Genomic DNA, 72,089 nt, shown 5'->3' with positions numbered 1-72,089 from the left:
TTTAGTTGATATTGCATTTTAGACTTCAAATTGATAACCTTGAGAATCTATATGTTGTTGCTTGTGTAAGCATGCTCCTATGTTGTTGCTTTGTGTAAGCATAAACCTATGTTACTAAAATTGCATGAATGAGGTGATTGATGCTAGAAATGATCTTAGGTAGCTAGGATGCTCCTTGAGTCTCACCTTTGACATAGACGTTAGGTGAAATGAACCACAATAATTAAATCATGCAAACTTGTAAAACGTAGGTCGATGCATGCTCATTTCCTATGAGTAGCTTTATGTTACTCACCCCTACGATACTGAGGCATATTTCAGGTACAAGAATCAAAGTTGAGGTCATCATTATGCTTAGATGGTTTGTGGACTTGGAGACTTCCATTTTTGGTGAAGGTTGGCTTGGAATGCCAATTGTAGTCTTATATGTCAACATGTGTACATTTGATTCCTTATATGTAATGTGTACATGAGTACACACTTTACGATGTATTTGACATGTATGAGATGAGGCCGGAGGCCAATGACATGTAATTTGTATCCTATGAAATTTTTTACTTCATGGAATATTATGAATGTATTGAAAAATATTGAGTTTTTGCTTCACCATGTTTGCATTGGGTGTGGGAATTCCATTTTGATTCTTCCATTAGCATTCATTCACCATGTATGAAGTGTGGCCAAGGGCCAAATGGCATTTTGCAACCATCTCATGATTTTAAATTCCAAGTTTTCATTTCAAACTTCGTTTTTGGCATTTCGGCCGTTGGGGGGGTCATATTTTGTATCGGCCATATTTGTGGGCCATGGACCATTGTAGCACATCTTACTAGATAAGTTATGTTTGCGTACATGGTCGTTTTCGGGCAAAGCTTCTTCTTTGGTGAAATGAGCCTCCTACGGACTCATTTTATACTTTTGTTGCATTTTCTGACCTAAGGGTATTTTGGGAATTTTCTTGGGGAAATAATTTCCGTTCTTCATATGGTTGATTAGAAAATATGATTTTAGGGGGGGGGGGGGTTTCTTTTTCGTGTTTTCCAGAAAATGCCATCTTGGCATCGGAAATCGCATCCGAAGTTCAGCTATCAGTTTCTAAATTTAGCAGCTTTTTTGGACCCTCTAGACCAGTTTTCTTGGCAGGGCATTTTGGGCATTTCACAGTGAGTTTTTTTTTCTATTTTTCTCAAATTTTATGTAGAAAACTCGATTTTGAGGGGGGTTTCTTCTTTGAGTTTTTCCAGAAAATGTCATCTAAGGCCTCAAATTTCCATTTTTTCTGAAAAAACCCCTGCTGCCAAGTTTTAGGGTCGCACCCTTACTGCCCCTTCACATCTAAATGGTTACGAGGGGTTTTGTAACCGGTTAGATGAGTGTGGGCAGCGTTTTTTTCACTGTTTTTGGCTTCCTAACCGGTTAGGAAGGTCTCCTAACTGGTTAGATGTTCATAGGTTGCCTCTTTTGGACCGTTTTGCCCCTTCTTCTTCCGTTAGCCATATCTTCTTCATCCGGACTCCGAATCAAGCGATTTTTGAGTTTAAGTTCATTGATTTTTCATTGTCTTTCCAATGGTGTGCTCAGTGGCACCCACTTTTAAGTTAGAAAGGATTATTTTGCCTCTAGGTGCATTCTTGTCCGTTTTTGAAATGTTGTTTCCGCATTTAATTCCTTTGGGTCCCGTGACCTCGTTGAGGGTCACAATGGTGTCCTAGAGTCATGTTGTATCTCTAGAGACCGTTGTTTGTCTTTTGCTTCCACATTTCGGATCCGTTATCGGATCATCTTTCAGTTCATCACTGACGCACCGGGTTGAAAAACTTGGGCCGTCACAGTCCCAATTTAATACATACTAGTACACAAGTCCTAGTCCTCATGATTATCAAGTTAAAAGCTTAACTAGGCCTAGGGAACCATTAAATAGTTTTTAATTAATCATTTAAGTTAAAATCTCTAGATTTTCATACTTGTCCAAATGCTCTCAAATTAAAGTATGTTAACAAACATGCTTAGACTTAATTTAAAAGCATACTACATGTTCATTTCATGCAAGGTACGGCCATGGAAATTTATCTTTCATAAAAGAAAAATATTAAATAAAAAGCTCAACTCTTATTCAAATAATCCCTATTTAATATATGTTAACAAACATATTAAAGCTTAATTTATCATCATGCCACAATTCAAATCTAAGCTATACACATCCTTGAAATTTATATCTTACACAAAGAAATAAATAATACTAACTTTCTAGATTTGATACAAGGCATACATATGAGTTGTATAATCATGGAAAACACTCAATACAACACACAAACAATCCTAAAACATTCCCTATCCTCATTTGAGATGAAATCTCAAATCCCCACCAAAATGAAACGGCTCCGAATCCGACGAAACTTCTAGGTTTTGTTGGGGACAACACGATCTACATAAACCCCCAAGAAGCCCCATGAAAATCCAAACTTGACCTCAATCCCAAACTCGAAATTTGGTCAGAAATGGTTTCTAATAAGGGGGAAAGGTGCACGGCGTCAAGGCAAGCATTAAATGTTAAGGCCGAAGACTTTTCATCAAAGAAAAGTGGATCAAAGGAGGAGAGAGAAAGCGGCAGCCATGGGAGGTAGCTTGGCCGGCCATGGGGCAGGAAGAAGAAGAAGAAATCTGATTTTTTTGTTCTTAAGTCCCATATTTATAGTAAGTCTCAAAAAGTGCCCCGAAAGGGCCCCGCCGGGTCCGGAAAAGTGGATTTTGAGCAAACGCACTCAAACGGAAGAACTCTATGAACAAAAAAGATTCAAAATAAGAAAATATGAACAACGGAAGAAATGGCATCAAAAACCGAGTCCTGACCAGAGAGTTATGCCCCAAACAAGTTTGGCACAAACCGGGGCCAGAAACCCTGAAACTGGAAAACATCTACCAGGAGGAAAATCTAAGAGTCCATGACTCGACAAAATGTGAAAATAAATCCCGTACGAGGATCCAGGATCAAAACAAGGCATTGAGCAATAACTTTCATTAATTGCACAATGGCCCCTCCAAAAATTGAAAACTGCGAACCTGTCCCAGAATGAAAATATCTTTCAAAAGATATTTTCTTAGATATCCCTGAAATAAAATATCTTCAAAAGATATTTACGAAAAACACCCCAAGAAAGGGAAATGTTTCCAAAGAACTTTGCACTTATGCCCCTATGAGCACCGGGAGCAACCAGAGTACTTTCTTGCGAAAGTAAAGATACGTATTTCGAGGAAACCACTCAAGATGAAGACACGTGAAGTTAAAAACTTACTCCTAACATGAAAAGTAAAGTTTTGCCAAACAAGCGACAAACGGGGAAAAGACAGAATAGGGAAAAAGACGAAACAAGGAAAAGGCTGAGAGACGCATAGTGTCCGAAAAGTGAAAACGCAAAATTGACTCGGTCCTCAAAGGAAGTTGTCAATCCACAGAAAAGAGTCTCGGAAACCATTTCCGAGCACTCGAGATGACACTAAGCGACAAGAAACCAAACTCAAAAGGGAAAAGACAACGGAAAAAATTTATCCGAAAAATCCGGGTTATTACAACCTTCCCACCTTAAAGGGATTTCGTCCCTGAAATCAGGAACAAACAAAAGAGAACCGAACAAGATCAAACTAAGGGACACACCTTAAGGTGCTAAAGGACAACTTCAAAAGCCTGAAGATCATCCGAAGGAACGCAAAACCCATGAACTGAGTGACACTTCCCAAACGAATCGACATATTAACTTAACATCAATCACCAAGAGAATCCCAAGACGACTACAAGTTAAATCAAGACAGACGGCTAAGAATGACACGGCAGTACGAACAATGGCCAAAACCTACCCACACTTACTCGTCAGTAAGGTAGTATGACAGTATAAGGCACTAGTTCATAACATGCCACAGAAAGAAACTTTTTGAGACAAATGACATCAATTTCAGAATGATTATTACCAAAAGCACTACAGAAATCAGGCATCCGCGAGAGTTGGGGTAGCTAATCCCAAAACTCTAACAACAATGTCAGTGGCACCGTTACGCTTAAGGCCTTAAATCCCTAACGCTGGAGTACTAACGAACCCCACATCTGAAAATGCAACAACAACAACACTAGTCCCAAATCCATAGCCTGACAAGTCTGTGCCCTCAAGCCAATGAATTGGACCCGCAAAATCAAAAACCTAAACACAGATCTGAAGTAGACCTACCGTAAGGCTACATACAGAAGACGAAACGCTGGATCAAAATCCCTATAGTGGACAACTAAAATCCTCAAAACACAAGTCTATAACGTGGCTCACTCATCTCTATCCCAACAACCATGGTCACAAAACCCTAATATAAGTGCAGGAAAGATGAAGCAGTATTAAAACAAATACTCACATAGTGCATGTTCGCAAAAATTAAATGATATAAATCAAATAATATCTTAGTACTAAGCATAGTACACACAAGGTAAATGAAACATGCCACCTATCACATAGGGGTTAAACAGATGATGACATGCCATACACCACTAATAGCACTTGCATGTTAAATGGATACAGTATATGAAAACGTATCATATACACCTTCACACAAACTACCACATAGCCACATATCCTAAACATATTTCTAATGCATGCTCGAAAACAATGGAGCTCATAAACATGTAAGAGTGATTATACAAATGACAAATTTGTAAAATCAAAAGAAATGAATGGAATGCCTCTCAAAAGACAACCTCTCAGAAAATGTAACACAAAACCTAGATGAGTTCAATCTCTCACTACGAGGAAAGGAACCATCCCCCAAACGACCACTAAAGTCCTCGAGACATAGGGTTAGAAAGTCTTTCCCAAGACCAGCTCATACCTCGATGGAATCACAGCACCACACAGAACAAGACAACATCGAAATAGATAGCCCCAATGCTAACCGTTACGAGACAATCAACAAGAAAACCCCCGATCCAAGATGCCAACGAGTCCGATAGGAACTCTACATGATTCTACTAGAACCCTAATACAATGCCCCAAGTCTCCAAAGACAAGGGAGAGTAATTAATTTCACCAACACAATTAATTACACAAAGCCGCTCACATCCCAACTGTAGATCGTAAGAGCTAACCAAGGCAGCACAAGAAGGATTCTAGGTTAACGCACCTATCCAAATCCTGAAACCATCGCCCTAAGGAGGCAAGACACAAGAACCTCGCCTTGAGGCTCACAAGAAACTTCCCAACTCCTAAAGGAAAGATTCGAGTCAATCCTGACTCATCATCCCATGATGCTAGAAATAAAGACCTCAATGACATCATGATGTCAAGACTACTATGAAGTCCTAAGGGATGACACCGACACCTCTAACACCACCGTGACTACGTCCTAAAAAGACAAAAGAAAATGAGACGAAACGGTGCCTCCGTGGCTTACGTCTCATCTCGCCAAAAAGGAGACTACAACACCATGCTTATCCGAGCCCTAATGAGAAGACTCTCCGTGAGTCAAGACTGTGACGCGATATGCGTGAAAAAGAAACGAGATCAATAATAACACGAGTTATTATGATCAAATGCAACTCACTCAATGAATGCATCAAATAATTACCACGTCAATGTATGCAACATATAGTCATGCATAAGCAGATAAGCATATACAACATGCTAAACAGATAATGAAAACTCCTAGGTACTTAAACACATATGCACGTATCAAATGATGATGCTTTTAAACACATAAGCATATAAGAGCAGAAAACATATCATCACACCGAGCATGTTATCAAATAGAATGTAAATATGTTATCAAAAAGCATGTGAACATATCAAAGTACATCAACAAAACATGATATGCACCCAAAACCTGTCGTCCAAGGTATTCGAACTCGGACGCTCTGATACCACTTGTGACGGCCCAAGTTTTTTAACCCGGTGCGTCAGTGATGAAACAAAAGATGACCCGATAACGGATTCGAAATGCGGAAGCAAAAGAAAAAACAATGGTCTCTAGAGATACATCATGGCTCTAAGACACCATTATGACCCTCAACGAGGTCACAGAACCAAAAGGAATTAAATGGGGAAGCAACGTTTCAAAAACGAACAAGATTGAACCTAGGGGCAAAATTGTCATTTCTAGCTTAAAAGTGTGTACTACCGAGCACACCATTGGAAAGACAACAAAAAATTAATGAATTCAGACTCAAGAATCACTTGATTCGGAGTCCGGATGAAGAAGATATGGCTTACGGAAGAAGAAGGGGCAAAACGGTCAAAAAGTGCAAACCCTATATCATCTAACCGGTTAGGAGACCTTCCTAACCGGTTAGGAGGCCAAAAATCATGAGAAAAACATTGCCCATGCACATGTAACCGGTTACGAAACCGCTCGTAACCGTTTACATGTGAAGGAGGCAGAAGGGGCAGCTCAAAAACCTGGCAGCAGGGGTTTTTCCGGGAAAAATGAAAATTTAAGGGCCAAGATGACATTTTCTGGAAAAACTCAAAGAAGAAACCCCCCTCAAAATCTCGTTTTCTATGTGATTCTGAAGAAAAATAAAAAAATACTCAAAGTGAAAGGCCCAAAATGCCCTCCCAAGAAAACTGGTCCAGAGGGTCCAAAAAGCTGCTAAATTTAAAAACTAAGAGCTGAACTTCGGATGCAATTTCCGATGCCAAGATGGCATTTTCTGGAAAAACACGAAAAAGAAACCCCCCCCCCCCCCCCCCCCTAAAAAAATCACATTTTCTAAGTGACCATGTGAAGAATAGAATTTATTTACCAAAGAAAATTTCCAAAATACCCTTAGGTCAGAATATGCAACAAAAGTGTAAAATGAGTCCGTGGGAGGCTCATTTCACCAAAGAAGAAGCTTTGCCCGGAAATGACCATGCACGCAAACGTAACATACCTAATAAGATATGATACAATGGTCTGTGACTCAAAAATATGGCCGAAGCAAAATATGACCCCCCAATGACCAAAATGCCAAAAAATAAAGTTTGGAATGAAAACTTGAAACCTAAAATCATGAAATGATTTCAAAATGCCGTTTGGCCCTTGGCCACACTTCATGCATGTTAAATGAATGCTAATAGAAGAAGTTCATACACAATGCACGCTCCGGTGCAAAATAGCATACTAAAACGCATGGTTTTCCATATGTTCTTATCGAAAGCAAAAATGAACATCCTTGACATAAATGTAATTTCAAAAGGAGTTTGGCCATTGGCCTCATGTCATATACATAAAATGAGAATCAAAAAGTGTGCTTAGGCACACATTACAAGTCTAGAAGCAAATATACACATTTGACATATAAGGTTACAAATGGCTTTTCAAGCCAACCTTCACAAGAATTGAACCCTTCAAGTTCCGAAATCATCCAAGCATGGTGAGAATCTCTAACCTTGAATCTTGTACCTGAAATATGCCCCAGTATCGTAGGGGTGAGTAACATAAAGCTACTCGTAGGAAATAAGCATGCATCGACCTACGTTTTACAAGTTTGCATGATTAATTATTGTGGTTCATTCCACCTAACATCTATGTCAAAGGTGAGACTCAAGGAGCATCCTAGCTACCTCAGATCATTTCTAGCATCAATCACCTCATTCATACAATTTTAGCAACATAGGGTCATGCTTACACAAAGCAATAACATAGGAGCATGCTTACATAAAGCAACTAACATAGATTCTCAAAGTCATCAATTTGAAATCTAAAGAACGAAAACGACATAAGTGATCATGCCACCTAACGTCTATGTTCCAAATGAATCTATAGGATCATTCCTACTTTACATTTGAACAACACAACATGAATGTACTTAACAACATCGAAAGCTTATAATGATTCATTAAAATCATAAAACAAGAATGTACTTAACAACATTAAAAGCTTATAATGATTCATTAAAATCATAAAACAAGAATGTACTTAACAACATTAAAAGCTTATAATGATTCATTAAAATCATAAAACAAGAATGTACTTCACAACATTAAAAACACAAAATGATTTATTAAAAACCATGAACATGAAAGTACTTTACAACATTAAAATGATTTATTAAAATCATAAAACATGGATGTACTTGGCAACATCAAAATCTACAAAGATCAGAAAGTATGGATGTACTTAACAACATCAAAATCGCCGATAACCAAAACCACAAGTCACAATATAAACATGATTGCTAACTTGGAATTGAATGCGAAAATAAATAATGGAAGACTTGGACATCTAGACTCAGAATTCTGCCGAGATCAATGGTTGTTCCGGGCACTAACCCGCAGGGAAAACCACCCTAAGTGCGCACTATCTCAATTGGGGAGAACTCATACCTCCCGCACTAAAGCCGAACTTTAGCCATATCATAGTAACCATGTCCCAAGTGACTCCAAAATAAATAAGTTAACAACTTATATATATACGAAACCACATCCCATGCACAAGTAGTTTGTAACCACACATTACATGCTCTAAATCCACAACTACTATAGGATGACAAATGTCGAATCTTCAGAGCGCGATTCGTTATGCGTTATATAACATCACATGTCGAATCTTCAGTGTGCGATTCGTTACACGCTATGGCAATATAATCTAATATTGAAATATCAAATTCATGAATCCATTACAAGTCAAAAATCATGCTTTAAACATACAACCATTGTCAAATACATAATCAAATCATTATACAATAGAAATGAAAATTTATCAAATAACCAAATTAATTTCCCTGAGCTTCACACCTCAACCAAATGGTCCCTAATTAAAACATGCTATACAACATATCATGGTATCCACATATATTCACTAAAATCTCAAGTAGGGCAATGGTACAATAAGGTAGAATTTAATTATATCATGATAATTAAACTTCTAAATTTCAAGCAACTTCAAATGGTCCCAATTTAATACATACTAGTACACAAGTCCTAGTCCTCATGATTATCAAGTTAAAAGCTTAACTAGGCCTAGGGAACCATTAAATAGATTTAATTAATCATTTAAGTTAAAATCTCTAGATTTTCATACTTGTCCAAATGCTCTCAAATTAAAGTATGTTAACAAACATGCTTAGACTTAATTTAAAAGCATACTACAAGTTCATTTCATGCAAGGTACGGCCATGGAAATTTATCTTTCACAAAAGAAAAATATTAAATAAAAGTTCAACTCTTATTCAAATAATTCCTATTTAATATATGTTAACAAACATATTAAAGCTTAATTCATCATTGTGCCACAATTCAAATCTAAGCTATACACATCCTTGAAATTTATATCTTACACAAAGAAATAAATAATACTAACTTTCTAGATTTGAAACAAGGCATACATATGAGTTGTATAATCATGAAAAACACTCAATACAACACACAAACAATCCTAAAACGTTCCCTACCTCCATTTGAGATGAAATCTCAAATCCCCACCAAAATGAAACGGCTCCGAATCCGACGAAACTTCTAGATTTTATCGGGGACAACACGATCTACATAAACCCCCAAGAAGCCCCATGAAAATCCAAACTTGACCTCAATCCAGAACTTGAAATTTGGTCAGAAATGGTTTCTAATAAGGGGAAAAGGTGCACGGCGTCAAGGCAAGCATTAAACGTTAAGGCCGAAGACTTTTCATCAAAGAAAAGTGGATCAAAGGAGGAGAGAGAAAGCGGCAGCCATGGGAGGGAGCTTGGCCGGCCATGGGATAGGAAGAAGAAGAAGAAATCTAATTTTTTTGTTCTTAAGTCCCATATTTATAGTAAGTCTCAAAAAGTGCCCCGAAAGGGCCCTGCCGAGTCCGGAAAAGTGGATTTTGAGAAAACGCACTCAAACAGAAAAACTCTGTGAATGAAAAAGATTCAAAATAAGAAAATATGAACAACGGAAGAAATGGCATCAAAAACCGAGTCCCGACCAGAGAGTTATGCCCCAAACAAGTTTAGCACAAACCGGAGCCAGAAACCCTAAAATTGGAAAATATCGACCAGGAGGAAAATCTAAGAGTCCACGACTCAACGAAATGTGAAAATGAATACTGTACGAGGATCCAGGCTCAAAACAAGGCATTGAGCAATAACTTTCATTAATTGCACAATGGCCCCTCCAAAAAGTGAAAACTGCGAAACTGCCCCAGAATGAAAATATCTTCCAAAAAATATTTTCTTAGATACCCCTGAAATAAAATATCTTCAAAAGATATTTACAAAAAACACCCCAAGAAAGGGAAATGTTTCCAAAGAACTTTGCACTTATGCCCCTATGGGCACCGGGAGTAACCAGAGTACTTTCTTGCAAAAGTAAAGATACGTATTTCAAAGAAACCACTCAAGATGAAGACACGTGAAGTCAAAAACTAACTCCGAGCACGAAAAGTGAAGTTTTTCCAAACAAGCGACAAACGGGGAAAAGACAGAATAGGAAAAAAGACGAAACAAAGAAAATGACGAAAGAAGCATAGTGTCTGAAAAGTGAAAATGCAAAATTTACTCGGTCCTTAAAGGAAGTTGTCAATCCACGGAAAAGAATCTCGGAAACCATTTCAGAGCACTCAAGATGACACTAAGTGACAAGAAACCAAACTCAGAAGGGAAAAGACAACGGAAAAAATTTATCTAAAAAATCCGGGTCATTACAAACGAGCACCCCACGAGCACCCCGACAAGCACCATGACATGCTGGGGGAAGAAAAGTTCCAGCCAGAACTGAGAGCCGGAACGAGGTCCGAAACGAATTTTTCTGGAAAAACACGAAAAAGAAACCCCCTCAAAAATCAAGTTTTCTACCCGACCAAGCGAAGGAAAACACAAAAAATTCACTGTGAAATACCCAAATTGCCCCTAGATTAAAATCTTTCCGAGCTGCTACCAAAGGAAAGGAAATGGGGCTTCAGGGGGTTTTTAAATCATATAAATTGAAAATACAATCTTAAAATACACCCACAAGACCCCCGGAAGTTTCGGATCGGTCGACACATTTTTCAAAAAAAATTTGATGAATAGTACCAAGTACTAAAATCTCATGTTTTAAAAAAAAAAACATATTTGTAAACTTTAGAATTAATGGCCCTATGCCTAATGTCATACATACAAAATAAGCATCAGAAAAGTGTACTTAGGTACACATTACATATTTGGAATCAAAGATACAAGTTTTAACATATAAGGGTACAAAATGACATTTCATGCTAACATTTACATGAAATGGAAACTTAAAAGTTACAAGTCATCCAATGAATGATGAGCATCACGAACCAAGCCTTCGTACCTAAAACAAATCCCCAGTAACTTCGGGGTGAGTAACATAAAGTTACTCATAGGAAATGAGCATGCATCGACCTAACATTTACAAAATTATCACCTTGAGGTGAAACATATTAAAGGGGCTCATGCCACCTAACGTCTATGTCAAAATGAGACTCAGGGAGCATCCTAAGCTACCTTAGATTATTTCTAGCATAAACTACATTATTTATGCAATTCACACAACATGGAAGCATGTTATACAAAGCAATAAGATATAGATTCTCAAAGTCATCAACTTGAAATCTGAAATACGAAAACCATTAAAGTGGATCATGCCACCTAAAGTTTATGTTCCAAATGAATCTATAGGATCATTCCTAAGCTACATTTGAACACCAAAACACAAATCACAATTTCGATGCAATTTAACCAACATTGGAACTTCTAATACAACGCATAAAGCATGATTTCTCAAAGTTAAGATCTTAAAACTCAAAATGAAAAATCAAATAAGGAACAACAAGTTATGATATCATCTAGTTATCAACTTGAAATGTAATTTGAAATCAAACTAGGTGGATACTTGGATGTCACGCCGAATCTGTGACGGCCCAAGTTTTTTAACCCGGTGTATCAGTGATGAACCGAAAGTTAACCCGATAACAGATTTGAAATGCGGAACCAAAAGATAAACCAAGGTCTCTAGAGATATAAATCATCCCTAAGACACCAATGTAACCTTCCATGAAGTCACAGAACTTAAGGAGAACAAAAGAGCGAACGAGAGTCAAAATGGAGCAAAATTCGTTAATTAAGGGCAAAATGGTCAATTCACAAATTAAAAAGAGAAAATTAACTCTAAAAAAGTCAAACAAGGTGAATACAACCTAATCTAATCATTTCACAACATTCCAAGAGGTTCCAAGAACTTTGGCCAAGAATCTCACAAAAATGCCCTTTCCCGGTTTAAGCGAAAACTGACACTACCTCACTAAAATAAGAATAACTCCCATTGTGATTGGAATCTGAGAATTTCATTGATACCATTGGAAATATGACTCAAAATTCTTGAGTTTAGGCTCAAGAATCACCCCATTTGGATTAGAAACGAAGAAGTTATGACCCTTTGAAGTTGGAATATCAAAGCTAAACCAAAATCTGGAAGGCTGATGAGTGAAGGCTATTTCGATCAACTGAACTAGAGTTTCGGATAACCAAACTGGACAAAAATTTTCCTGAAAACATATTTTTGAGGGGAGGTTATTTTGGTAGACCGAAATAGAGTTTCGGTCGACCGAAATGACGCTGAACAATGCAAAAGGCTACTGGAATGAGTGATTTACTGTACAAAGAAATTCCAAAAGCCATCGGTCAACCGAACTAGCATTTCAGACAACCAAAATGGCTCAAAAAGCTTCTGGAAGACCTGTTATACGCCAAAAACATTAAGGCTTAACCCAAGCCTCAAATCCCTTCATGAATTTGTTCAAAAATGAAAGTTTAAAACTGATTTTTAATGAGATTTGCGTATATGAGAAGGTCAACAACCTTAAAATGAATAAATGAATGTATTACAACAACTTATAGCCTTATACATGTCCATTACAAGGATTTCATATGCCAAACCTCCAAAGTTGGTTAAAATACATTTTTGTAGCAACAGTTGGTACCAAATGAACACAAGTACAAAAGTAAACATGCTTATAATGTCAAAAGTAAATACTTAAGTATCATTACACATCAAGGAAGCTACATTATCTTCTAAAATACCATACACCCATGGTATACAAAATATGACTTTAAAAGTAAAGCATGCTAAACATTTGCATATTAATATACAAAAATGCTTCAAATTGCTTATAAACCACTAAGGATGATGAGCATCCAAGAACATAGTCTCCTTACCTGTAAAACAACCCAAACCACTAGGTGAGTAATCAAGTTACTCGTAGGAAGAAGCATATGCGTATACCCTAAAGTTTCAATATCATTGCAAGATCAATATAGAAAAATACAAGGGAGCATTCCACTTAACATCTATATTCAAGGTGTTCTAAGGAATCATCTTAAGCTAACTTAAATTTTTCTTAGTAACACAATATCAAAGCGGATGTACTTAATAACATCAAATCGTATGAAACTAAAATTATAAGTTACAATTTAAACATTGGTTGTCAACTTGGAATTGAATGCGAAATCAAAAAGTGGAAAACTTGGACTTTTAAGCTCGGAATTCTGCCAAGACCTCAATGGTTATTCCAGGCATTAACCCGCTTGGAAGACCACCCTAGTGCGCACTATCTCAATTGGGGAGAACTCATACCTCCCACACTAGAGCCAAACTCTAGCCATGTCACTTGTAATAATGTCCCAAGAGAATCCAAAATATAGCAAGCTCAAAACTCTTACATAAATATTAAGGCATATATACCACCTTCTATGCACAAGCATTTTGAAACCACATAAGCCATGTCTTAAGATTCCAAGTCTAGAATGGCATAATAAATGACAAGTCTTTAACATGATATAATGTGTAATACAATACCACCAACTTATCAATTTAAATCATGCCTCAACACTAAGCTTTATATACTAGATTACAACATTATAGTATTAAGCTTCTAAAATAATGTGCAATACAATACCACCAACTTATCAATTTAAATCATGCCTCAACAATAAGCTTTATATACTAGATTACAACATTATAGTATTAAGCTTCTAAAATAATTACAATTACCAATAGTAATCAACTAGAATGTAGAATTATCATCACAATAATATAGTAATTCAAATCAATAAGAGTTCTATACAACATTAATAATCCTATCCAAGATACATACAAAACATACATGCTTAAATCAATAAACCCTAAGTCAATCATAAGGATTTCCTATAATATGCAAGTATCACATTAAAAGCATGTACACAATATATATTAAACTCCATAGGATTATAAAATACTTAAAATATAAACATACTACCACCTCTATCTCGATAAATAATTGAATCTCTATAATCCAAGTAACCACGCTTAAAAATGAAAAACAATTCTAGGGTTTTGTAGAGGAGAGCAAGAGAAAACATTTGTCTCCCATGGTCTAAGGTGAGTGGAAGGAAGCCAAAATGAAGAAATAAGCTATTAACCAAGCTTTCCTCCAATGGTGGCTAGGTTAGGGTTTTGAAGAACAAGTCTAAATGATAAAGATGAAATGAAAATGGTGAGTGGAGGATCTAGTATTCCTCCACTCACAATGTGCTCTTACACTACCTCTTACACACACACTAATGTAAGACTTATTTTGATACCTACATTTGTCACAAATCAATGGCTCCTTCCTAGGCTTAATCTTAAGCCTACACTTGTCAACCATCTAAGCTAATAAGTGCTCCAATCCTAGGCCAACAAGTGGGTGAATCTCCACCCTCCAAATGTCAAGAGATTATGCATCCAAGTCACTCCACCCCAATGCCAACAAGTGGCACCATGAGAATGTGACACTTATCACATTTTTCAAAAATTACAAAAAGGTCCTTTTTCAAGATATCTCCCAAACTAAATTGCAAAATAGTCCCTAAGACAAAAATTAATTATCTTTCTTAATTACACTAAAACCCCAAAAATCAAAAATGTTTCCAAGAAAGTATGTATCCTTGCTATTTATGAAAAATGAGAGCAACTAGCATACTTTTTTACAAAAGTAAAAATACAAATGTCATAAAAATCAAATATCATGGATGCATGCAAAACCAGAACCAAATCCGAGCATAAAAAGTGAGGTTATACAAGAAAAAATGATAAACGGTAAAAAGACGAAATAGGGAAAAGACAAAATAGGAAAAAGACGAAAAAAAGAAAATCACCGAAAAAGGTAAGGGAGGAAAATGACAGGGTCATTACAGGATCAGACCGACACCATAGTTACTTTAGGGTTACTAGCCCACGGGTAACTTCCCTATTTGCTCAATAGACTTATAGAGGGACAATCCCCCGTACTAGAACCATGTCCTAGCCTTAGTCAAACAACGACATTCCCAAGTTTCCAAAATCAACAAGTTGTGCAACAACGTATATATCAACATGTATATACAAGATAATCAACTATCTACCACGCACAACCAAAATTGGAAACACATACAATACATATTCTAAGTCCATAATTACTATGGCATGAAAGATGTCAAATACAAAATGTGCAACTCATTACACAAAACAATGATATATTCAATAAGGAAAACATATTCTCATTAATATAAATATAACAACTATGTTATCCAATGCTCAAAATGTAACCAAGTGAATATACAACAAGTCTAAGTCCATAATTTAAATATAGAAACAACTTCCAAAACACAATTAAATCCATGGAGCAATTAAATAGAATTTAATTAAATAAAAATAATTAAATTCTCTAGATTCCAAATTAATTCCAAATAACCTCAAATTTATATATGTTGAAGGACATATCATGGTCATCACATACATAACATCAAATAACTAATTAAGTGATTAAAACACTTAAAATAAAATTAATTAAGCTAATTAATTAATTTCCTCTAGATTTTTAAACAATTCCAAATGCTCTCAAATTAACATATGTTCAAGAACTCACCAAGGCCTATTTTGATATCACATTACAAGTTTATTTCATGCTTAATACAACTATGTGAATTAAACTTTCGTAAAAGATAGCTATTAAATAAAAGTTGCAATTCTTATTCAAATAATCTCAATTTAAGATATATATCAACCACCATACCAAGGCCTAAATTTCTAGCATGCCATAATTTAATTCTAAGTTGAATATCATCATAAGAATTAAATCTTACACAAAGAAAATAATTAAATTAAATTCTAGATTATGAACAAAAGCATGCATACAAGTTGTCTAACCATCATTAGCATGCAAGACAACAAAAATATAAAACTATAACACCCCTTACCTCCATTTGAGATGAAAATCTCAAATCTCCATCGAAAGAAAAGTGCTCTGAATCCAACGATACTCCTAGGTTATGTCGGGGACAACACGGTGAACATAAAACTCCAAAGACGACATACCAAAATCCAAACTTGACCTCAAACCTGAACTCAAAAAATGGCCAAAAATAGATTCTAATAAGGGGGAAAGATGCGTGTAGTCAAGACAAGCATAAAACACGAAGGCACTACGACTTTTTAACAAAGGGAAGGAGGTTTAATTGAGAGAATAAGGGTGGCAGCCCCCCTTGGGCTGCCATGGCCGCTTCTGGTCATGCATGAAGAAAAGGGAAGATCACTTTTTAGTTTTATAACCCCCTATTTATAGGAAAAGCCTAAAAGTGCCCCGAAAGGGCCCCACTAGGTCCTAAAAAGTGAAATTTGAGCAGACGCGTTCAAACGGCAAAACTCCATGAACAAAAAAGAACCAAAATAAGAAAATATGAACAATGGAAGAAATAGCATCGAAAACTTAGTTCCGAGCAAAGAGATATGCCCCGATCAAGCTCGGCGGCAACCGAGACCAAAAACCCTAAAACTGGGGAAAAACGACCAAAAGACAATTCTAAGAGTACACGACTTGATGAAAAGTCAAAACGAATCCCATACGAGGATCCAGGCTTAAAATGAGGCATTTTTGCAATAACTTTCATTAATTGCACAATGGCCCTTCCAAAAAGTAAAAGCTACACTAATGACCCAGAATGAAAATATATTCCAAAAATATTTTCTGAAAAACCCCTGAAATAAAATATCTTCAAAAGATATTTATGTAAAATACCACAAGAAAAGAAAAAGATTCTGAAAAACTATGCATCCATGCACATATGGACACCGGGAGCAACCAGAGTACTTTACTACAAAAGTAAAGATACGTATTTCGTGGAAACCACTTAAAATGAAGATACGTGAAGTCAAAAACCAACTCCGAGCACAAAAAGTGAGGTTATGCCAAAAAGTGACAAACGAGGAAAGGACAAAATTGGGAAAAGGACGAAAAGTGAATAGTGTAAAAAAATGAAAAATATGAAAATGACTCGGTCCTTAAAGGAAGTTGTCAATCCAAAGGAAAGAGTCTTAGAAACTATTTTCGAGCACTCGAGATGACACTAAGTGATGAAAAACCAAGCACAAAATAGAAAAGACAACAGAAAAAATTTATCTGCAAAATTTAAGGAAAAAGGAAAGGAAGAAAATGACCGGGTCATTACAACCTTCCCACCTTAAAGGGATTTCGTCCCCGAAATCTATCCCCACCAAACAAAAAGCGAAACCAGGATAACTACGAAGTACATCACCGAGTATCCCACATAACAAGCTACAAAAGCAATCCCAAAATTGAAAGACAACACACAAACCAATGTTATTCGCACCCACATGCTTATGACAGGACAACCCCTCAAAAGAAAAGTGACTACACGGCCACATGATAAGTCAAAGGTTACATACAGAACCCAAGATCAAACAAAGAAACGGAAGGCAACAACCGTAAGCATTCCTCCTGATGAACCATCATACTGATCTAAAAACAACCACCAAAAGAACTCCAAGATAACCATGTATCAAATCAAGGTACAGAACAAAGACAATGTGGTAATATGAATAGCGACCAAAACTCGCCCACGACATACTCAAATGTGTGGTAGCAATGACAATACCTAGCGCCCACCCACATTTACTCGTCAGTAAGGTAGTATCGACGGCAAGTAGCACCCGCCCACAACACATAACTTATACAGTAGCATGACACTATAAGGCACTAGTTCATAACCTGCCCCCACTAGGTCTACCCATGAAACCTCTCGATACAAATGACATCAATGTCATGAATCATCATTACCAAAAATAATCCGGTAACTCGGCATTCCGTAAGAGTTGAGACATAGTCCAAAAACGTCAACATCCCGGCCACTCTCAAAACCCTGACGACTATGCTACAGGTACCTTTCGGCTTAAGGTCTCAATCCTTAATACAACAAAACCAACAACTCTAACATCTCAAAACACTCTTATTAACAACATCAATCAAGAATCCAAAGCCTGATAGACAAATCAACACCACCAGGAATCAAAAGGAACCTCACTACAAGACATTTCATCGAAAGTCCCACATATCTCCCTGAAATAGATCAACTACAAAACCACACCGGAATCAAACATCGGATCAAAAACCCTATCACGGATAACTAAATCCTCGAAAAATAAGTTCACCACGTGGCACACACATCAAAATCCTGACAACCAAGGTCACAAAATAAGTCTCTCAAAATCGTGCTTGGCATCACCAAGATAAATCAAAATTCTTTAATTTCTGTCCATAAACAGTCACTGGAACTACGATTCCTCAAAACTATGCCTAGCCATAACTAGGACAAAAAAACTCCATAAATAAGCCATATCCAACAGCAATCCCCCAAAACTTCTCCTAAGAGTCAACCATATCCAGGTCTCCAAAAACCAAAGCAAGTCTCCAAAAGACATCTTCAAAAGAGCATCGAGCTCACCTTACGAATCAAACAAATCCTCAATGATATGGACACAAGTCCCCATAAAATGATCTCACATAAATAAACTCACTCTAAACACCACAACTCCATCATAACCACGGCAAAAACTCCCCCAGGGAAGACACGAAGGAAAGGAACCACCAATCCTTAAAAGGACAACACCATGACTCCACCTCTGAAACAAAAGACAACAAGGTCAAAGACTTCACCCCCTACATAGGAGTAAGTCTACCAAAATCCACCAAATCCTTACCAAGGACTCAAGATGTAATGACCCGGTCATTTGCCTCCCTTTCCTTTTTCTTGAAATTTTACGAATGAATTTTTTTCGTTTAATTTTCTTTTCTGAGCTCTGTTTCGTGTCGCTTAGTGTCATCTCGAGTGCTCAGAATTGGTTCCTAAGACTCTTTTCCGTGGATTGACAACTTCCTTTAAGGACTGAGTCATTTTCACATTTTTCGTTTTTCGACACTATGCGCTATTTCGTCCTTTTCCCTATTCTGTCTTATCTCCGTTTGTCAGTTTTTGGCACAACCTCACTTCTCATGCTCGGAGTTAGTTTTTGACTTCACGTGCCTTCATCTTGAGTGGTTTCCACGAAATACGTATCTTTACTTTTGCAAGAAAGTACTCTAGTTGCTCCCGGTGTCCATAGGGGCATAGATGCAAAGTTCTTTGAAATTATTTTCTTTTTTTGGGGTGTTTTTCGTAAATATCTTTTGAAGATATTTTATTTCAGGGGTTTTTAAGAAAATATTTTTGGAAGATATTTTCATTCTGGGCCATAAGTGCAGTTTTCACTTTTTGGAGGGGCCATTGTGCAATTAATGAAAGTTTATGCAAAATGTCTTGTTTTGAGCCTGGACCTCATACGGGATTCATTTTCACATTTCATCGAGTTGTGTACTCTTGGAATTTCCTCCTGGTCGATGTTTTCCAGTTTCAGGATTTCTGGCCCCAGTTTTCGCTAAACTTGTTTTAGGCATAACTTTCTGCTCGGGACTCAGTTTTTGACGCCGTTTCTTTCATTGTTCAAATTTTATCATTTTGAATCTTTTTTGTTCACAAAGTTTTGCCATTTGAGCATGTCTGCTCAAATTTTACTTTTTCAGACCCGGCAAGGCCCGTTCGGGGCACTTTTTGAGATTTCTACAAAAAGGGGGTGAGATATTTCATTTTTCATCTTCTTCCCTCTTCATGCACGACCTGGAGCTCCCATGGCAGCCCAAGGGGTGCTGCCATCTTCTCTCTCCTCTTTTGGTTCACTTTTCCTTGATGGAAAGTCTTCGGCCTTAATGTTTGTTGTCCCCCTCGCCGTGCTCTACCTTTCCCCTTTATTGGAATTCAGTTTTGACCATTTCTTGAGTTTGGTTTTGAGGTCAAGTTATGATTTTGATGGGGCTTTCATGGGGGTTATGTTCACGGCGTTGTCCCCGACAAAACCTAGTAGTTTCGTCAGATTCGGAGCAGTTCCATTTTGATGGCATTTGAGACTTTCATCTAAAATTAAGGTAGGAGATGTTTTAGGTTTAAATTCTTGTTATATAGCAAGCTTGTGATGCTTAGACTACTTGTTTGCATGATTAAATATAAAATCTAGAGATTTTATTATTTATTTTTCTTGTACGGGATCTAATTTTTCTGGTTTCTCATGACTTGGTTTAAACATGTAGCATGATTTTATATTGCCCCTTGATATGCTCATTGTCGTGTATTAAAATTGGAACATTTGAATAAGTATTAAAGATTTTATTTAATATTTATCTTGGGTGAAAGATTAATTCACATGGCCTTAACTAGCATAAAATCAATATGTGTTAGCATATTAAATTAGGCCTTTGCATGCTCTCCAACATATTGAATTTGAAAGTAATTGGAGGTGTTTTGAAAATTAGTAATTATTAATTAATTTACCCCGATGCACTATTCACTCTATTTAAATTCTGACTTGATATTCTTGATTTACATGCCATATAGCTTCACATATATTTGATTTAGAATATTCGGTTAGGTTTTGAAACCTTTTATTTAATTAAATTCCATGTTTAAGATTTAATCCTCATGCTGATATACAACTTGGAATTGAATTGTAGCATGCTAGAAAATTAAGCTTAGGTATAGTTGTTCACATATATAAAATTGGGATTAATTGCATGAGAATTGCAACTTTTAACTTATATTTAACTTTAGTGAAAGGTTAAGTCACATGGTCTTAAATTGAATGAAATAAACTTGTAATGTGATATTACATTAGTCCTTGGTATGTTCTCTAAGATATGTTAAATTGAGAGCATTTGGTTAAGTTTGAAAAATCTAGAGAATTTAATTAAAAGAATTAATTAAAATCTATTTCGTGGTCCCATTAGCTTAATTAAGGTTTTAACTTGATATTTGTATTGGCTATGACTTGTTTACTAGTATATATTAATTTGGGACTATTAGAAGTTGTTTTAGAACCTTGGGATTTAAATTAGCATGATTTAACTAAAGTTCTACTTTGTTGTCCTAACAACCTAATTGAGTTTTATAATGAATATAGGTGATGACCTTGCCATGCCCTTTAACATGTATGAAATGGAGGTTAATTGAAATTGAATCGGAAATCTAGAGAATTTAATTGTGTTTATCTATTTAAATTCTATCAATTTGCTCCATGATCTAGTTGTGTTTTAGAAGTGGTTTCTATATTCAAATCATGGACTTAGACTTGTTGTATATTCATTTGGTTATGTTTTGAACATTGGATAACATAGTTGCTATGTTTATACTCATGAGAATATGTTTTCCTTATTGAATATATTGTTGCCTTGTGTAATGATTTGCACATTTCGTATTTAACATCATTCATGCATAGCGTGTAACGAATCGCACACTGAAAATTTGACATTCATCACATCATATTAGTTGTGGACTTAGAGCATGGATTGTATAGGTTTCCAAATTTGGTTGTGCTTGGTAGATAGTTGATTATCTTGCATATTCCTGTTGATATATGCGTTGTTCACAACTTGTTAATTTTGGAAACTTGGGGATGTCGTTGTTTGGCTATGGCTAGGACATGGTTCTAGTGCGGGGGATAGTTCCTCTATATATAGTCTAGTGCGCACATAGGGAGGTTACCCATGAGCTAGTAACCCTAAAGTAACTATGTTGTCGGTCTGATTCGGTGTGACGTCTGAGTATCCACTTTGTTTGATTTCACATTTCATTTTCAAGTTGATAACTAGATGATGTTGTAACTTGTTGTTTCTTATTTGTCGTTCCATTTTAAGTTACAGGATGTTAACTTTGCGAAATTGTGCTTTATGCGTTGTATTGGAAGTTCCAATGTTGGTTAAATTGCATGGATATTGAAAATCGTGTTTTGACGTTCTAATAAAGCTTAGGATTGATCCTATTGATTCTTTTATAACATAGACATTAGGTGGCATGAACCACTACTATTATTTTGTGCTTTAGATTCTAAGTTGATGGCTTTGAGAACTTAAACCTTGTTGCATTGTATAACATGCTCTTTTGTTGTTGAATTGCATGGATAATGTGATTCTTGTTAACTTGTATTCAAATATGCTTTTGTTATGTTGTATGGATTACACTAGACCTAGTTCAATTGTATTGAAAATGCAATTCATGTTAATATATGCTCAAGCATTCTTCTTGTCGTGTTCTTTAGATTATCCCAACCATGATTCGTTTCATACACATATGTATATCATGATTCTTGTTGCTTAGAATTTAAGGTAGCTTAGGATGCTCCTCGAGTTTCACTTGGACATAGACGTTAGGTGGCATGAGCCCCTTTAACATGTTTCACCTTAAGGTGATAAATTTGTAAAATGCTAGGTCAATGCATGCTTATCTCCTACGAGTAGCTTTATGTTACTCACCCCTACGATACTGGGGCATATTTCAGGTACGAAGACTTGGTTCGTGAAGCCTAGCATTCCTTGGATGTCGTGTAGCTTTCAAGTTTCCATTTTTTACAAATGTTAGCACGAAATGTCATTTTGTAGACTTATATGTCAAAATATGTATATTTGATTCCATGTATGTAATGTGTACTTAAGTACACTCCTTTCAATGTATTTGATATGTATGAGATGAGGCCGGAGGCCAATGACATGTATATTGTATTCTATGCAACTTTTTAACTTCATGAAATGTTATGAAAAACTTGAAAAATCGCAAGTCATTGCTTCACCACGGTTGCATCGGGTGTGGGAATTCCATTTTCATTCTTTTATAGGGTCTTATTAATCTTGTATGAAGTGTGGCCAAGGGCCAAATGGTCATTTGACTCCATTTTACATTTTTGGATTCCATGTTTTCCATTCCAAGTTTCATTTTGCCTTTTTGCCCGTTGGGGGGTCGGGTTTTGTGTCGGTGGTATTTTTAAGTCATGGACCATTGTAGCACATCCAAATAGGTAAGTTACGTTTGCGTGTATGGTCGTTTCCAGGCAAAACCTTATCGTTTGTGTTTTGAGCCTCTTGTGAATTAATTTCGCATTTTTTTTGCATATTCTGATCTAGGGGCATTATGGACCTTTCACGGTGGTTTTATTTTCTTCTTTCAACATGGTTGAATAGAAAACATGATTTTAGGGAGGGTTTCTTTTTCTTGTTTTTCCAGAAAATGTTGTCTTGGTACCGGAAATCCCTCGTGAAGTTTTAGCTTCCAGTTTTCATTTAGCAACTTTATGACCCTCTTGTTTAGTTCTGATCTAGGGGCATTTTGGGGATTTCACATTGAGTTTTTTTCGATTCCGTTCATGTTGTCGGGTAGAAAACTCGATTTTAGGGGGGGTTTCTTCTTCGTGTTTTTCCAGAAAAACTCGTCTTGACCTCCGTTTCAAGCCTCAGTTCTGGGTAGATCAAAAAAATGTAGCAGCAGCCAAGGGCTGCCACCAGCCATGCCTTTGGGCGCCGGTGGGCTCGCGCATGGGCGTTGTGTGCGCCATGGCCCCTCTTCGGGCCGCCGCGACATCAATTCTTCTTTTAGGCTTTTCTCCTTCGTCCAGACTCCAATTCAAGTGAATTTTTTTTTTTAACTTGACTAATTTTTTACTGTCTTTCCAACGGTGTGCTCGGTTGCACCCGGTTCTTCCTAGATAATTACCAGTTTACCCTTTTTGCCTTTAGTGCTCATTTTTCTTCGTCATGCCGTTTCTCCTTCATCCGGACTTCGAATCATGTGATTCTTGAGTCCATTTTGATTAGTTTTTCATTGTCTTTCCAGCAGTGTGCTCGGTGGCACCCGAATCTATAGTTTTTAGAAATGACTATTTTGCCCCTGGGGGCTTATTTGTCATATTTTTGATCATTTGCTTCCGCATCAGTTCTTGTTGAGTTCCATGACCTCATGGAAGGTCACTTTGACTTCTTAGAGTCTTGTTTTCTGTTTTTGCTTCCGCATTTGGATCCGTTATCGGATCATCCTTACGGTTCATCATAGGACACGCTGGCCTAAAAACCAGGGTCGTCACACAAGACAACAACAACGATCCTCACAGACTAACCAACCCCAAAACCGTGTATAAGGTGATGAAGAAAAAAGACTCACTCCTTGTGAAGTCCTAAACATGAACCAAAAAAAAGAGGAGAAACCCTATTCTCCCATAAGTGGTAACACAACGAATACGAAAAATGGAGCATTCTTCCCACCTTAGGGAAGTAGACAGCTCAAGACAAAACAAATGTGAAAACTCCTCTACAAGGAATCTCACAACGAAACCATTACAGAAATCGGCATACAACTACGTGCAACCGAGGGAAACAAAAAGGAAAACCAAACATGGAAGTCATACATATGACAAGGAATGCAACTACCAGATAAGTAAATCTACTCATATAGATAAAATTAAGGATACATGCGGCACGTCTCCACGTAAACACAAAAGCATGTCATTAAGGTACAGTGACAACATGACATCTCTAAGCATATATGCAAGGCATGTTGATGTCACACAATAAGAAGACAATTGTGGATAGACCTCCACCTACTCATGCAGCGTAATAACATAAATTATACTACTAACATGGTAGTAAACAAAACTGTAGAAGATAAAATGATGCAACAATGAATCCTATGGACATCGTGTTCTAGAGTGTTTAGGAAAAAGGAAGACAAGTCCTAGCCGAAATCTGACTCCAAAAACCAATGTAACAACAACCTGTCTGAAAACAAACATGAGCCCTTACCACAATAGTAAGACTCTAACAATCCATTTTCGAATCTAAAGGTGACACTACGAGTAACACTAACAATACAATGCTCTCACCAACCCGAAACATCGATCAATCGACTCGACCACAAAAGCGTCATCACGCAAGGAGAACTCAAGAGAAATGGCTACTCTAGCCATACCAACAACAACCAAATCAATCACTATGACTGATCCCTAAAACAATCATCATCATCATCGATCAAAGGGACTATGCCTATCGGACAAAACCCAATGCTAATTCCATCCGAACTGCGCTCGCAGCTAACTAGCATGGTAGAATGACAATGCTATGCACCCACCCACAACGTACTCGCCCACAAAAATTGTAATCTCAGAGGAACCTTCCTAAATAAACAAGGAGACTAAAAGGTTCATACCCTAATCATGGCCCAAAACCAACAAATCCAACACCACGGCTACACCTAATGGCTCACCCCATGACAGCCTAAACAAAAGGTGACTCCCCACCGATCCAAAGTCAACGCTAGGTCAACAACGACCTAAACTACCATGAAACCAAACTGACAAATGCTAACAACATCAAGAAGAGTGCCTAAACAAAACCAAAACATACCAAATATTACACTAAGTGCAACTCACCAAACAACCCAACCATAACTCAAATATCCCATGACTAATCCCAAGTCCTGTTAAATATGCAAAACAGTCGTGCATAAGCAAATCTAACCTAGCATACATCATATGTCATGCTCTTTACAATGGAATACAATCATACTAAACAAACGGCATACCACACGTGGCACGTAAGCACATAAACGTGTTATCAAACCAAAACATATTATCATAAAGCATATAAACACGTAAAATAAAGCAACAAAAATGTGATATGCACCCAAAACTCATTGTCCAAGGTAAGCCAATGCGTCTTGTGATAAACCTGAGATTGACCCGATAGCGGATCCAGATGCGGAAGCAAGAAACAAGACAACAATCTCCCAAGACACAACATGCCTCTAAGACACTTTGATGACCTTCCATGAGGTTCGGAACTCAATGAGAGCTGACGCAGAAACAAAAGATCGGAAAAGTAACCATTTAGCCCCTAGGGGCAAAATAGTCATTTCTAAAAATATGGATTCACGTGCCACCGAGCATACCGCTGGAAGAAAATGAAAAGCTAATCAAGATGGACTCAAGCATTGCATGATTCAGAGTTCGGACGAAGGAGAAATGGCATGACGAAGAAAAACGACCCCTTAAGGCTAAAAGGGTAAATTGGTAATTATCCAAGAAAATTCAGGTGCAACCGAGCACACCGTTGGAAATACAGTGAAAAATTAATCAAGTTAAAAAAAAAATTCACTCGATTTGGAGTCCAGATGAAGGAGAACAAGCGAAAACAAAAGTCGATGTCACGACGTCGAGACGAGCACACCGACAAGCACCATGACATGCTAGGGGAAGAAAAGTTCTAACCAGAACTGAGAGCCGAAATGAGGCCTGAAACGAATTTTTCTAGAAAAATACAAAGAAGAAACCCCCTCCAAAATCAATTTTTCTACCTGACCAAGCAAATAAAAACATAAAAAACTCACTGTGAAATACCCAAATTGCCCCTAGATCAGAAGAGGTCAAGAGGGTCAAAAATCTGCTACATGATCTTTCCCCGACTGAGAACAAAAACAGGCCATCAAACGAATTTTTCTTGAAAAACACGAAGAAGAAACAGTCCCCCAAAATCAAGTTTTCTACCCGACAACGTAGACAGAAACAAAGAAAATGCACTGTAAAATACCCAGAATACCCCCAAGAAAATCAGGTCAAGAAGTTTAAAATCTTTCCAAGCTGCTTCCAAATTTAAATGAAATAGGGCTTTGGGAGGTTTTTAAATCATCTAAATTGAAAATGCAATCTTAAAATGCACTCACAAGACCCCCGGAAGTTTCGGATCGGTCAACACATTTTTCAAAAAAAAGTCGATGAATAGTACCAAGTACTAAAATCTCAGGTTTAAAAAAAAACATATTTGTAAACTTTAGAATTAATGGCTCTTACCCTCATATCATACATACAAAATAAGCATCCAAAAAGTGTACTTAGGTACACATTACATATTTGGAATCAATGATATAAGTTTTAACATATAAGGCTACAAAATGACATTTAATGCTAACATTTGCATGAAATGGAAACTTAAAAGCTACAAGTCATCCAAGGAATGATGAGCATCACGAACCAAGCCTTCGTACCTGAAACAAATCCCCAGTAACTTCAGGGTGAATAACATAAAGCTACTTGTAGGAAATACGCATGCATTGACCTAGCATTTTACAAAATTATCACCTTAAGGTAAAGAGGCTCATCCCACCTAACGTCTATGTCAAAATGAGACTCAAGGAGCATCCTAAGCTACCTTAGATCATTTCTAGCATAAACTACATTATTTATGCAATTCACACAACATGGAAGCATGTTATACAAAGCAACAAGATATAGATTCACAAAGTCATCAACTTGAAATTTAAAATACGAAAACCATTAAAATGGATTATGCCACCTAATGTCTATGCTCCAAATGAATCTATAGGATCATTCCTAAGCTATATTCGAACACCAAAACACAAATCACAATATCGATGCAATTTAACTAACATTGGAACTTCCAATACAACGCATAAAGCATGATTTCTCAAAGTTAACATCTTGGAACTCAAAATGGAAAATCAAATAAGGAACAACAAGTTACGATATCATCTAGTTATCAACTTGAAATGTAATGTGAAATCAAACCAGGTGGATACTTGGACGTCACGCTAGATCAGATCGACACTATAGTTACTTTAGGGTTACTAGCCTACGGGTAACCTCCATATGTGTGCACTAGACTTATAGAGGGACAATCCCCCGTACTAAAACCATGTCCTAGCCTTAGTCAAACAATGACATCCCCAAGTTTCTAAAATCAACAAGTTGTGCAATAACGTATATATCAACATGTATATACAAGATAATCAACTATCTACTACGCAAAACCAAAATTGGAAACACATACAATACATGTTCTAAGTCCATAACTACTATGGCATAAAAGATGTCAAATATAAAATGTGCAACTCATTACACAAGACAATGATATATTTAATAAGGAAAACATATTCTTATGAATATAAGTATAACAACTATGTTATCCAAAGCTCAAAATGTGACCAAGTGAATATATAACAAGTCCAAGTCCATGATTTGTACATAGAAACAACTTGCAAAACACAATTAAATCCATGGAGCAATTAAATAGAATTTAATTAAATAAAAATAATTAAATTCTCTAGATTCCAAATTAATTCCAAATAACCTCAAATTTATATATGTTGAAGGACATATCATGGTCATCACATATATAACATCAAATAACTAATTAAGTGATTAAAACACTTAAAATAAAATTAATTAAGCTAATTAATTAATTTCCTCTAGGTTTTTAAACAACTCCAAATGCTCTCAAATTAACATATGTTCAAAAACTCACTAAGGCCTATTTTAATATCATATTACAAGTTTATTTCATGCTTAATACAACTATGTAAATTAAACTTTCACAAAAGATAGCTATTAAATAAAAGTTGCAATTCTTATTCAAATAATCTCAATTTAAGATATATATCAACTACCATACCAAGGCCTAAATTTCTAGCATGCCACAATTTAATTCTAAGTTGAATATCATCATAAGAATTAAATCTTACACAAAGAAAATAATTAAATTAAATTCTAGATTATGAACAAAAGCATGCATACAAGTTGTATAAGCATCATTAGCATGCAAGACAATAAAAATATAAAACTATAACACCCCTTACCTCCATTTGAGATGAAAATCTCAAATCCCCACCGAAAGAAAAGTGCTCCGAATCCAACAATACTCCTAGGTTATGTCGGGGACAACACGATGAACATAAAACTCCAAAGACGACAAACCAAAATCCAAACTTGACCTCAAACCTGAACTCAAAAAATGACCAAAAATAGATTCTAATAAGAGGGAAAGATGCGTGTAGTCAAGACAAGCATAAAATACGAAGGCACTACGACTTTTTAACAAAGGGAAGGAGGTTTAATTCAGAGAAGAAGGGTGACAGCCCCCCTTGGGCTGCCATGGCCGCTTCTGGTCATGCATGAAGAGAGGGGAAGATCACTTTTTAATTTTATAACCCCCTATTTATAGGAAAACCCTAAAAGTGCCCCGAAAGGGCCCTACTGGGTCCGGAAAAGTGAAATTTGAGCAAACGCGCTCAAACAACAGAACTCCATGAACAAAAAAGAACCAAAATAAGAAAATATGAACAACGGAAGAAATAGCATCGAAAACATAGTTCCGAGCAGAGAGATATGCCCCGATCAAGTTTGGCGGCAATCGGGACCAAAAACCCTAAAACTGGGGAAAAATGACCAGAAGGTAATTCTAAGAGTACACGACTTGATGAAAAGTCAAAACGAATCCCATACGAGGATCTAGACTCAAAATGATGCATTTTTGCAATAACTTTCATTAATTGTACAATGGCCCCTCCAAAAAGTAAAAACTATACTAATGTCCCAGAATGAAAATATCTTCCAAAAATATTTTCTTAAAAACCCCTGAAATAAAATATCTTCAAAATATATTTACGAAAAACACCACAAGAAAAGAAAAAGATTCTGAAAAACTATGCATCCATGCCCATATGGACACCGGGAGCAACCAGAGTACTTTACTACAAAAGTAAAGATACGTATTTCATGGAAACCACTTAAAATGAAGATACGTGAAGTCAAAAACCAACTCCGAGCACAAAAAGTGAGGTTGTGCCAAAAAGTGACAAACGGGAAAAAGACAAAATTAGGAAAAGGACGAAAAGTTAATAGTGTCGAAAAACGAAAAATGTGAAAACGACTCGGTCCTTAAAGGAAGTTGTCAATCCAAAGGAAAGAATCTCAAAAGCTATTTTCAAGCACTCGAGATGACACTAAGTGATGAAAAGCCAAGCACATAATAGAAAAGACAATAGAAAAAATTTGAGGAAAAAGGAAAGGAAGAAATGACCGGGTCATTACAATGAAATACTCGTAACATTAAACATGGAAATCAATGCATGTAACAAGGGAATACACTGCTATAAAGATAAATCTACTCGCATAAGTAAAATCAATGATATATGGAACACGTCTCCACATAGGCACAAAATCATATCACTAAAGCACAACAACAACATGGCACCTCTAAGCATATAAGTAAGGAATGCGAATGCCATACAATATGAAGATAAATGTGGATACACATCTACCTGTTCATGCATCATGATATCACAATTATAACTACTAACATGGTAGTAAATGAAACTGCAGAAAATAATGCAACAATTGAACCCTAAGGACATCGTATCCTAATGTGTCTAAGAAAAAGGGAAGATCAGTTCAAACTATGATCCAACTCTAAGGACCAACATACCAACAACATGTCTCAAAACAAGCGTGAGGCCTTACCCACATTAGGATACTATAAGTGACACCAGCAATTCAATGCTCTTGCTACCCGAAACATCCATCAATCGACTCAATCCCAAAAGCGTCGTCACACAAGAAGAACTCAAAAAAAATGGCAACCATAGCCATACTATTAGGGCTACAAATGAGCTGAGCTGAGCTTTGGGTTGTTCGGGCTCGGCTCATCATCTTTGAAGGGGTGCTCGGGCTCGAGTCGGGCTTGGCTACGTAGGGCTCGGGCTCGGGCTTGGTTGAGTTTCATAAAGCTCGGGCTCGGCTCGGCTCGAGCTCGTTTATATACACCCTCCAAATTTGCTTCCCTAACTGTGCCTTCTATGCATAAACAAGATGTATCAAATTCAACAAAAAAAAACAAAGATGTGTCAGAGATTCGAAGAACATATTTCTACATCTGCAACTAGAGAATTTTTCATATAAGGGAGCCAAAAACCAAAAACCAGTGCATCTACCATTTTTCTGTTTTTGTTTTTTTTTTTTTTCTACAAAAATTTCAATATACTTAAGTAGTAGAATGAATTCTATAATCAAGAAAGTAACTAATCTCATACATGAGATCGCATCTAAATCTCCAAGAAAAAAACGAAATACAAAAAAATATATATATAAATAAATAAATAAAGATCAAATTTTCAAGATAAAAATCAAATATTACCAAGTTTCCATACTGTAGTTCCTTCTTACGATCCGTTTGAGAGATAGCTATGTGGCTTGTGGAGTGATGTCGGAAGAATTTAGGTTGGTGTTGATCCGAGAGAGAGAGAGAGAGTTGTCCTATAAATGCATTGTGTCTTGTGTAGAGTATTGTAGGTAGATTATGTGGCTGTAGTGTTTTTAGGTTAATTCTGATCTCTGAACTCAACGGCTGAGATGGTGAGATGTGGATGAAAGGATTTATGTTGGGCCTAATTAATGAAGGGATTTAAATTGGGCCTGATTAATGAAAAGATGTGAGTTGGGCCTAATTAATATGCTTATATATATATACATAACGAGCCTGATACGAGCCTTGTTCAAAAGCCTTAACGAGCCCATATTCACGAGCCTATGCAAGCCGAGCCCAACGTTGTTTGGGAACGAGCCTATAAATTGGGCTTGGCTCGTTTACTAAACGAGCCTGTAAATTGGGCTCGAGCTTGGCTCATTTACTAAAGGAGCCTATAAATTAGGCTTGAGCTCTGCTCGTTTGCTTAACGAACGAGCCCGAGCCAAGCCCAAGCTGTTCGTAAATAGCTTGGTTCATTTGCAGCCCTACATACCATCAAATAATCAACTCGATCACTACGACTGACCTCAAAACAACCATCAATCACCGTCCCAACATAGGATGCTAGAAACAAAACTCAAGAGATCCCACACCTCTAACAACCTCAAACTCATATCGTCATCGATCAAAGGGACAACGCCTATCAAAACAAAAGCCAACATTGATTCCATCTAAACTGCACCCATAGTTAGCCAACAACAATGAGCCGAAGACGTCCATACCTCGAAATGGCCCAAAACCAACAAATCTCTTCCTGCGAATCCAAAACCATAAATCTCATAAACAATCTACAAAACACTAAGGCTACGCCTAACAACCCATCTCACAAGAGCCTAAACAAAAGGTGTCTCTCCACTTATCCTAAAACCAATATTAGGTTAACAACAACCTATACTACCACGAAACTGTGACAACAATCACTACCAAACCTCAAGAAAATGTGTCGAACCAATAACTAAACACATTTACAACCACACCAAGTGCCTAACTCACTATGCACCACAACCTCGACTCATGCCTTCAATGACCAATCCTATATCATGCCAAACATGCAACAACAATCATGTATATACAAGTCCTATTTAGCATACATCATATGTCATGTTTAATACTTTAAAATCAAAAAATGCGAGACAATTAGCATACGCACATAGCACACACAAGTTGCAACTAGCATGCTCTTTTACAAAATACACTTTACAATGCATGAATACCAAAATGCAACCCCGTCAAATGAAATCATGAATGAAATACAAAAATACGCACAAGGGCGCATAAATCATACGATATCACATAATCAATGCTTTAAACACATAAACATTCCAAACAAGTTAGCACATAAGCACTTAAATCATAGTAAGTCATACAGTATAAGCTTTAAACACTTAAGCAACTAAGCACATAAACATGTGAACACATTAAAGTATGTCAACAAGAAGTATGAAATGAAACCAAACGTGTCATCCTAAGGTTTTCAACCCTCAAGCTATGATACCACTTGTGACGGCCCGAATTTCGAAGAACCCAGTGTATCAGCGAGTAACCCAAAAACTGACCAGATAACAAGTTCGACACGCGAAAGCAACAAAAGAAAAAAAGTCTCTAGAGATGGACACCACCTCTAACATGGCAAAGTGACCTCCTAAGAGATCACGAGGCTCAAAAAGAAGCAAATGCGGAAGCTAGAGTTTAAAACGGTCAAAGATGCCACTAGGGGTAAAATGGTCATTTTAAACAGAAATGGATGCTACCATGCATACCATTGGATAGACAACGAAAGATAAATAAACTTTGACTCAAAATCACTTGATTTGGAGTCGGAATGAAGAAGATATGACTTTCTGAAGTTTTACAAAAACGTTGCCAAAATGTGCCCAGTACGATCGATTTGGCTACAGGAAGTCATTTTTTCCAAAACACATGATTTTCAAGGCTAAAATGGGACATTCTGGAAAAAAAAAAAATTGTGAAGGAACTCCCCCCCCCCCCCCCTCTCTCTAAAATGAGTCCTTTGATCAACCATGGCCCAAACCAAGAATAAAAAGCAACATAAAAGGATCAAAATTCCCCCAAGTGAAAGGTATGTCAAGAAGAAAAAGCATTTGGCTGCGAGCAGTCATTTTTCAAAAATGCTTGATTTTCAGGGCTAAAACAGGACTTTTTTGGAAAAAGTTCGTGAAGTAACCCCCCCTAAAAATGAGTCCTCTGATCAACTATGGTCTAAACCAAAAATGAAAAGCAATGTAAAATGACCTAAATGCTCCTAAGTGCAAGGTATATCAAGAAGATAAAAACATGCTAAAAAATGAAATCCTTTATATACATAGAAAGTTCTTGGCCCTTAGCCTCATTACATACAAATTAAAGTAGCATCAAAATAGAGTACTTAAGTTCATATTACACATCCAAAAGGAAGCAAGGCATGCTTCTAAACAAGTTATACATTAACAACTTCAAAAAAGCATAATCATGATAACATTTACATGTCAAAAATATACAAAAGGTATCCAAATGAAACTCAAGCCAAGCTAAGGATGTTGTGCATCCAAAAAGAAAGTTTTCTTGCCTAAAAAATAAATATCAACTAGGGTGAGTAAACGAGTTACTCAGTTGGATGAAGCGTATGCGTAGACCCTAAAGTTTCAATGGTTTTTGTAAGTGTGATATAAACTAAACACATGTGGATCATGCCTCCTAATGTCTAGTTTCAAAAGGGAAACTAATGCATCATCCTAAGCTACATTTGAAACATTTTGAAAGCAATCGACAATACGTAAAATACTCAACAATATTAGAATATCTAATGTACAACAACAAGTTACAACTTTAAAAGTAATGTCAACTTGTAAAATGAACGCAAAATCAAATAATAGGGAAAACTTGGAAGTGACGTCCAGTTATGAGCTTCACAACGCAAGACAATTAGTTGTTTTGGGCTACTTGCCCACAAGGAACCACTTAAGTGCACACTATATTGGGGAGAACTCGTACCTCCCGCACTAGGGCCTTACCCTAACCATGTCAATGTTTCATTGCCCCAAGTATTTCCAAAATCAACTATAGTGTCACAACAATTACATAGTTATACAATGCATTTAACCACCTTCCATGCACATCCAAATTCGAAATCCACACAAGCCATGCCCTAAGTCTTCAAGCTACAATGGCATTTGCAATATTAAGTTTACAATGTGGACACAAATACACTACTACTAGGTTGTCAACATAGGCAATTTATTCATGCTATCAAAGTAAGCTTAAATCTTTAATTTTAGACAACAACATAGTTTAATTTCACACATAATCAATGACAAGAATAATTCTAGAATATTATAGTTACAACAACAAAATAATACTAGAATTTAATTCTCTACTAAATGAAACAACAACTACACAAGAGATTAATCATATACAAGTCTTGCACAAAATGAAACCCTAGGTTAGATATAACAACATTCATCTAAATACCACCCTAAAACTTCATATAACATGTATACAATGTATATCAACCTCAAGGACCACAAGATACACAAAGACTATAAACATAAGGCAACCCTTACCTCACTAGAGAATTGTATCTCTAGAAACCTCAAGGAATTGGAAGCAAAATGTGAACCCAAGCAAAGGTGTGGTAGAGATGGATGTGAGAAAGCTTTTGTCTTCAAGGTGGAAAGCCAAAAGCCAAAGGGAAGAGGCTTCAAAATGAGCAATAGAGGCTAAGGTTCCATGTCAACAACGGTGGCTTAGGTGTGAAAAATGAAGAAGACAACACTTTACTAGATTTTCCACTAACCTAAAATGCATTTGTTAGTCACATATACTATACTAACATTACCTCTCACACACACACACACATCCACCCTCCACTTGTCACCATCCTAGGCCTCCTCACAAGGCTAAATCTAAGTCTTACACTTGTCATCATCCTAGGCTAACAAGTGTCCCAATGAAAAGTCAACAAGTGAACCAAACTTGTCACACTTTCTCAAAATTGCAAAAGGGTCCTTGTTCAAAATATCTCAAAGAATAATTGCAAAAAGGTCCCTAAGACAAAATATCTCAAAAACTTAATTACGCAAATAACCCCGAAAAATGAAAATATTTTCGAAGAAACTATACATCCATTCCCCTAGAATTTAAAATTAAATGAGCATGCTCTTCTATGAAATTAAATATGCTTTAACAGTAAAGATAATATAATGTAATGCGTGTGGTACCAGAAATCAGTTCCGGACACCGAACCCTACCTCGGGTTTGCCAAAACCCAAAGGCAATGTGAAAAAGAATTAAATAAATTAAATAAATTAAATTAAATTAAAATGAATGTTGGAAAAAGGGGGGAAAAAAAAAAAGAAAAAAAAAAAGGCACAATCTTCACAGTTACCGCCACATTAGGAAGTTGAGTTTTCCATTGATCTCATGCCTGGTACCGCGCCCATTTCCATGGCGCCGTATCGTATGGCACCAATGGAATTAGAGGAGTTTAAGAACTAGTTGAATGATTTGAAGGCAAAAGGTTTTATTCGACCTATTGTTTCTCTGTGGGGAGCACTGATCTTGTTTACAAATAAGAAGCATGGTCCATTGAGGTTATGCATTGATTATTGGAAGTTAAATCATGCCATCATCAAGAACAAGTATCCATTGCCTAGGATTGATGACTTGTTCGATCAACTGAAAGTCATTTGTTGTTTCTCGAAGATTAACTTAAAGATCCAGCTATTACTAGTTGAGAGTAAAAGAGAAGGATATTTCGATGACTACTTTTCATACAGAGTATGGTCATTACGAGTTCTTAGTCATGCCATTCGATTTGACAAGCGCACTGGCGATGTTTATGGACTTAATGAATCATGTCTCCACGCCTAACATGATAGGTTTGTTGTTTCGTTTGTGAATGATATATTAGTGCACTCGTCATCAGAGGAGGAGCATGAGATATATTTAAGGACGGTACTACAGATTTTGAGAGAACATCGTGAGACGGCCCAAGTTTTGTAAACCCGATGCGTTAGTGATGACCAAAAGATGACCCGATAATAGATCCGAAATGTGGAAGCAAAAGGTGGAACAAGGCCTTTAGAGATACAATGCGTCTCTAAGACACCAATGTGACCCTCAATGAGGTCACGGAACCCAAAGAAAATAAATGGGGAAGTGACGTTTCAAAAATGGACAAAAAAGGAACCTAGGGGCAAAATGGTCATTTCTAAGGTAAAAGTGGATACTACCTAGCACACCACTTGAAAGACAACAAAAAATTAATTAATTTAGACTCAAGAATCACTTGATTCGGAGTCCGGATGAGGAAGATATGGCTAACGCAAGAAACAGGGGTAAAAAGGTCAAAATGGTCAACCCTAGGTCATCTAACCGGTTACCAAGCCTTCTTAGCCGATTAGGAGGCCAAAAATGATGACCAAAACACTGCCCACACTCATCTAACTGGTTATGAGACCCCTTCTAACCGGTTAGAAAGCAAAAACCAATACGTTCAACCCAAAAACCCGACAACAAGGATTTTTCGACAAAAATTGGGTTTTTGAGGGCCAAGATGACATTCTCTGGAAAAACACAAAAAAGAAACCACCCCCCCCCCCCCCCCAAAAAAAAATCGAGTTTTCTACTCAATTACGCGGCCAGAAATGAAAAGCACACATTGTGAAATACCCGAAATGCCCCTGGAACAGAAGAGGGTAAAAACTCAACAAAATGCAACTTTAAGTTTTTGTTTCATCAAGATGGGCATTGTTTGCCAAAGTGAGCATGCAAGTGTATGTAATATGATAAAATAGATATGCTACAATGGCCTATGGCCTCATTACAATACATTTACAAGTTTTGGCATACTAAGCCTCAAATTCTCACAAATAAGCTATAATGGCACTACTCGAGTTTTAAAGAAAACATACTTATAAACTTGAAGTTTAATGGCCCTTAGCCTCATGTTATAAGTGCAAAGTAAGCATCAAAAGGAGTTCTTAAATATATATTACATGAAGCAAGCCATCTTAGTTTCTACAATACCATACATCCATGGCATACAAAATATATCATCCAAAAGTAAAGCATGCTAAACAAGTACATGTCCATAAACAAAAATGCTTCAAATGGCTCATGAGCCTCTAAGGATGATGAGCATCCAAAAACATTGTCTACTTACCTGTAAAACAACCCAAAACACTATGGTGAGTAATCAACTTACTCATAGGAAGAAGCATATGCGTATACCCTAAAGTTTCAATATCATTGCAAGATCAATATAGACTAATACAAAGGAGCATTCCACCTAACGTCTATGTTCAAGGTGTTCTAAGGGATCATCCTAAGCTAACTTAATGATTCTTTAGCAACATAATATCAAAATAGATGTACTTAACAACATCAAATCGCATAAAACAAAAATTACAAGTTACAATTTAACCATGGATTGTCAACTTGGAATTGAATGCGAAATCAAAAAATGGAATCCTTGGACATCTAAGCTAGGAATTCTTCTGAGACCTCAACAGTTATTCCGGGCATTAACCCGCAGGGAAGACCACCCTAAGTGCGCACTATCTCAATTGAGGAGAACTCATACCTCCCGCACTAGAGCCAAACTCTAGCCATGTCCCAAAATAAACCAAATAAGTTCACAACTTATACACAATTTATACAATGCACAAGTAGGTTGTAACCACACAATCCATGTCTTAGGGCTTCTAAGTCTAGAATGGCATGATAAATGATAAGTACTCATCATGATAAAATGTGCAAAACAATACCCCTAACTTATCACTTTAGATCATGTCCCATGTAACGACCCGGTCATTTGCCTTCCTTTCCTCTTTCCGGAAATTTTACGAATGAATTTTTTTCATTTAAATTTCTTTTCTGAGCTCTGTTTCGTGTCGCTTAGTGTCATCTCGAGTGATCAGAATTGGTTCCTGAGACTCTTTTCCGTGGATTGACAACTTCCTTTGAGGACCGAGTCATTTTCACATTTTTTGTTTTTCGACACTATGCGCTATTTCGTCCTTTTCCTATTCTGTCTTATCTCTGTTTGTCAGTTTTTGGCACAACCTCACTTCTCATGCTCGAAGTTGGTTTTTGACTTCACGTGCCTTCATCTTGAGTGGTTTCCTTGAAATACGTATCTTTACTTTTGTAAGAAAGTACTCTGGTTGCTCCCGGTGTCCATAGGGGCATGGATGCAAAGTTCTTTGAAATTATTTTCTTTTCTTGGGGTATTTTTTGTAAATATATTTTGAAGATATTTTATTTCAGGGGTTTTTAAGAAAATATTTTTGAAAGATATTTTCATTCTGGGCCATAAGTGCAATTTTCACTTTTTGGAGGGGCCATTGTGCAATTAATGAAAGTTATTGCAAAATGTCTTGTTTTGAGCCTGGATCCTTGTACGAGATTCATTTTCACATTTCGTCGAGTTGTGTATTCTTGGAATTTCCTCTTGGTCGATCTTTCCAGTTTCAAGGTTTCTGGCCCCGGTTTGCGCCAAAATTATTTTGGGCATAACTTTCTGATCGGGACTCAATTTTTGATGCCGTTTCTTCCATTATTCATATTTTATCATTCTGAATCTTTTTTGTTGACAAAGTTTTGCCATTTGAGCTAGTCTGCTCAAATTTTACTTTTTCAGACCTGGCGGGGCTCGTTCAGGGCACTTTTTGAGATTTCTATAAAAGGGGGGTGAGATATTTCATTTTTGATCTTCTCCCCTCTTCATGCACGACTTGGAGCTCCCATGGCATCCCAAGGGGTGCTGCCATCTTCTCTCTCCTCTTTTGGTTCACTTTTCCTTGATGGAAAGTCTTCGGCCTTAACGTTTGTTGTTCCCCTCGCCGTGCTTTACCTTTCCCCCTTATTAGAATTCAGTTTTGACCATTTATTGAGTTTTTTTTTTTAGGTCAAGTTATGATTTTGATGGGGCGTTGATGGGGGTTATGTTCACGGTGTTGTCCCCGACAAAACCTCTCGGTATTGTCGAATTCGGAGCACTTTTATTTTAGTGGGCCTTTGGGATTTTCATCTCAAATTGAGGTAGGAGATGTTTTAGGTTTAAATTCTTGTTATATAGCATGCTTGTGATGCTTATACAACTTGTTTACATGATTAAATATAAAATCTAGAGATTTTACTATTTATTTTTCTTGTACGGGATCTAATTTTCCCGGTTGCTTATGACTTGGTTTAAACATGTAGCATGATTTTATATTGCCCCTTGATATACTCATTGTCGTGTATTAAAATTGGAACATTTGAATAAGTATTAAAATTTTTATTTAATATTTATCTTAGGTGAAAGATTAATTCATATGGCCTTAACTAGCTTGAAATTAATATGTGTTAGCATATTATATTAGGCCTTAGCATGCTTTTCAACATAGTTGAATTTGAAAGTAATTGGAGGTGTTTCGAAAATTAGTAATTATTAATTAATTTGATTAATTAATTTACCCCGAGTGCAGTATTCACTCTATTTGAATTCCGACTTGATATTCTTGATTTACATGCCATATAGTTTCACATATATTTGATTTAGAATATTTGGTTAGGTTTTGAAACCTTTTATTTAATTAAATTCCATGTTTAAGATTTAATCCTCATGGTGATATACAACTTGGGATTGTATTGTGGCATGCTAGAAAATTAAGCTTAGGTAAAGTTGTTCACATATATTAAATTGGGATTAATTGCATGAGAATTGCAACTTTTAATTTATATTTAACTTTAGTGAAAGTTTAATTCACATGGTCTTAAATTGAATGAAATAAACTTGTAATGTGATATTACATTAGTTTTTGACATGCTTTCCAACATAGGTTAATTTAAGAGCATTTGGTTAAGTTTAAAAATCTAGAGATTTTAATTAAAAGAATTAATTAAAATCTATTTTGTGGCCCCATTAGCTTAAGGTTTTTAACTTGATGTTTGTATTGGCCATGACTTGTTTACTAGTATTTATTAATTGTAGACCATTTGAAGTTGCTTTAGAACCTTGGTAATTAAATTAGCATGACTTAATTAGAGTTCTACTTTGTTGTTCCAATAACCTAATTAAGTTTTAGAATGGATATAGGTGATGACCATGCCATGTTCTTCAATATGTATTAATTTGAGGTTATTTGGAATTGAATTAGAACCTAGAGAATTTAATTATTTTTATTTAATTAAATTCTATCGAATTGAGCCATGGATTTAATTGTGTTTAAAAGTCGTTTCTGTATCAAAATCCTGGACATGAACTTGTTGTATATTCATTTGGTTATGTTTTGAGCATTAGATAACATAGTTGCTATGTTTATACTCATGAGAATATGTTTTCCTTATTGAATATACTGTTGCCTTGTGTAATGATTTGCACATTTTGTATTTAACATCATTCATGCATAGCGTGTAACGAATCGCACACTGAAGATTCGACATTTATCACATCATATTAGTTGTGGACTTAGAGCATGTACTGTATAGGTTTCCAAATTTGGTTGTGCTTGGTAGATAGTTGATTATCTTGCATATTCCTATTGATATATGCGTTGTTGCACAACTTGTTGATTTTGGAAACTTGGGGATGTTGTTGTTTGACTATGGCTAGGACGTGGTTCTAGTACGGGGGATAGTCCCTCTATATGGTCTAGTGCGCACATAGGGAGGTTACCCATGGGCTAGCAACCCTAAAGTAACTATGTTATCGGTCTGATCCGGCGTGACGTCCGAGTATCCACTTTGTTTGATTTCGCATTTCATTTTCAAGTTGATAACTAGATGATGTTGTAACTTGTTGTTTCTTATTTGTCGTTCCATTTTAAGTTACAGGATGTTAACTTTGCGAAATTATGCTTTATGCGTTGTATTGGAAGTTCCACTGTTGGTTAAATTGCATCGATATTGAAAATCGTGTTTTAACATTCTAATAAAGCTTAGGATTGATCCTATTGATTCATTTATAACATAGACGTTAGGTGGCATGAACCACTACTGTTATTTTGTGCTTTAGATTCTAAGTTGATGGCTTTGAGAACTTAAACCTTGTTGCATTATATAGTATGCTCTTTTGTTGTTGAATTACATGGATAATGTGATTCTTGTTAACTTGTATTCAAATATGCTTTTGTCATGTTGTATGGATTACTCTAGACCTAGTTCAATTGTATTGAAAATGTAATTCATGTTACTCTATGCTCAAGCATTCTTCTTGTCGTGTTTTTTTTGGATTATCCCAACCATGATTCGTTTCATACACGTATGTATATCATGATTCTTGTTGCTTAGACTCTAAGGTAGCTTAGGATGCTCCCCGAGTCTCACTTGGACATAGACGTTAGGTGGCATGAGCCCCTTTAACATGTTTCACCTTAAGGTGATAAATTTGTAAAATGCTAAGTCGATGCATGCTCATCTCCTATGAGTAGCTTTATGTTACTCACCCCAACGATACTGGAGCATATTTCAGGTACGAAGACTTGGTTCGTGAAGCCTAGCATTCCTTGGATGTCGTGTAGCTTTCAAGTTTCCATTTCATGCAAATGTTAGCATGAAATGTCATTTTGTAGACTTATATGTCAAAATATGTATGTTTGATTCCATGTATGTAATGTGTACATAAGTGCACTCCTTTCAATGTATTTGACATGTATCAGATAAGGCCGGAGGCCAATGACATGTGTATTGCATTTTATACAACTTTTTAACTTCATGAAATATTATGAAAACCTTGAAAAATCGCAAGTCATTGCTTCACCATGGTTGCATCAGGTGTGGGAAATCCATTTTCGTTCTTTCATAGGGCCTTATTAATCTTGTATGAAGTGTGGCCAAGGGCCAAACAGTCATTTGATCCCGTTTTGCATTTTTGGATTCCATGTTTTCCATTCCAAGTCCATTTTTGCCTTTTTGCCCGTTGGGGGGTCGGATTTTGCATCGGCTATATTTTTAAGCCATGGACCATTGTAGCGCGTCTAAATAGGTAAGTTACGTTTGCGTGCATAGTCGTTTCCGGGCAAAACCTCATCGTTTGTGTTTTGAGCCTCTTGTGAATTCATTTCGCATTTTTTTTGCATATTCTGATCTAAGGGCATTATGGACCTTTCACGGTGGTTTTATTTTCTTCTTTCAACATGGTTGAATAGAAAACATGATTTTAGTGGGGTTTCTTCTTTGTGTTTTTCCAGAAAATATCGTCTTAGTACCGGAAATCCCTCGTGAAGTTTCAGCTTCCAGTTTTCATTTAGCAGCTGTATGACCCTCTTGTTCAGTTCTGATCTAGGGGAATTTTGGGGATTTCACAGTGAGTTTTTTTCGATTCCGTCCGTGCAGTCAGGTAGAAAACTCGATTTTAGGGGGGGTTTCTTCTTCGTGTTTTTCTAGAAAAACTCGTTTTGACCTCTGTTTCAAGCCTCAGTTCTGGGCAGATCAAAAAAAATGTAACAGCAGCCAAGGGTTGCCACTAGCCATGTCTTTGGGCGCCGGCATGCACGCCGGTGGGCTCGCGCATGGGCGCCGTGTGCGCTATGGCCCCTCGTTGGGACGCCGCGATGTCAATTCTTCTTTTGGGCTTTTCTCCTTCATTCGGACTCCGATTCAAGTGAATTTTTTTTTGAACTTGACTAATTTTTTGCTTTCTTTCCAACGGTGTGCTCGGTTGCTCCCGGTTCTTCCTAGATAATTACCAGTTTACCCTTTTTACTTTAAGTGCTCGTTTTTCTTCATCATGCCGTTTCTCCTTCGTTCGGACTCCGAATCATGCGATTCTTGAGCCCATCTTGATTAGTTTTTCGTTGTCCTTCCAACGGTGTGCTCGGTGGCACCTGAATCTACATTTTTTAGAAATGACTATTTTGCCCCTGGGGGCTTATTTGTCATATTTTCGATCTTTTGCTACCGCATCAGTTCTTGTTGAGTTCCACGACCTCATGGAAGGTCACTTTAACTTCTTAGAGTCTTATTTTCTGTTTTCGCTTCCGCATTCGAATCCGTTATCGGATCATCCTTACGGTTCATCACAGGACATGCTGGCCTAAAAACTAGGGTCGTCACATCCCAACAATAAGCTTTATATACTAGATTACAACATTATAGTATTAAGCTTGTAAAACAATCACAATTGTCATCAACAAGATCATAGAATTATTACCACCATAAATATAGCAATTCAAGACAATAGGAATTGTATATAACGTTAATAATTCTACAAGAACTCTATATCACTACCACATGTAAAAATACTAAAATTTAGCATACTACTAAATTATATAATCATTCTATACATGGTTTATACATATCATACATGCTCAAATCAATAAACCCTATGTCAAGAAGTGAGGGTTTCCTATAATATGCAAGACTATCATATTAGAGCATGTACACGATAAATATTAAACCCCAAGGATTATAAAACACTTAAGATATAAACATACTACCACCCCTACCTCAATAGAGAATCGAATCTCTATAATCCAAGCTACCAAGCTCAAAATGGAAAACAAGTTTAGGGTTAATGGAGAGGAGAGTGAGGGGAAGCTTTTATGTCCTAAGGTTTCAAGTCTAGGGTGAATGGAAGGAGGCCAAAAATGGAGTCAAAGCTATTAACCAAGTTTTTCTCCAATGGTGGCTAAGTTAGGGTTCTTAGAGAACAAAAGAAAATGAAAGGGATAAAGTGAAAATGGCGAGTGGAAGGTCTAGAGATCATCCACTCACTATGTGTTCTTGCACTACCTCTCACACACACATAATGCAAGACTTAATTGTAATCATACCCTTGTCACAAATCAATGGCTCTTTCCTAGGCTTAATCCTAAGCCTACACTTGTGAACCATCTAAGCCAACAAGTGCACCAATCCTAGGCCAACAAGTGGGTGAATCTCCACCCTCCAAATGTCAAAAGATGATGCTCCCAAGTCACTCCACCCCAGCCAACAAGTGGCTCCATCAGAATATGACACTTGTCACATTTTTCAAAAATTGCAAAAAGGTCCTTTTTCAAAATATCTGACAAATTAAATTACAAAATGGTCCCCAAGACGAAAAATAATTATTTTTCATAATTACACTAAAACCCCAAAAATAAAGATTAATTATAATAAAGTATGCATCCATGCCCTTTATGAAGAAAGTAAGCAACTAACATGCTTTTCTACAAAAGTAAAATTACCAATATCATGGAAATCAAATATCATGGATGCATGCAAAACCGAAATTGAATCCGAGCACAAAAAATGAGGTTATGCAAGGAAAAACGATAAACGAGAAAAGGACAAAATAGGAAAAAGACGAAAAAAGAAAATCGCCGAAAAAGGAAAAAGTAAGGAAAAAGACCGGGTCGTTACAACCTACCCTCCTTAAAAGGATTTTTCCTCGAAATCAAGTCATACCTAAAAGAGAGAACAAATGGGGATACCGAGAATGAACCTCCTGTTTGAGCTCCCAGGGAGCCTCCTCGACGCCATGATGTCTCCACAAGACCTTAACCAATGGAATGGTTTTGGTCCTCAAAACCTGGTCCCATGAATCAAGAATCTATACTAGACCCTCCTCGTAGGTCACATCCTCATCAACAACAACATCTGTTCACCGTAAAACATGCGATGGATCCGGCTCGTACTTCCTCAACATAGATACATGAAAGACGTCGTGAACCTTGTCCAGGTCTGGCGGCAATGCCAACCGATAAGCAACTTCACTGACGCGCTCTAAAATCTGAAATGGTCTAATGAACCTAAGAGACAACTTGCCCGTCTGCCGAAATCTCAAAAGTCCCTTCCGTGGAGAAATCTTGAGAAAGACGTGGTCCCCTACCTCAAAAGACAAGGATCTCCTCCTCTTATCAGCATAACTCTTCGGCCTGTTCTGAGCTGTAGCCAACTGTTGCCGAATCAACTTAATCTATTCTATAGTCTCAAAGACAATATCAGGACCCAAGGCGATTGAATCACCTACCTCGGTCCAACAAACTGGAGATCTGCAAAGTCTGCCATACAACGCCTCAAAAGGTGCCATACCGATACTGGCCTGGTAACTGTTGTTATAGGCAAATTACACCATAGGTAAGTAGTCTTCCCAACTACCCCCAAAATCTAAAATGCAAGCCCGTAGCATATCCTCCAATATCTGAATGGTACGCTCCGACTAACCATCAGTCTGAAGATGGAATGTTGTGCTAAAATGAAGCCCCGTGTCAAAAGTCTCCTGAAAACTCTGCCAAAAGTGAGACGTGAACCTAGGATCCCCATTCGAAATAATGGATACCGGAACCCATGAAGCCTGAAAATCTGCCCCACGTACAGTCCACTAAGTTTCTCTACGTCATCTGTCACTGCCATAGGCAAAAAGTGAGCCGTCTTAGTCAGTCTGTCAACAATGACCCAAACGGCATCATTCCCTGCCTTGGTTCTCGGAAGTCCAGTCACAAAATCCATAGTGATGTGCTCCCACTTCCACTCTACCATTGGTAGTGGCTGCAACAACCCTGCCGGTCTCGGATGCTCTGCTTTCACTTTCTGACAAGTAAGGCATTTAGCCACAAACTGAGAAACATCCCATTTTATACCTTTCCACCAAAACTATCTCTGCAAATTGTGATACATCTTCATACCACCAGGATGAACTGCAAGTCAAGAATGGTGAAAATACCGAAAAACAACATCACGACAAGACAGAGGAACAACCATCTTCCCTCTGTACCTGAGACCACCGTCTGAATGCAAGGTCCAACCTTTTACATTCTCGCCACCTGAAATTCGATCATAGATGGACTTCATCTCCCCATCCTTCTGTTGTGCCTCAATAACTTTGCTAACAAGAGCCGGCTAAGCCACAAGGCTAAACAAAATAGCCGGTGAAACATCCTCATACAACTGCAAACCAAGATCTGCAAGCTCTTCTAACATCTTCCATCTGTGAACGGAAATGCTAGCAAGAGTACCCCGTAACTTCTTACTCAAAGCATCGGCCACCACATTGGCCTTCTAGGGATAACACTGCAACTTAAAGTCGTAGTCCTCCATGAACTCAACCCATCTGCGTTGTCTCAAATTCAAATCCTTCTGAGAGAAAAGATATTTGAGACTCTTATGATCGGAGAAAACCTCAAACTTCTCCCCGTACAAATAATGTCTCCACCCCTTCAGGGCAAAGATAACCGCTGCCAACTCTAAGTCATGTGTCGGATAGTTTAACTCGTTAGTCTTCAACTGTCGAGACCCATAAGCAACTACCCGTTCTGTCTGCATCAAGACACAACCCAATCCTTCTCGCGAAGCATCACAATAGACCACGTAACCTAAACCACGTTTAAGTATGATCAAAATTGGAGCCGATGTCAATCTAACCTTCAACTCCTAAAAAGCAAAATCATAAGCCTCATTCCATATGAACTTGACTCCCTTGCGAGTAAGTTGAGTCATAGGTGCCGCTAGACAAGAGAAATCCCAAACAAACCTCCTGTAATAGCCAGCTAGGCCAAGAAAGCTCTGAACCTCAAACACTGTCTTCGGACGCTCTCAATCCATCACAAACTTAATCTTCGATGGATCCACTGCAACACCGCTCCTTAACACAACATGTCCAAGGAACTTCACTTCCGGTAGTCAAAATTTGCGTTTCTCGAACTTGGCATACAACTGGTTATCCTTAAGGATCTATAACACTATCCTCAAATGATACTCATGCTCCTCTACCAAAGCCGAGTATACCAGAATGTCGTCAACAAACACCACCACAAATTTGTCAAGATAGTCAGTAAATACACAGTTCATCAAATCCATGAAAGTTGTTGAAGCATTGGTCAAACCAAATGGCATCACCAGAAACTCATAATGGCCATACTGTATACAAAAAGCGGTCTTAGATATATCTTCATCCTTAACCCTTAACTGATAACAACCTGACCTCAAATCAATCTTCAAAAAATATGTCGCTCCCTTCAATTGATCAAACAAGTCATCAATCCTAGGCAAAGGATACCTGTTTTTAATCGTAGCGTGATTCAATTTGCAATAATCAATGCAAAGTCTCAAAGACCCATCCTTCTTCTTCACAAAAAGAACCGGGGCTCCCCATGGTGAAGCACTAGGACGAATAAAGCCCTTAGCTTTCAAATCATCCAACTGACTTTTCAGCTCATCAAGTTCTGCTGGTGCCATACGGTACAGTGCCATAGAGATGGGCGCTGTTCCGGGAATGACATCAAATGCAAAAATAACTTCCCTTAAAGGAGGTAACTCTGTCAGTTCCTTTGGAAAGACATCAAGAAACTCCTCAACAACTGCCAAAAGAACACGGCCTAAACTGCTATCCTTATCAACTAGCAAACTAGCCAAGTAGGATCTGTGGTAACTCCAGTCACCAATACTGAAAACCATCGCCGGGTGGGAATCACTCCGATCTCCCATAAAATGGAAATAATCTCCCTTGGGAGTGCAAACGGATACCCTCCCACGAAAGCAATCGATCGTAGACCGAAAGAATGACAACAAATCCATTCCGAGAATAATGTCAAAGCCCGTCATGTTGAGAACAACGAAAACAAACTCTAAGGTCCGCCCAGCTATCTCAATAGCACAACCCTAACAAACGCAATCCAAAGACACTGGACCCCAACTGGTTTGTCAACACAGAGAAGACTATCCCGAAGTGTGACCTCCAGACACAATGAATGTGCAAATGATGCAGAAATAAAAGAATGTGATGCACCCATGTCAACAAGAACCCGTGCCTAAGAACTAAAAACTAGAAAGATACCTTGAACTGAAGAGTTGCCTACTGAAACATCCGCCTGTAGAAGAGCGTAAGCTTGTTCCTGAGTCCCTGAGCCCTGCTGCGAACTGCCCTGATAGCCTAACTAATGTGTAGAAGCAGTAAGTGTAGAACCCATGGCTGGATAAGTGCCAACTGGCTCCACTGGCTGTGATGCTTGAGGAACTCTGAAACCAGACTGAACCACTGCAAACTGTGCTGGTCCCATCTGTGAATCTGTGCCACTACATGACTTATTCAACAACTTTGGACAATCCTTCCTGAGATGACCTGGCCGTTTGCAATTGAAGTAAGCTTCCTGCCCTATTTTTGTAGAAACTAAAGTCTGACTAGCCTGTGCTCGAAGCTGTGGGCAGCGAGGCTTGATGTGCCCCGACTGCTGACAATGGTAACAAACCACTCCCTGGGCTGATCCCGTAGATACAGGAACTATGGGTGCAGAACGGTTCTGCTACGATGCCCCCTGTGAGTGCATATAGTTCCCCATCCTGGCCTTCTTCCACTAACTCCCAGAAGATGATGGATTATCTCCGCGAGGCTGCTTATGTGAACCCCTGATTCATAACTAATCCCTTTCTTCTGCTTCAGCTAGCATAGCCCTCTGGACCACTTCTCTGTAAGTCCTCAAATCAAGAATTAAGACCCGTGGCCTAATGTCAAGATGTAGCCCATCCTAAAACTTCATCGCCCTGGCCTCATCTGTCGCTACCATATCCTCGGCATAACGAGAGAGAGAAGTAAATCGTGTCCCATACTCAATGACACTCATAGTGCCCTGATAGAGACCTGCGAACTGTGTCCTCATCTCCCACCTTATAGCCCTAGGAAAGAAGCGCTCAAAGAACAAATCTCTGAACTCATTCCAAGTCATCAACTCAACGTTGTGGACATTGGTCATAGACCTCCACCAAATATCTGTATCTCCCATGAACATAAAGGCTGTCAAAGAAATCCTCAACCTGTCTGTAGGTGCCACCATACTGTCCAACTTGGGAAGCATAAGGTCCAACCAAGCTTCTGAGACTAGTGGATTTAAACTCCCCACAAATGGATCAATCTTGACCCTCTATAGTCGCATAAAGAACTCTAGTGCCTCATTGATTATCGGCACCGGTGCTGGTGCCGGTACAGGAAACTGTATCCCTGCCACCTGCCTGCATATCAACTCCTGTAAGGATTCAGCGATCCCCTGATCGATCCCTTGAGTAACCCACTCTTCATAAGTCGGTGCCCGTGGCGGATTAGCATCCACGCCACGAATTGGAATCCTGGGCCTCCTCGGACCCCTCGTGAACTTGGTGTCAGCCACCTACTCCTCAGTGCCCTGATGTGAGGACTCTCCACGTATGACAACCATGGTACTAAACGTGCACAAGGAAAGAGGTCAACAATAACATAAGTTATTGTGACCGAGTGCAACTCACACTATGAATGCACGAAACACGAAGTAAGACATAATATGCAACATACAGTCATGCTAAAAAAAAATCAAAGAAAGCTCTTAAAATAGTTAAGCACTTAAGCAAGTAAGCATACATGTCAAATAAGACGCTCTTAACTACATAGGCATATAAGCATAAAACATGTCATACTACCAAACGTGTAATCAAGAAACACATAAATGTGTTATAAGCCAAAATATGTTATCAAAAGCATGTGAACATATCAAAGTAAATCAACAAAAGCATGATATGCACCCAAAACCCGTCGTCCTAAGGTATTCAAACCTAGAAGCTCTAATACCACTTAAGATAGCCCAAGTTTTGTAAACCCGGTGCGTCAGTGATGACCAAAAGATGACCCGATAATGGATCTGAAATGCGGAAGAAAAGGTGGAACAAGGTCTTTGCAGATACAATGAGTCTCTAAGACACCAATGTGACCCTCAACGAGGTCACGAAACGCAGAGAAAATAAATGGGGAAGTGATGTTTCAAAAATGGACAAAAAAGGAACCTAGGGGAAAAATGGTCATTTCCAAGGTAAAATAGGGTACTACCGAGCAAACCATTGGAAAGACAACGAAAAATTAATGAATTTAGACTCAAGAATCACTTGATTCGGAGTCCGGATGAGGAAGATATGGCTAACGGAAGAAAGAGGGGTAAAAATGTCAAAATGGTCAGCCCTAGGTCATCTAACCAGTTACCAAGCCTTCCTAACCAGTTAGGAGGCTAAAAATGACAACAAAAACACTGCCCACACTCATCCAACTGGTTATGAGACCCCTTCTAACCGGTTAGAAAGCAAAAACCAGTACGCTCAACCCAATTGGGTTTTTGAGGGCCAAAATGACACTCTCTGGAAAAACACAAAAAAGAACCCCCCCCCCCCCCCCCCCAAAATCAAGTTTTTTACTCAGCTAAGGGGGCAGAAATGAAAAGTACACATTGTGAAATACCCGAAATGCCCCTGGAACAGAAGAGGGTAAAAACTCAACAAAATGCAACTTTAAGTTTTTGTTTCATCAAGATGGGCATTGTTTGCCAAAGTGAGCATGCAAGTGTATGAAATATGATAAAATAGATATGCTACAATGGCCTATGGCCTCATTACAATACATTTACAAGTTTTGGCATACTAAGCCTCAAATTCTCACAAATAAGCTACATTGGCACTACTCGAGTTTTAAAGAAAACATACTTATAAACTTGAAGTTTAATGGCCCTTAGCCTTATGTCATACATGCAAAGTAAGCTTCAAAAGGAGTTCTTAAATACATATTACATGAAGGAAGCCATCTTAGCTTCTACAATACCATACATCTATGGCATACAAAATATATCATCCAAAAGTAAAGCATAGTAAACAAGTGCATGTCCTTAAACAAAAATGCTTCAAATGGCTCATGAGCCTCTAAGGATGATGAGCATCCAAAAACATTGTCTCATTACCTGTAAAACTACTCAAACCACTACGGTGAGTAATCAACTTACTCGTAGGAAGAAGCATATGCGTATACCCTAAAGTTTCAATATCATTGCAAGATCAATATAGACGAATACAAGAGAGCATTCCACCTAACGTCTATGTTCAAGGTGTTCTAAGGGATCATCCTAAACTAACTTAATGATTCTTTAGCAACACAATATCAAAATAAATGTACTTAACAACATCAAATCGCATAAAACAAAAATTAAAAGTTACAATTTAACCATTAATTGTCAACTTGGAATTGAATGCGAAATCAAAAAGTGGAATCCTTGGACATCTAAGCTCGGAATTCTGCCTAGACCTCAATGGTTATTCCGGGCATTAACCCGTAAGGAAGACCACCCTAAGTGCGCACTATCTCAATTGGGGAGAACTCATACCTCCCGTACTAGAGCCAAACTCTAGCCATTTCACTTATAACAATATCCCAAGAGAACCCAAAATAAACCAAATAAGTTCACAACTTATACATAATTTATACAATGCACGAAATCACCTTCCATGCACAAGTAGGTTATAACCACACAATCCATGTCTTAGGGCTTCCAAGTCTAGAATGGCATGATAAATGACAAGTACTCATCATGATAAAATGTGCAAAACAATACCCCTAACTTATCACTTTAGATCATGTCCAAACAATAAGCTTTATATACTAGATTACAACATTATAGTATTAAGCTTGTAAAACAATCACAATTGTCATCAACAAGATCATAGAATTATCACCACCATAAATATAGCAATTCAAGACAACAGGAATTGTATATAACATTAATAATTCTGCAGGAACTCTATATCACTACCACATGTGAAAATACTAAAATTTAGCATACTACTAAATTATATAATCCTTCTATACATGGTTTATACATATCATACATGCTTAAATCAACAAACCCTATGTCAAGAAGTGAGGGTTTCCTATAATATGCAAGACTATCATATTATAAGCATGTACACAATATATATTAAACCCCAAGGATTATAAAACACTTAAGGTATAAACATACTACCACCCCTACCTTAATAGAGAATTGAACCTCTCACACACACACAATGCAAGACTTAATTGTAATCCTACACTTATCACAAATCAATGGCTCCTTCTTAGACTTAATCCTAAGCCTACACTTGTCAACCATCTAAGCCAACAAGTACACCAATCCTACGCCAACAAGTGGGTAAATCTCCACCCTCCAAATGTCAAAAGTTGATGCTCCCTAGTCACTCCACCCCAATTCCAACAAGTGGCTCCATGAGAATGTGACACTTGTCACATTTTTCAAAAATTACAAAAATGTCCTTTTTCAAAATATCTTACAAATTAAATTACAAAATGGTCCCTAAGACGAAAAATAATTATTTCCATAATTACACTAAAACCCCAAAAATAAAGATTAATTATAATAAAGTATGCATCCATGCCCTTTATGAAGAAAGTAAGCAACTAGCATGCTTTTCTACAAAAGTAAAATTACCAATATCATGAAAATCAAATATCATGGATACATGCAAAATCAGAATCGAATCTGAGCACAAAAAGTAAGGTTATGCAAGGAAAAATGATAAATGGGAAAAGGACGAAATAGGGAAAAGACGAAAAAAGAAAATCGCCGAAAAAGGATAAAGGAGGAAAAAGTCTGGGTCATTACACATCAGTTGTATGCCAACTATAAAAAATGGGAGTTTCGGTTGATCCTTCCAAGATTAAGGCCGTTCTGAATTGGGAAAGTCCACATTATGTGTTCTAGATTTGAAGCTTTCTAGGCTTAGCACAGGATATTTCTCACCTAGCCGCTCCAATGATGAGGCTTACCTGTAAGGGTATAAAGTTTGTATGGAATAAACCATGTGAATCTGCTTTTCAGGAGTTGAAGACAAGGTTGACCACGACACTGAGTTTGATCATACCTGAGCGTGGCTTGGGTTATGTCATTTACTATAACGTTTCCTGTAATGGTTTAGGGTGTGTTTTCATACAAGATAGGAGAGTTGTTTCTTACAGGTCTAGATAGTTGAAGACTCATGAGCACAACTACCCAACGTATAACTTGGAGTTGGCGGCAGTAATTTTCGCTTTGAAAAGTTTGAGGCACTACTTGTATGGCAAGAAGTTTGAAGTTTTCTTGGATCACAAGAGTCTCAAATATCTTTTCGTGTAAAAATATTTGAATTTGAGATAATAGAGATGGGTTGAGTTCATGGAGGACTACAACTTCAATTTGCAGTATCATCTTGGGAAAGCAAATGTTGTAACGGGTGTTTGAGTAAGAAGTCTCGTGGTGATTTGGCTTGTCTTGCTATACGAGAATGGAAGATGATAGAGGATATCGCAGCAATGAGGTTGCATTTCAGTGATAGTGGCGAGCCCGCCACATTGTTTAGTCTCATGGCTAAACCTATGCTTGTTTGTAGGGGTCATTGAGGCACAAAAGCAAGATGAAAAGCTTGAAGTTATTCGCTCTTGGATTTTGAGTGCTGAAATAGTCGAAGGTTGGACTTTGCATTTAGATGAAGCATTACAATTCAAAAGCTTGACAGTTATTCCTATACCCTATCGTGAGGATGTTTTATCGGAGTTTCACACTTCTCGTTTTGCGATACATCCCGATGGTACAAAAAATGTATCACAACTTAAGGCGGCAATATTGGTGGAAGGGGATGAAAAGGGATGTGGCATAGTTCGTGGCTAGATGCATTACTTGCCAACAAGTGAAGGCCGAACATCAGAGGCCGACAGGATTACTCCAACCATTAAAGGTGGCATAATAGAAGTAGGAGCATGTCACTATAGATTTTGTGAGGGAACTTCATTGGTCAGTGAGGGGGGCAATGACGTAGTGTGGGTCATAGTTGATAAATTGACCAAGTCGGCACATTTTTTGCCTATGAGTGTGTTGGACGATGTTAAGGTGCTCAGATTGTTGAATATGAATCAGATTATGAGGTTGTATGGTGCTCCAGTGACAATAGTTTCAAACGGGGATTCTTGGTTCACTTATAAATCTTGGGAGGGATTTCAGGCAGCGTGTGCTACGTAGTTGCATTTTAGCAGGCCTTCCACCCACAGATGAACGGCCACTTAGAGTGCACCATTTGAATTTTGGAGGATATGTTCTGGGCCTACAATAGGAGGACCACTTACCATTAGTTGAGTTTGCCTACAATAACAGCTATCAAACGAGCATTGAGATAGCTCCATTTAAAATGTTGTATGGTAGACCTTATAGATCATCGGTTTATTGGACTGAGGTAGGCAAGACAGCTATCTTAGGAATGGACATTGTGCGTGAGACCACGAAAAAAGTCAAGCTTATTAGGCAGAGTTTGCTCACGACACAGAGCCAACAAAAGAGCTGCACAGATAAACAGAGACGACAATTATCTTTTGAGGTGGGGGACCATATTTTTCCTTAAAGTCAATCCAGGAAATGATTGATGAGGTTCGGGAAGAACGGCAAGTTGTCGCCACGATTTATTGGTCCATTCGAGATCTTAGAGTGCATTGGGAAGGTTGCTTATCGGTTAGCGTTGCCACCACATATGGACACAGTTCATAATGTTTTTCATGTATCGATGATTCAGAAGTACAAGCCAGATCCATCACATATTTTGAGTTGCGTTGATGTTGAGGTCGACGAGGATATGACCTATGAGGAGAAACTGGTCCAGATTCTCAACAGACGAGAGAAAGTGTTGAGGGATAAGATAATTCCATTAGTGAAGGTTTTGTGGCGTCATCACAGCATGGAGAAGGTTACTTGGGAACGGGAACTGGAGGTTCGTTCCAAGTATCCGGACTTGTTTTCTTCTCTAGGTACGGCTCCATTTCCGGGACGAAATCCTTTTAAGTTGAGGAGATTGTAATATCCCAAATTTTTTTCAGATTTTTTGATATTTTCCTTTTATTTATTTTTCATACCTCATTTTGTTTACCCCGTGGGTCCCAAGGGTCTCTCGAGACGTTTTTATGAGTTTGGGAATTTTGAGAATGCATTTTGATTATTCTAAGCATGTTAAAAATTATGGGATCATTTTTAGAATTTTCGGAGTCGGGACCAACTTTGTGCTCTGGAATCTTTCCCGGTTCTCCATTAATGTTTATCATTGTATTGGCATATATGTATGTATATATATATGGTAAGATATTTTGGGGGCAAGGTTGTCTTTAGTGAAAGTATAGGAGGATATTTTGGGAAGTACAATGTGAGAGATAGGATCCACTTTAACCCAAATGAGTGGATTAGAACCAAGGAAGATTTTATCTTCCAAAGTTCACCCTTCTCTCTCTCCTCTATTTCGGCCACCCCATTTATCTTTCTAGTTTTCTCTTTATATATATATATATCTATACACACACATATAACCACATACTTTAAGATCAATTTTTAAAGCCTTAGGGTGAGATTTGAGGGAAGACCAAGGAGGCAAACTAGCTCTACTCCTTAAGGGCTATCAATTGACACCAATCTTGCTAACATTTGGAGGGATTTTGAATTTGGGGTAGCTTTAAGGGCTTGTTAGGCCTGCACCACTTGAGGTAGGGTTGCTTAATGCTTTATGTTTTGCCTCTTCATGAGTTCTTATTTTGATTTCATTACAAAGCATGTTTAACATTGAAGAATGTGAAGTGAAATTGCTAGTTATGTGCTGTTTTGATGAAAGATCCATGCCTAAGTATGATGATTGTGTAACTATGTGCAAAATGGTTTAATTTGATTTGTATGAGTAGGAGTTTCCATATTGGAAATGTTGTATTGATTGTGAAAAGTTCATATAGTTGCAAGACATGATTATTTGACTACATGGAAGCCTTAAGCAAGCTATGATTGATTAAGTATGACATGTGTACAATTTACTCATTACGTATTTGTTAAATGTAAAATAGAATGCAAGGATTTATTGTAGCATGTGAGTTAACCTCTTATTGATAAATAGTGCATTCATGTTACAGGCTTGGTGGTAAGAATTGTGTAGAATCATCAAAGGGATTTAAGTTTCTAAGAAAGGTTGTGAAATGATTTTTAGAAAGGAACCAGATTTTGCGAGTCCGGTGCTAATTTGACCTAGAGAGAGCACTTACCGGATTTGGACGAGTAATATTGCATTAACTAGGCCCTAAATGGTTGTTAGATTTCAAACTAGGGATAGTTAAGCAAAGTCAATTAGCGGTTTTTTATGTGAATTATGTTGGTTTTAAGACTGGGATTGGGATGGGAATGCATTTCATTGCATTGTAAATTGAATGCTAATTGTTGCTAGATATGTGGATGTATCCCCAAAGCATGATCCCAAAAGCTTTTTACCCTTTTCTTTGGTTGTTGACTCAAGGGAGTCCAAAGCCAAGGCCTTCAGTACCTCATACTAAGCCTCCATTCTCACCCCTTCCTTTAACATTTTTCAGATCACGGCAAGGAGGTAGTTGATGACACCCCTCTATAAATGTAGTCTGACTCGAAGAATTCCATCTTTTATATCTTTTGTAACTACTGATATATATATATATATATATTTGTAAATCTTGGAGAGAATGTATTATTTTGAAATTGTCACTACGATGATGGAGGCTCATTCTTTTGGGCATCTAATCACCAACTCTAGTCATTTCTTTTGTGACCTAATGAATAAGATGGAATGATTGGGAATGAGTCGCATATTGTTGGACCAAGAAGGGGGGGTTGAATTAGTCCTAGGTACTTTCTCTCTTTTCACTTAAGAATAAATATACATAACATGGAAGGTAGAGCCAGTACAATCAAGCAAATTAAATGGACACAAACCCTATAAATAGGGAAAAACCTTGGTTCTTAGCCTTAGCCAATAAATGCCTCCACTAGAAGTATAAACCTTATTACACACTAAGCTGTCTCACTCTCTGCACATACCCGGGCACAAGAATAAACACTAGTTTTCACAACCAATCCACACTCACTTGTTCACCATCTTCACTTGCTGCATGCAAGTAGTTACTCACTTAGCTGCCCCACTTTCCAACCACCTTGTACTCACTAGGACACTGACTTTCACTCCACCTACACATACACAAGATCAAATAATGTGCACACAGGCACTCCCCCAGTCCACAGCCCCTTTGCTTGGACACACAAAGCTCTCAATAGCTATATCAACAATGAGGTGAGGATGTAAAGCCTCACTACCACATACAATGAAGTGTCAATACACAAATACAATATACTCAAGCTGGAACACAAAATAAGAGTGAATACACACAGCCTTGAGTACCACACTACGAGAGACCCTAGCTTCACTTTTCTACAACAAGAGGGGTAGATCTGTTAAAAATAGCTTCCAAAAGGCTAAAACCCTATAATCAAGGGTAAAGAAGTAACTTCCCAATGTAGCTTCAAGAATGGCCTGCAATGGACTCCCACAGCTCTATATAGCTAATATACAGTTACACAGATGTCTTCCTCAATAAACACAACAAGGTAGAATAGATTTAGTGCATAATAGAGTAAAACCATAAAACCAAGGGTAAAGAAGTAACTTCTAAATGCAGCTTTAGAATTAAGCTGGACTTGTCACTCATAGCCTTGATATCTTCATATATCTTTGTTCAACAAGATTCATATTGATTAGAGCAATGCATTATACTTTCACTTCATAAATGTTCAAAACCCCATAACTTAGGGCTAAAGGGTAAAAAGGTAATTCAGCTTCATAGACACCCCAATTGTAATGACCCGGTCATTTTCTTCCTTTTCCTTTTTCTTCAAATTTTGCGGATAAATTTTTCCGTTGTCTTTTCTTTTTTGTGGATGGTTTTTCGTCACTTAGTGTCATCTTGAGTGTTCAGAAATGGTTTCTGAGACTCTTTTCTGTGGATTGACAACTTCCTTTAAGGACCGAGTCATTTCCACAATTTTCGTTTTTCGACACTATTTACTTTTTGTCCTTATTCCTATTTCATCCTTTTCCCTATTTCGTCTTTTCCCCGTTTGTCAATTTGTTGGCAAAACCCCACTTCTTGTGCTCGGAGTTGGTTTTTAACTTCACGTATCTTTATCGTGAGTGGTTTCCACGAAATACGTATCTTTACTTTTGCAGGAAAGTACTCTAGTTGCTCCCGGTGTCCATAGGGGCATGGATGCATAATTCTTTGAAATAAATTTTTTTTCTTGGGGTGTTTTTCGTAAATATGTTTTGAACATATTTTATTTCAGGGGTATCTAAGAAAATATCTTTTGGAAGATATTTTCATTCTGGGGCAGTTTTGCAGTTAACTCTTTTTGTGGGGGCCATTGTGCAATTAATGAAAGTTATTGTAAATTATCTTGTTTTGAGCCTGGATTCTTGTACGGGATTCATTTTTACTTTTCGTTGAGTCGTAAACTCTTAGAAGTCCCTTCTGGTCGATGTTTTCTAGTTTCAGGGTTTCTGGCCCCGATTTGCGCCAAACTTGTTTGAGGCATAACTTTCTGCTCGGGACTCAGTTTTTGACACCATTTCTTCTATTATTCTTATTTTCTCATTTTGAATCTTTTTCATTCATAGAGTTTTGCCATTTGAGCATGTCTGCTTGAATTTCACTTTTTCGGACCCGGCGGGGTCTGTGCGAGGCATTTTTTGGATTTTCCTATAAAAGGGGGATGAGATATTTTGATTTTCATCTTCCCCACTCATCTTGCACGACCAGAACTCCCATGGCAGCCCAAGGGAGGCTACCATCTCCTCTCTCCTCTTTTGAACTTCATTTCTTTGTTAAAAAGTTGAAGTGCCTTTACGTTTTGTGTTCGTGTTGACTACGCGCTTCTTTCACACTTATTAGAACCCATTTCTGGCCAAATTTTGGAGTTTGGGTTTGAGGTCAAGTTGTGTTTTTCATGGGTCCTCTTTGGAGTTTATCGTGCACGGCGTTGTCCCAGACAAAACCCCGAAGTATCGTCGGATTCAAAGCCGTTCATTTTGATGGCTTTTGAGATTTTCATCTCAAATTGAGGTAGGGGGTGTCTTAGGATTATATTTATGTTGTATTGATTGATATATAAGCATATACAACTTGTGAGCATGCCTTCCTTTAAGATTTAGAATTTAATTTAATTAATTTCTATATTTGGGATTTAATTCATATGTTAGTGTATATAACTTGGAATTAAATTGTGGCTTACTAGTAAATTAGGCCTTGGTATGTTGAATAACATATATTAAATTTGGAGCATTTGATTAAGAATTGCAAAACTTATTTAGTATTTATCTTTGGTGAAAGTTTAATTCACGTGGTCTTAGCAAGCATGAAATCAAGTTATGATGTGATATTTGGATAGGTTTTGGCATGCTCTCTAACATATATTAAATTGGGAACATTTGGAATTGATTGAAAATCTAGAGAAAAATTAATTAATGAGCTTAATTAATTTTATTTTAAGTGTATTGGCCACTTAAATTGTTGTTGTATGTAATAGGTTGATAATCCCATGAAATGTAGTCCATTTAATCACCTTGTGAGCATGTTACTAATTTGATATAGAATTAGTACTTGAGACATCTTGAAATGGTAATTGGACTTAGCATGATATAGAATATCATTGACTTGCATAGCTTATTTAGATATATCTTGTGTAGGTGTATAGCTTGTTAGAATATTACAATTGTTTACCTTGGAAGCTAGTTACTAAATTGGGACTTATTTAATACTTGTGGCTTAGTGTGGTAATGTGGTTCAATTGTTGTAAAATATTCTTGTTTTGGTTTATAAATTGCATATTGGAGGCTTGACATGTCATATGCTATCTAGACTTGAATTCTAGGACATGGTTTGTGTGGATTCAACCTTATTTGTGCATAGAAGATGGTTTTATGCATTAATGGATTTAGTATAAGTTTGGTCTAACTTACTGATTTTTGTATAAGTTTTGGACTTATTGACTTTGGAAAGCTTGTAAGGACATATTTCACGTGATGGCTAGGGTTTGGCTCTAGTACAGAGACAAGAGTCTTCTAAGTCATAAGTGCGCACTATGTAGTACCTTGTGGGTCGTAATTGCTCGAAATAACTTATGCATGTACGCACTAGGTAGTGCCTTGTGGGTCGTAATTACCCGGAAACACTTGCTTGGTCTAGTGACCACATGTCCTAGTCTTTCTACTTTGATTTGGCATTCAATTTCAAGTTGTTAATCATGGATTACTTGTAACTTGAGAATTGGTGCTTGCCTATGTATTTTGATCTCATTTAGTATACTTGAAACTGTATACTTGAACTTGTATCCTTGTTGGTGTATCTAAACTCTATCTAGTGTATTTACGCTTAGTATGCTTGTCTTGTGTGTGTGGATTTCATTTTTGTATACTTGTGCCATGTATACTTATCTTATGCGTATTTTGCGTTACTTAGTATACTTGTGCTTGTATACTTGATTTGTGAGTACTCTATTAGCATATCGAATACTTGTGTAGGTATGTTGGATATTGCTCTTCTTGTCTAATATGATTAGTGTACTTGAGCATGTATACTTGTATGTCATTGTTCATTTCAGTTGCATGAGTAGCTTAGGATGATTCCTGAGTCTCACTTTGACATAGACGCTAGGTGGCATGAGCCCCTTTAACATGTTTCACCATAAGGTGATAATTTGTAAAATGCTAGGTCGATGCATGCTCACTTCCTATGAGTAGCTTTATGTTACTTATCCACGTAGTGGGGACATTTTTCAGGTATGAAGACTTGGTTCGTGGTGCTCATTGCTCCTTGGGTAGCTTATAGTTTCTAAGTTACCATTTTATGAAAGTGTTAGCATAAAATGCCTCTTTGTAGCCTTATTTGTCTAAATTTATATTCTTTGAATCCATGTATGTAAAGTATACATAAGTGCACTCTTTTCAATGTATTTAACATATATGAGATGAGGCCAGAAGCCAATGACATGTATCTTGCATTCTATGCACTTTCGTTTTCAAGGCTTAATATGAAAATGGTGAAAAATGCTTAGACATTGTGTCATAACTTTTGCATCGGGTGTGGGAATTTCATTTTTATTCTTTCGTAGGGCCTCATTAATTATGTATGAAGTGTGGCCAAGGGCCAAATGGTAATTTAAAATCAATTATTAATTTTGGTTTTCAAATTTCCCAATTCCTGTGCATTTTCGCCTTTTTGGCCGTTGGGGGGTCGGATTTTGCATCGGGTCTTCTCGGGAGCTGTGGACCATTCCCGCACGCTTAAAAACACTAAATACGCTTGCATGCACATTCGTTTCAACCTAAAAATGCATTTAGGGCCAAATGCATACTTGGTGCAAAGTTGCATTTTTTTTTAGTTTTTGACCCCTTACCGAGCTAGGGGCATTTTGGGCATTTTACAGTAAGTTTTTTTTTAATTCTCTCATGAGTCATGTAGAAAACCCAATTTTGAGGGGGGTTTATTCTTTGTGTTTTTCCAGAAAAATTCATCTACTAGCCCGTTTTTACTCTCTGTTCTGTCTGTTTCTGGAAAAAAAAAATGCTTGTAGCAGCTTTTTGGGTCCCTCTTGACCTACTCTGTTCTAGGGGCATTTTAGGGATTTAGTAGCATGTTTTTTTTCATTTCTTTCACATAAATGGGTAGGAAACATGATTTTAAGGGGGGTTTCTTCTTCGTGTTTTTGCAGAAAAATTCGTTTAAGGGTCCGTTTCTAGCCTCAGTTCTGGAAAAAAAAATTGAAAAGTTGCTTTCTATCAAAACACTATTCCTGCCCAAATTTTCATTCCCGGAAAAGTTGGTTTTTTTAAAAACTTTGAGACTTCATATCTCCTTCGTCTTGACTCCAAATCAAGTGATTTTTGAGTCTAAGTTTATTAACTTTTGCTTGTCTATCCAACGGTATGAATAGTTGCATCCAATTCTATTTTAAAAGACCATTTTACCCCTTGCAAAGTACCCTTGCCACATTGATTTGAACCCAGAAATCTATTTTTTTGAAACTTTGAGGCTTCATATCTTCTTTGCCCGGACTCCGAATCAAGTGATTCTTAAGTCTAAATTTATTAAATTTTCCTTTTCTATCTAATGGTATGCTCAGTTGCATCTAGTTTTGTCTTAAAAGACCATTTTACCCCTTGTAAAGTACCCTTGCCGCATTGATTTTAACTCAAAAGTTTGATTTTATGAAACTTTGGAGTTTCATATCTTCTTCATCTGGACCCCGAATCAAGTGATTCTTGGGTCTAACTTGGTTAATTTTTTGCTGTCTTCCCAGTGGTGTGCTCGGTAGCACCCGATTCTATATTTTCATAAATAACTATTTTGTCCCTGGGGGCTTAATTGTTATTTTTCCGATCTCTTGCTTCCGCACTTTATTTCATTGAGTTCCACGACCTCATGGAAGGTCATTAAAGTGTTTTAGAGGTGTGTTTTGCCTTGGGAGATTGTTGTCTTGTTTCTTGCTTCCGCATTTCGGATCCATTACCGGATCATCCTTTCGGTTCATCCCTGACGCAGTCGCCTAAAAACCAGGGTCGTCACACCAAAGTTCACTCCCCCAATCTTCAATAGACAATATACACTTGCTCAAATGATCAGATCAAATTATAAAGTAAGGTAAGACAATGTAAGTTCACAACAGCAACATTAAGGTTAGAAACCCAAAATCTCAGTTCTGTTAAACATAGCCTTAAGAGGCTTTAATTCTTCAACTGCTAATAGCACCCTCAGCATAAAATAGATGAGTTACACTTTTTCTACAACTGGGACAAGTTATACATTCAATGGGACATCAATGCAGCTCTAATAACATCAAAACAGTAGCTTGTAGCAGGCCCGTATTATGCAACTGTAATTTTCTAATTTGAGGGGTAAATAAGTAATTGCGAGACTGAACCTTCTTGTTTCAAGTTCCCTCAGTTTTATTTCAATATACTACACTTGCTCACATCACTACTTCTCAGGTTATAGCCAGTAAACAGCAAATTTCAGTTCAAATAAGGCTTCAGAAAACAGTTTCAGCTACAGCAATGTTATGACGGCAAATTTGGTATTTTGACACTACTAACTTCTGGATTTTAGCTCCCTTAAGTGTATTTTAACTATATGAAAGTGCTCAGATGGATAAAACATTAGTCACACCAATGTATCCAATTTTTAACATCCAACCAGCCTTGAAAACTACAACATGCTGAAGCAAGTATGGTTCAAGATACAAAAATAGTACAGGTCACTCCTCAGTTCAAAACTCAACATGGATAGCCTCAAAATAACATTTTAATCACGCTCAGGTGTTTAACAATCATAGTATAGCAAGATTATAACAATATATACTCAGTTCCAGAAGCTTAAACCAGAATACTAACCAAAACTTGAGGTTTGAGATACTAAAGATTGTACCAGTTGTTATATGAAGTCCTCAACACCTTCAGCAGATGTATATCACTAAGTTATGCATGCTCAGACCTTGTTCAACCTTTAGAAGTGTCCATAGCAGAATTTGAATCACCTCGGCCTCTCTTTTACCTGAAAATCAGCACTTGATAGCCTCAACCATCTTCACTACAACTATGCTTCCTTCAGGCAAATTTCAGAGATTCATTGAAGCTCAACCATCATACAATATCTCTTAACTTCTTGTTCATTTTTTGCTCTCAAATAGGACTCTCTCTCAGCTGCTGCAGCTTTACTTTTTTTTTCGCTTAGAGGCACACCCTAGAAGGCCTTATAATAGCATATATATATAAATACACATATAGCAGCCCTATTACAGCAGCTCCAATACACCTGTCACCTTCCACCAATCATTGACAAGAATGATTTAGATATTTTTCAAAATAATGCACCAATGCTGGCCTGCCACCTCAGCTGTTTTGTCATTATTCTTACCATATAATGACACCTTGTGCATCAGTAAAATTAGTTCATACAGGTGAGACCACAATGACTTTTATCTTGCTTAGCCTCTAAGTTCTACAACATCATTGGAGGACAATATTTTCATGGTCCACAGCCACATGTCACAGGTATATTCTAAGCACATTCACAGCACACTTTGCACACAAGCCTTCCCCAAATGCCCCTTATTGAATGTAATAAAATGATAGCTTCGAGTATGAATACAAGGGCTATTTTTGCAATGCACCTTCACTACAGGGTTTTAAATTGTCTCAATAATTTGGATTGGCTAAGATACCCTCGGACCATTGGCAGAACTTTGTTTGTGCTGACTATGAGCTTCATTACCCTGTAAATGTTGAACTATGTACGTGCCGAACCCTGTATGTGTTGAACCATGTAAGTGCTGAACCTTGTAAGTGTTGAACCATGTAGTGCTGAACCTTTACGTGCTGAACCTACTTAGTAAGTGTTGAACCATACGCTTTACCGAAGCTTCATTACCTTATGCTGAACCATAAGCCCTGTGCTGAACCATGAGTAATGAACCTGTAATTACACTTGGTAGCCCATTGAACCTGAGACTGTAGAATACTCTTGACATTGAAATTGCAAAACACTTGATCAAACATGGATCAACAATCTCCCCCTTTTGCACTTTCAAATGTTAAAAACCCTTTCATCTATTTCTCCCCCTTTTTGACATTGGAAGTCAAAAGGTGGATGGGATTAACAATGATGGATTGAAGGCTAGCAATTCTTGAATTGAAGAGTATCAGAGCAGATGAGGTACAAACTTTAAAGTGAAATACTAGAGCTGCCGAACTAAGCATCATACCTGTAGGATTAGTTTGCAGATCCTTGTCTCTAAGAGGAGGAGGCCTGAGATTGATTGATTTAGCTATTACATTGATCACCACACCTTCAAAATGAATTTTCTGGTCTTTATCTCTAAGTGGAGGTGGTCTGAGATTATTAGCCCTTGAGCTTTGTAAAAATAGAGAGTGATGTTCGAAGGCTTTGACTTTGACTGACATAGGTGTAGGTTGTCTGCAACTCCAACTAACTATATTCTTTGAAGAAACACAGTGGATTGAATGCGCTACCAGGTTAATTAATACACCTTTAGGATTAATTATCAAGTTCTTGCCTCTGAGTGGAGGAGGCCTTGAAGAATCAATTACAGAAATACTTTCCTCCTTATCATTTCCCTTTTCAAAGGACTTTAAATTCCTCTTACTGCCGAATTTCAACTTTGATAGGCTTATGGAGGCTTTGAGTTCTTGAACTTTTGAGAATTCAGCAAGTTTTCCTATTCTTGAAAGGCTTGTAGCTGTGAGAACCATCATCTCTGAGGCTTGAAATTCACTTGCTTTGAAGAGGTAACCAGTATTTGACATTGAGAGGAATGTGTTAATCCTGAAACTTGAGTGCTCGCATTTTCTTACTGAGTATACTATCTTTAGTTTGCTGAAAGGATTAGTGGAAGAGGGACAGTGATTATGTATTCAATATCTGGTGATCTTCTCCTTTTTCCAAAGTGAACCTCTTTGTGTACAAGGATAGCTTTATCTTTGGAGGCTAATAACTAAGCCTATTTTGAACATCTTGCAACACCACTTCTGTGCACATAACCATTTTCTTGTGTCAGATTAGGAACTTTCTTCATACTATCATGAGGAATCATTAGTCCTTCTTCAGATGTATAAGAGATGGGACACCACAGATGCAATTTCGTGCATTTTCCAAGTCTTCTCAAGGAATCTCTAGCTCTAAAATAAGTTAGATAGTGGGCTACAAATGAGAGGGAGCTTATAACACCTAAATTAGCTTTAGGTGAACCAAGAGGTACACTTTTTGAAAGCTGCCAATTAAAGTACAGTTTGTCACTAGTATCTTCAAGTGAAACACTTTTTTCTTTGGGAACACCTTTATTTTCCATTTCAGTTTGTTGCTTCAATGATTCACCAGTTTTGGAAATCCATGCACATGTTAAAGTTTTCTTTGGACAATTCAGACTAGAGTTCCCTTGTATTCTCACTGAGAGAGTCTCCTTCTTATAACTTTGCAGCATTGAGCCCTTCTTCTCATTGTTAGACTTCTGTAAACAGCTCCTTTCAAATTTCCATCTTCTAGGTCTATAAAGCACCTCAATCTCAGCTTGACATTTCTTCTTTAGATTAAGGATGTAGAGATCCTTTGGATTACAGTCAACCTCAATAGTAGAACCATGTTCAACCTTGCTTTCATCTGTCAAAAGTATTGAAGAACCTTCTTGAACAATGTTGTTCTTTGATTTGAGCTTCACTATGTTACAAACAATAAGTGAAAAATAAATTAAGACTGAGAACTTAGACTTGAACATAAGTATCCTCTTCAGTTTTCTTTTCTTAAATATAAGCTTTTGTAGACTGAGTGGTCATATCCTTGGTTTTCTCTAATGCTTCATAATCTTCCTGACAAGTATATTCTGTCCCAAGTAAGTCCCACACTTCCTTGGATGATTTACAGCCCTTTACCTTCATGAGATCCTGATGGTTTAAACCACTGAATATAGACTGTTTTGCCTTTGAATCATTAAATATATCATCTTCATTAAGCATTGATAATCCCTTGATGGCAGCATACCACACCTCATATGACTGAGCCATTAAATAAACCTCGATTTTGATTTTCCAATCTTTAAAGTTTGTGTTATCAAGACATGGTGCATTGTCAATGCAAAGACCTTCCATTGTGTTCCAGGAATCTTTACTGCAGGCTTGTTAATTCCTTGGTTGAGCAGACTAAGGCTATGATACCAATTATTGGACCAAGAAGGGGGGGTTGAATTGGTCCTAGGTACTTTCTCTCTTTTTCACTTAAGAACAAACATACATAACATGGAAGGTAGAGCCAGTACAATCAAGCAAATCAAATAGACACAAGATATACAAGGAAACCCTATCAATAGGGAAAAACCTTGGTTCTTGGCCTCAGCCAATAAATGCCTCCACTAGTAGTATGAACCTTGTTACACACTCAGTTGTCTCACTCTTTACACACACCCAAGCACAAGAATAAACACTAGTTTTCACAACCAATCCACATTCACTAGTTCACCATCTTCACTTATTGCATTCAAGTAGTTACTCACTCTGCTGCCCCACTTTCCAACCACCTTGTACTAACTAGGACACTGATTTTCACTCCACCTACACACTCAAAAGATCAAACAATGTGCACACAGGCACTCCCCTAGTCCACAGCCCCTTTGTTTGAACACACAAAGCTCTCAATAGCTATATCAACAATGGGGTGAGGATGTAAAGCCTCACTACCATATAAAATGAAGTGTCAATACACAAATACAATATACTCAAGCTGGAACACAAAATAAGAGTGAATACACACAGCCTTGAGTACCACAATACGAGAGACCCTAGTTTCACTTTTCTGCAGCAAGAGGGGTAGATCTGTCAAATCACTGTGCAGCTTCACTTGATGATCAAACTAGGTTCCCACAGCCTTGAATCAGTTAAATACACATACTTGAATGATGTACACAAGTAGATAAGTAAGGTAGAACAAAAACAGCTCCCAAAAGGCTAAAACCCTATAATCGAGGGTAAAGAAATAACTTCCCAATGTAGCTTCAAGAATGGCTTGCAATGGACTCCCACAGCTCTGTATAGCTAATATACACTTACAAAGATGTCTTCCTCAATTAACACAGCAAGGTAGAATAGATTTAGTGCACAATAGAGTAAAACCCCAAAACCAAGGATAAAGAAATAACTTCTAAACGCAGCTTTAGAATTGACCTGGACTTGTCATTCACAGCCTTGATATCTTCATATATCTTTGCTCAACAAGATTCAAACTGATTAGAGAAATGCATTATACTTTCACTTCACAAAGGCTCAAAACCCCACAACTTAAGGCTGAAGGGTAAAAAGGTAATTCAACTTCAAAGACACACAAAGTTCACTCCCCTAGTCTTCAATGGACAATATACACTTGCTCAAATGATCAGATCAAATTATAAAGCAAGGTAAGACAATGTAAGTTCACAGTAGCAACATTAATGTTAGAAACCCCAAATCTCAGTTCTGTCAAACACAACCTTAAGAGGCTTCAATTCTTCAACTGCCAACAGCACCCTCAGCATAAAATAGATGAGTTACACTAGTTCTATGGCTAGGACAAGTTATACATTCAATGGGACATCAATGCAGCTCTAATAATAGCAAAACAGCAGCTTGTAGCAGGCCTGTATTATGCAACTGTAATTTTCTGATTTTAGGGGTAAATATGTAATTCCGAGACTGAACCTTTTTGTTTCAAGTTCCCTCAATTGTATTTCAATATACTACACTTGCTCACATCACTACTTCTCAGGGTATAGTAAGTAAATAGCACATTTCAGTTCAAATAAGGCTTCAGAAAACAGTTTCTGCTGCATCAATGTTATAAAGGCAAATCTGGTATTTTTACACTACCAACTTATGGATTTTAGCTCTCTCAAGTGTATTTTAACTATATGAATATGCTCAAATGGATAAAACAGTAGTCACAGCAATGTATCCAATTTTCAACATCCAAACCAGCCTTGCAAAACTACTACAAGCTGAAGCAAGTGTGGTTCAAGATACAAAACTAGTGCAGGTCACTCCTCAGTTCAAAACTCAACATGTACAGCCTCAAAAAAACATTTTAATCATGCTTAGATGTTTAAAAATCATAGCATAGCAAGATTATAACAATATATACTCAGTTCCAGAAGCTTAAACCAAAATACTAGCCAAAACTTGAGTTTGAGATATGGAAGATTGTACCAGCTGCTATATGAAGTCCTTAGCACCTTCAGCAGATGTATATCACTAAGTTATGCATGCTTAGACCTTGCTCAACCTTTAGAAGTGTCCACAGTAGAATTTAAATCACCTCGGCCTCTCTTTTACCTGAAAATCAACACTTGACAGCCTCAACCATCTTCACTGCAACTATGCTTCCTTTAGGCAAATTTCAGAGATTCATTGAAGCTCAACCATCATACAATATCTCTGAAATTGTTATTCATTTTCAGCTCTCGAATAGGACTCTCTCTCAGTTACTGCAGCCTTACTTTTTTTTTTCCTCTTGGAGGCACACCCTAAAAGGCCTTATAACAGCATATATATATTAATACACACATAGCAACCCTATTACAGTAGCTCCAATACTCCTATCACCTTCTACCAATCATTGACAAGAATGATTCAGATATTTTTTAGAACAATGCACCAATGCTGGCCTGCCACCTCAGCTATTTTGTCATTATTCTTACCATATAATGACACCTTGTGCATCAATAAAATTAGTTCATACAGGTGAGACCACAATGACTTTTATCTTTGCTTAGCCTCTAAGTTCTGCAACATCATTGGAGGACAATATTTTCATGGTCCATAGCCACATGTCACAGGTATATTCTAAGCACATTCACAGCACACTTTGCACACAAGCCTTCCCCAAATGCCCCTTATTGAATGTAATAAAATGATAGCTTCGAGTATGAATACAAGGGCTCAATAATTTGGATTGGCTAAGATACCCTCGGACCATTGGCAGAACTTTGTTTGTGCTGACTATGAGCTTCATTACCCTGTAAGTGCTGAACTATGTACGTACCGAACCCTGTATGTGTTGAACCATGTAAATGCTGAACCCTGTAAGTGCTGAACCATGTATGTGCTGAATAATGTACGTGCTGAACCCTGTAAGTGCTGAACCCTATAAGTGCTGAACCTTGTAAGTGCTGAACCATGTAATTGTTGAATCATGTATGTGCTGAACCATGTAAGTGCTGAACCTTTACGTGCTGAACCTACTCAGTAAGTGTTGAACCATAAGCTTTACCGAAGCTTCATTACCCTATGCTGAACCATGAGTAATGAACCTGTAATTACACTTGGGAGCCCACTAAACCTGAGACTGTAGAATACTCTTGGCATTGAAAGTGCAAAACACTTGATCAAACATGAATCAACACATATCTAGGGGAGTTTATGTCTTTTCACTTACTGAATGCTTATATTTCATTTTGGTCACCTTACATAAGTTTTGGGTAGGTTTTTGAATCATATCCAAGGTCACAAATGGACCAAATAGAGTGCTAAGTGCCTAAGGCACGCAAACAGGACCAAGAACCCAAGTCTGGGAACTTTCGGTTGATGCCTAGCTTCTACCGATATAAAAAAGTTAGACAGTAAACAATTTCTCTGTAGAAACCCAAACCAATCGATGTTTGAGAGCCACAGGTCAACCGAAAGTCCCATTTCGGTCAACATGTAGATGTCCATATGTCAACCGATACCTATAGCTGCACCCATGTTGTTTTATTCCCATTTTGCCCCATTTTTACTCTTTAAATGACACTGATATGTACTATGGGACCCAGTAAGATGTAACAATTATATTATAGTAATACAAATGACCATTTTAACCTTGGATGACTCCAGATCAGATCAAGACCCGGATAGCTATTCGGACCTACGAGTTCGGGTCGTTACAAATATTTAGTTGTTTTTATTTTATGATTTTCTTTCGTTTTCATAGTTTTGCCATTTTCAGGTAACTATCCTCAAAATCAAGTAAATTCGGGAATTTTGGGCCTACAAACAATGCTGACAAACAAACAATGCTGACAACCAAAAAAGTTCGTGATAAAGACTTCAAGTACTTGGACCAATTAGAAGGTCAATTCTAGGACTAGTTGATAAAGATAATTAGGCCAAGCATTTTAAGCCCAAGAGCAATTTGGCCCAACCTTCAAGAGATGATCGGTCACCTAACTACAGCACAAATTTTGCTACCGGTCGTCCAAGCTAAATGTTGAAATCAAATTACAATTCGAAATTGCAATCTCAAATAAAGAGTTGTGATTTCTGCGACCGATCGTCGCCCGTCTACGACCGGTCACCCATCACTGCAGAAGAAGCCATAACGCGCACGCCAGCCTACCTTGACACTCTGCAACTGGTCACCCAAAGTTCTGACCAGTCGTCCAAATTTATGTTTTCTTGTCAAGAGTAGTTGAAAATCACTTTACTTTTCCCCTTTTTTTAGATCTCATCCACAAATCTTGGGGCGCGAAATTGCCCCTTTTTTACCACACAATGATATATATGAAGGGCATCTTGGAGGAGAGACATTATCTTCATTTATAAAGAGAGAAATAGAGAGTTCTATACAGAGAAAGCTTGCTTCTTGAAGCTAACTGAGCATTCATGGTGTCTAACATGGAGATGATGGTTCCTAATACCAAGGAGGCCTCCACCTTAACCATGAGCAACTAAACCTCTTCCTAGGGAGTTGATGTTGCCATCTGTAAGTAATTATGATTTGATTTTGTTTGTATTTTAGGGAAAAATATGTATTTGTATAGCATATTGTATAACTTTGATGATTACAAGTGTTATATATCTTGTAATAGATTTTAATGTGTATAATCTTTCAGGATGAACCCTTTTCTTGTCTTAGAAAACTTTCGTTTTGATTGAACCATATTCATTTTCATAGTGACAATGAGAATGACAAGTTATACATTTTTCTTCATAACATACAATGCAAGAACTTTGATACATCATACCTAGAAAAGACGAGACGTGCTACATCATAGTTTAGTATAGTTAGGTAGACGATTCGTGCCAACCGAAGATGAACTATTCTTAGTTCTTGAATTGTGTGTGTATTTATCTTCTTGTCGATTCCATTGTGAGCGTAATGCCACACGAATCATTGCTATACATAATGTATTTTTCTCCATGATAAACACGATTAACCATGGTTATGAGGGGATGGTGAAGTCAATTCCCTAGCCATCTCTCTATTTGGTTCATTTAATCGCTTTCAATTTTCGTTTTAGTAATCAATTTCAATTGCTTTAGTTAAACAAACAATAATCAATCATTCAATCTCGAATTAAAGTGGAAGTAATCTTGAAAATTTAACAACCATAAACTTCGCAATCTTCGTGGTTCGGCACCCTTTACGTAGCCGTATCCTACAAAGACTTGTGCTATTGCGAGTGATTTTAATTGATAAAAAATATCAAGTTTTGGAACACAGCATCTGCTATTCTCCAACCATGGCCTTCTCGAAGTTGAAGGATATAAAGATGTTGATTGGGCAGGATGTGTAATAGATAGAAGATCAACTTCAAGATACTACACCTTTGTGGTAGGGAATCTTGCCACGTGGTGTAGTAAGAAACAATCTGTTGTGGCCATTTCAAGTGCTAAAGCAGAATTTAGAGCCATGGCTCATAGAATATGCGGGATGTTGTGGTTGAAGGCTTTGTTAAAGGAGTTGAGCTTTAGTTCGAGGGATCCAA

At 37.4% G+C, this 72,089-nt stretch overlaps 1 protein-coding gene across 1 annotated transcript; it reads left to right on the top strand.

Annotated features, from left to right (window-relative positions):
* Window positions 1-54,354: 54,354 nt before the first annotated feature.
* Window positions 54,355-62,874, top strand: LOC132272376 (uncharacterized). Its single transcript, XM_059773534.1, has 2 exons — window positions 54,355-54,696; window positions 62,800-62,874. The coding sequence occupies exons 1-2, from the start codon at window positions 54,355-54,357 to the stop codon at window positions 62,872-62,874; spliced, it is 417 nt and encodes a 138-aa protein (XP_059629517.1).
* The last annotated feature ends 9,215 nt before the right edge of the window (window positions 62,875-72,089 follow it).

The sequence above is a fragment of the Cornus florida genome, unplaced genomic scaffold (genome assembly GCF_030987335.1).
Source record: "Cornus florida cultivar Cherokee Brave unplaced genomic scaffold, ASM3098733v1 CherokeeBrave_3.0.0_Hap2_Chr09, whole genome shotgun sequence".
Classification (NCBI taxonomy): Eukaryota; Viridiplantae; Streptophyta; class Magnoliopsida; order Cornales; family Cornaceae; genus Cornus; species Cornus florida.
The sequence above is the reverse complement of the archived record's forward strand: the minus strand, read 5'-3'. Positions and strand labels throughout refer to the sequence as shown.

Coding starts and splice junctions, on each gene's coding strand:
- LOC132272376 (XM_059773534.1), top strand. CDS start 54,355: ATGAGGTTCGGGAAGAACGGCAAGTTGTCGCCACGATTTATTGGTCCA. Junction 54,697..62,799: donor CTTGGGAACGGGAACTGGAG/GTTCGTTCCAAG, acceptor ACTACTTCTCAG/GTTATAGCCAGTAAACAGCA.